At 41.2% G+C, this 70,920-nt stretch overlaps 3 protein-coding genes and 4 non-coding genes across 10 annotated transcripts; 2 read left to right on the top strand and 5 right to left on the bottom strand.

Annotated features, from left to right (window-relative positions):
- Positions 1-27,905: 27,905 nt before the first annotated feature.
- LOC138718456 (small nucleolar RNA SNORD100) lies at positions 27,906-27,990 on the bottom strand. The gene has a single exon (XR_011337095.1). It is a non-coding gene; the product is annotated as a small nucleolar RNA SNORD100 (small nucleolar RNA).
- Positions 27,991-28,309: 319 nt separating this feature from the next.
- RPS12 (ribosomal protein S12) lies at positions 28,310-32,103 on the bottom strand. Of its 3 annotated transcripts, none has more exons than XM_069851875.1 (6): positions 32,085-32,103; positions 31,890-31,941; positions 31,457-31,573; positions 29,692-29,794; positions 29,128-29,229; positions 28,310-28,395 (listed from the first exon to the last, which is right to left on the bottom strand). In XM_069851875.1, exons 2-6 carry the CDS (start codon positions 31,901-31,903, stop codon positions 28,333-28,335), a joined length of 399 nt encoding a protein of 132 aa, XP_069707976.1. In that variant the 5' UTR covers positions 31,904-31,941; positions 32,085-32,103; the 3' UTR covers positions 28,310-28,332. The 3 variants fall into 3 exon arrangements, with proteins under 3 accessions (XP_069707976.1, XP_069707975.1, XP_069707974.1); XM_069851874.1 differs by having other exon boundaries at positions 32,080-32,098; XM_069851873.1 differs by lacking the exon at positions 32,085-32,103 and having other exon boundaries at positions 31,890-32,057.
- On the bottom strand, positions 28,696-28,830 carry LOC138718453 (small nucleolar RNA SNORA33). Its single transcript, XR_011337092.1, has one exon. It is a non-coding gene; the product is annotated as a small nucleolar RNA SNORA33 (small nucleolar RNA).
- Positions 29,298-29,384, bottom strand: LOC138718455 (small nucleolar RNA SNORD100). Its single transcript, XR_011337094.1, has one exon. It is a non-coding gene; the product is annotated as a small nucleolar RNA SNORD100 (small nucleolar RNA).
- On the bottom strand, positions 30,679-30,753 carry LOC138718442 (small nucleolar RNA SNORD101). Its single transcript, XR_011337081.1, has one exon. It is a non-coding gene; the product is annotated as a small nucleolar RNA SNORD101 (small nucleolar RNA).
- An 8,580-nt stretch (positions 32,104-40,683) lies between the features above and the next one.
- Positions 40,684-59,050, top strand: SLC18B1 (solute carrier family 18 member B1). Of its 2 annotated transcripts, none has more exons than XM_069851871.1 (14): positions 40,684-40,770; positions 41,309-41,448; positions 42,479-42,574; positions 44,231-44,304; positions 45,067-45,214; positions 47,602-47,758; positions 49,175-49,311; positions 50,885-50,986; positions 51,964-52,055; positions 54,085-54,180; positions 54,938-55,012; positions 56,469-56,562; positions 56,662-56,708; positions 58,202-59,050. In XM_069851871.1, exons 1-14 carry the CDS (start codon positions 40,734-40,736, stop codon positions 58,272-58,274), a joined length of 1,368 nt encoding a protein of 455 aa, XP_069707972.1. In that variant the 5' UTR covers positions 40,684-40,733; the 3' UTR covers positions 58,275-59,050. The 2 variants fall into 2 exon arrangements, with proteins under 2 accessions (XP_069707972.1, XP_069707973.1); XM_069851872.1 differs by lacking the exon at positions 40,684-40,770 and adding an exon at positions 42,959-42,984 and having other exon boundaries at positions 41,313-41,448; positions 58,202-59,048.
- A 305-nt stretch (positions 59,051-59,355) lies between these two features.
- Positions 59,356-70,370, top strand: LOC138717907 (vascular non-inflammatory molecule 3-like). The gene is given in 10 exon segments (XM_069851870.1): positions 59,356-60,512; positions 60,515-60,619; positions 60,622-60,686; positions 60,780-60,887; positions 64,886-64,899; positions 69,231-69,396; positions 69,692-69,696; positions 69,924-70,001; positions 70,003-70,094; positions 70,097-70,370. Coding segments are annotated over 10 exon segments (792 nt in total). The 5' UTR covers positions 59,356-60,475; the 3' UTR covers positions 70,219-70,370.
- Positions 70,371-70,920: the final 550 nt, after the last annotated feature.

The raw sequence follows: 70,920 nt of genomic DNA, 5'->3' as shown, positions 1-70,920 counted from the left end.
GTCACAAAAGTCCTTACCTGGAAGTATCAACTTTAGAGAAAAAAGAATGATAAAACCTAAAGATAAGGAAGCTTTATTAGATAGTTTTGTTCACCATCATTCCAGGGCAAGATTATTCCCTACAGGATATTCTTTAGTACTTTGTCTAGCCTGGTTTAAAGCCTCCACAGCCGAAGGAATGCAGTCCAAGACTGAGCAAGCTTGGCAAAACTGCATGGGGAAACATATTATCCCAGCTGCAAGCCAAAGGGTGTTAGTCTATCACTTTTAAAAGCACAAAACTCACCAACATTTTAAGCATTAGGTTCACTTTAGCTAACATCAGCCTTCAGCATGGCTGCAGCTGCACCAGGGCCACGAGTAACACATGTTCCTTCAGGACCAAAAGTGGGCTGGAGAGAATGACCACACAGAAAGCAGAGGAAAATGAGTTAGGTAAAGCCTTTAGAAAAGGACAAAAAAAAAAGTGTTTCATCTTCAATATCAGGAAGTAAAAAGAATGTTAAAACACACAGTTAGCTGCAGAGCAAGCCCTATGGCGGCATTACCAAGGTACTAATTAGGCTGGCAGCCAGAGAAGTGATGAAGCTGCATCTGCTATGAAGCTCCTTTAAAGCAAGCAAATGCTCATCATGCAGAGACTTATTTCTGGCTCAGTGTTACCTTATTGGGTAGAAAATATACTGATAACATTGTTCCCTTTGCCAGGGTAAAAGCCCCTAACTTAGGCACTATTGCAGAGAAAGAGCCACATGATCTCAGAGCAACTGCTGCCCTTGCAGCTTCCCACTGTTGGTGGATTAATCCTGCAGCCGGCAGGCTCTGCTGGATTGGGTACTCACAATGGAGGACACCCACAGGGAGTTAAACACAAGACCAAAACAGAGCCATTCCCCTCCAGTATCTGTATTGATGGGTCTTACCCTAAATACTGGAGTTTTAACTTGTTCCTTGTTATCAAGATACTTCAATTTCATGATAAATGTATACTCTAAGGTAAAGGTTACACACAAAAATGTCAAACTATTCCTTAAGAACTGATTTAAAGTTCTGGCATATCAACAAAAGGTGTCTTCCCCAGTGCAGAAACATCTTACATAAACAGAACTTACTGATGGTATTCCAAAAGTAGAAAATATAAATGTGGCCTATTCTCTCTCTGCATTACCTTCGAGTTGTCTCTGTGCAGTACGAAAACAGCACATGGTTTATGTATCGACCTGTCTAACACAGAAGAAATGGAAAAGGCACAAACCAACCAGTGCTGTTGTTGAAAAAAATATTTCAGGCCTTGAGTGCAAACTGTAATATCCTACCAAGATTAATATAAGCATGTCAGGTTTATGGTTATTCATTATTAAGCTTCTGGGAATACCAAACAATATATCCTGATAGTTTTAAATAAATATGAGATCCACTGAATCACTGCTGATTATTTAGCCAATATTTCTGTCACCACACTTCAAAATTACCTGAGAAAGAGCATTCTGAATTCATGAAGCTACAAGAAAAAATGGCAAAAATAATATTTTTACCCTCAAAAAGGACACTTAAATGTTGACCATATCAAATTCCCATCAAGAGACCAGCCAGAAAACAGAAGGCAAGAGCATGAGACAGTGAACAACAACTTTGAACTGACCTTAAACATCACCTACCAAATGCAGCCCTCAGATTCATATGGATTGTATTTCCCATAATGGGAAATAAAAGCCCATCATATTCTGCTCAAGTGAATCATTTGCTTTGGTCACAGGACTAATCAGCTAAATATTTCTAGCAAATATAGGTACTTACAAAGTCCTGTTTTAAAGTCTGCTCTTTTATTGGCCTTGGGAGGGCAAAAGTAACCTGGCCCACTACATTTCAAGTGTAAAAAGATCTCTCCTTGGGAGAGGGGAAAGGGTAAACTAATTAGCCAGCTTTTCTTTTGTCATACAAAGCTGTTTGTTTGGGGGGAGGGGGTAGGGCTGGAGAATAAAACAGCCCTTGCATAAGAGCCTTCTGCAATACACTTGAGTAAGGGAAGAAGCCAACTGAATTCAGAGAAACAGCCCTCACATAAACCCTGAGCAGAGTTACAGCAGAATTTATGTTAACTGAGATCAATTTTTTTACATATCAAAGCAGCACATCATGGCCTGGCTTAGATCAGGTGCTATACTGGTAGGCAGAGAAAACACTGCTGAGGAATTCACTATTTCAGTAGGCAAGACAGAGCAAGAGTGTGTGGAGAAGGAGTGCATATGATGAATATTGGAATGACACAAAGGGGATTTGGTAGATCATGGATGGGTGGTCCAGAGGAGGATATAGAGACTCACATTGGCACATATGATTTCCCAGCACACTCTCCTTTTATGCAGTGTGGTTGTGACAGGTTCGGTTGGAGTACCCAAGAATTAGTCCTTTCTGTAGACCCTGGTCTAGTGACTGGTGAAACCCTCTGGGCATGTAACCACCTCTGAATGCCTGAGCCCGCGCTACCCATAGACATAGCTGTGGAGAAGACTGAGGAACTGTCTGGTAACATCATCAGTGAAAAAGTAAAAATTCCTTAATCTGTTGCTTTCATTTTGCACTCACCCCACCTAGCCTGTCTTCCCTGCTTCCTGAGGAAGATGTATCTGTGATCATTAAAAAGCTGATGATTATTTTGTTCACTACACACAGGAGCTCTGATTGCAAGGACATGCCTAGCATCCCTTAGCTCCAGTTCTCCCAGGACTCATGCTCTTTTATAGACCTGAACCTCTCCTCTTCCTTAAGGGAGGACTCCTGAGAAGGACCATATGTTTTATATATAACACTGAGGTTGCTAAAAGAATCAGTCCAACACAGTTTTCCTCCTTAATATACATAGTTCTTTAACCATCACTTTAGGTTTATAATTCAGCAATTCTACTGAAAAAAAAAACCAACCCAAAACCTGTGTTAGGTTATAGGGCCACGCTCTGAACTCAGTTGGTGGAACACATCCATTTTTATTAATATATAGCTGGATCCAAGATGAGAATTTGATTCCAACATTACCTTAAGCTCAAACAAAACCTTGAGCTGATAACAATGGGGGCGGAGAGGAGCAGACCTCACTGTCTGCATGTCTCCCTGCAGCACGTCTGACATCGTTGGCAATTCCTGTTGGGAACCGAAATTACATTCAGATGTTACCAACAAATGCTCAGAACTTCTGAGTGGATATGCCGTGGGACCTCCTGAAAACCATTGATGTGCTAGCCCCCAGAGAAAAGACAAAGATTAAGAAGATGAAGACTAAGAAGCAGAAGACGTAGAAGACAAAGATGAAGATGAAGACAAAGATGAAGATGAAGAAGCAGCAGCAGAAGAAGCAGCCTTGGGTTTCAAGTTTCTCAATATTTCAGCCTGGGTATTGCACAGGGGTTAAGGAGTCAGCCCAAACTCCCCCTCCATCCTCATCCACATCCAGCATTCCTCTCTCTGTTTACAGCTGGGTAGAAATTGAATTACCTTCATAGTATTATTTTAGCATAAACGAACAGGAAGACTGCACTAAAACTGATGAGCCAGCGGATGTTGCCCATCCCTGATTGTACTGTATATGCAGAACTTTCTAGACTCCAGTTTATTCGTTTGTCAGAAACTTCAGTTATTTTCATCAAGTTGAGTTTTACATTAAACATTCCTCCACTTAATTGGAACCATGCGCATACATTTGGGCAGCATCCATATTCCTGCTCAAATAAAAGGGGTGCTTTGTTACAAATTCAGCATACTTTGCTGTTAAATTATATTTTGCTAGCAATTACAATTAAATATGAAGTTCACACTTAATAGCAGACCTTCTAATCGTGTAGGAGTAGTTCTCCTTCCGTGAACATCATGTGTGGGTGGGACAAGGGAGAGCTCTGCAGCCTCATTTTAATAATGAAATAAACAGTTCTGCTGGTGAGTAATTTAGGGATTTTAAAGGAGGGCAGTGGCAGGATGGAAATTGTTTAAGAAGCTTATTTAACCCTCTCACCTGCTACTTCTTGCTCTCTCAAGAATTACCCGCCACCCAACTGCAGGCAGACAGAAGCAACACCACGAGATTTGGAAAGGGATCAGGAAACCAAGTCAGGGGTTTCTGTCACGTCTGGTTTTATTCTTGCTTTTAGTTCTCTTGTGAAAATTGTTCAGGATAGCAAAGCCATATTTAAAGAAAGCTTTTAAAGTTCTTTTTTTTTGCCCCAACTGAATTCTGAATTGTAACAACATTTCTCTAAAAATGTTCTGCTTTTCTGGCATGTGCCTTAAAAAACAGGAAATGTTCTTCTGCAAATTGAGATTTCATTTCAAATTTCATTTGTGGTTTCATATTTTTACACTTTTTCCCATTAGCCATAAATGTGCCAATTATGGAAAGGTATCAAATGATTTCATTAGAAGATGAAGAGAAGACTTTTGCCATGGAAAAGAGGGTTTGATACTTCAGTCGGTACAAAGCAGGCTCTTTAAGTTTTAAAAAGAGAATGTGAAGCATTGCAACTATTACATGTTATGGTGGTATTTCTACCATCCTGAAACATGTTTCTACTGACATGTCATAAAACTATAGAATACTAGTTACAATTAAAAGCACAAAATATAAACCTTACAGGAAAACTCTTTCATTATAAATACTTTTTTTTAATGAAAACAAAGCTTTAAATACGGATTTGTATGTGAAGAAAACTTACTAAAGAATCTAGGGGACTAGGTCTGAGGACACATTGGGATGAAATCTGCTTTACTAAAATAAAAAAAAATTAAGATTAACCTGATGAAAATATTTCTGCCTAGCCTTGTCTTTGCTTTTAAAATATCTTGTCTTGCAAATTAACCTAATATCCACACCACTCATTTAGAAGCACTTAGAGCTTGTCTTCCATGTACAGTTGACACTGCCCAGTTATTGTCACTCATCATTCAACTCAAGACATGCCCTGCTTTCCCTCTAAACCAGGTTCAGTATGTTTGAAAGACAGCTCCACACATGTTCAACTAAGAAGAAAAGCAGATGACAAGATTGCTGCTGGGTCAGCAATTAAAAGAAGCTGCTCATATTCGTGATCATGTTAGTGGCCAACTGAAGAGGCACATGTATCATGGTGGCTACGGGGACACAATTTATGTCTCCAAATGCACAACTTCCACACCAAGACTTGCAGTGCACACTGCAGAAATTTGCACCAAACATCTCCCTTTCTGCTGCATGGAATTTAAAGGAGCATGCATATCCTGTTTTTTTCCACCATAGTTGTTCCTGCATAAAGTGCACTTGGAGAAGACGGGTCTGTAGAGGCATAAATTTTTCAGTTCCCGAGGAAGGGGAGTTAAATAGCTATGAAAACTACAGAAAGCACCATCCTTGTGTCACCCTATTCCTGTTATCACAACAAGGAATTAAATCAACATCACTGTAATGCCCATCTTACTTTTCTCCTGGAGTGAACTGCTGAACTCTTCTGGTCATCTTTTATTTGGTACAATTTCGCTCCATCTTTTTCTAATAGCACTGCTTTCCAGTCATGGCTTCATTTTAAGTTGGGCTTTTCTAAAAAGATGACAAACGTGAGTGCACAGATGAACTTATCAAGGATTGGAACCTGTGATGTTTGACTTCTTCTGAAATTTTACAAAGTAATGATACTTAAAACATTCTAGAATTGCTCCTGCTTTAAAAGCCCCAATGGCTCCCAAAGGACTTCCCTAGCCAGCACCTCATGGTTTATTTCAGTGCTGTGCTCCAGCTTACTCTTCAGAGGTGGCTAGGTTTCCCTGAAAGCAGAAAATGGGAGAAAACTGCAGCTGAAGAGAAAAACCCAGAAAATTTTCTTCTGAGCTCGAAGCACTGTTTTCATTTCAGAGCTTGTATCCAAGTTCCATTCATCCTGCAAAAATGCCTGAAAATGTACTGTATTGAAAATTACTCTGTTTTGCAGTGACAAATGCCTCCTGCTCTTTAAACAAGCTCCCTTCAACAACACATATTCTCATCTGTACATTTTTAATAGAAGTATAATTTTTGTCATATGTTATAATGAATAGCATACAACTAAACAGTGCATATAAGACTGTAATTCCATCTGGGAGTTTGTTGACATTGACAAACCACTTGGGTTTCACTTTTGTGGTTCATGCCATTACAACAACTCAACAGGATCACAGTCCTGTTAGGTATAGCTGGTTATAGGAATTATGCCATATGACAATGACTGTATGCTTTATTAAAGGAAATTTTAGATTCAAATATGTAACTGAAAATTCTCATCAACGGTCTGATAAGAAGGTGTTAGAAAAAAATTTTTGTTATTTTATGTTTATTTTATTTAAATTCCTCATCTCGGGCCATAGAAATACTTTAGTTGAATTTAATTCTATCTATACTAAGGGACCAGAGCATTTCCCTTGTAATTTTGTGGCATTGCTACTTTTATAGGATATGAAAAGCAGAACATTGCAGTGCCCATAATGGAAAGTGAACATGACAAGTCTAGTCATTTCATAATCTAAACCAAGATAAACAGATACACACAAAAGGAGATAAACAGTGAAAATTGTGTTTACTTTTTTTCGTTAATTTCCAGACACTAACAATAATAGTGGCACTGCTAGGGACTGTTTAAAATATATAACAGCATTTTCCTTTATTTTGATTATAATTAATGATTGGCTGAACCACGCATGCATTTCCCTCAAAATTAAGCTTATATTAAGACACCTTTTCCTCTCATCTGTAAGTAAAGCTATGAAATCTGTGTGAACAGCAGCTTTCATTCTTTTGCACTTTACTCCCAGTTTGTCTGGATGACTATGGGTTTGAATAATTTCAGTCATGCATCCTGTTTCTAGTGTGTTCTCACTCTGCTAATTGCCATTAATGACTTCAGCAAAGTCCAGATGTTCTAGGTTGGACAGAATGGAAATATATTTATCTGATTTTTTTCTACTTCTAGAAATCAGTGGAAACAGCCACCCACTGCCTGACAGAAGACTGGCGGCTCCAAGCCTGATGTCCTACTTCTTGGGTTTGCCCATTGTGCTCTGTGGAAAGGTTATTATCTGTAACATCCTCTGTTGGATTTCCAGATTTCACTTTTTGCACCAAGTAAACACCAGCAGGAAAATCACTGGAACAGGTCATTGCAGCCCATAGGCATAGGGAGCACATTGCAAAGGGCAACTACACTGCTTCCCTTTCCCACCTGTGATCTTATGAAGCTGCTGCTCATCTAATGCCCCCACACTAGCACTGAGTGCCTGGGCACTGCTCCCAGATGGTTGTTCTGTTCAGTCACAGGCAGTCTCATATACCAGGAGAAAGCAGAGGTACTCACATGATCTTCAGTCAGAAAAATTAGGGGAAGAAACTCAAGGGCAAGACTGCCCTAAGAGTTGGTGGAAGTTTTTCTACTGGAGCCTTAGTGCTCTGAATCAGAGTCCAGAGGCACTGCAGGTGATGAGAAGCTCCCAGGCAGAGGCAATGTTCACAAAGCATATGGTCTGAAGGCCAAACTACTGTTTAAAGTGTTAAGAGATATTGGAGTACATTTGCCCATTTATCCCAATTTCACACAGTTTCAGACTCCATTCAGAAAAACTGAAACTTAACTTTCAACATAATAGTTCTTCCACCCTGTGGCTAAGGCTACCTCTGTAGTCCAAGGTCTTTGCAGACCTCACTTTCACAACAAACTCTGAGTGATGTATACTGGCAAGAGATTTTTGCTAGCAGTGTTTATACCAGCTACCCCAATGACCTAAGTTATACCTCTCAATAGAGACTTTTGCTGGTATAAGAACATTTACCAGAACTGATGATTTAATTACTGGTATGTTTCTTTTCTTCTCTCCCCATGTTGTTAGCTGACAAAGCTGTATATGCAAAATGTTTGAATGCAGACAGACCTATTACTTCTGGGGAAGCCGAGCAATGGCCAGCAAATGATTCCAGCACTGATAGGGGAGTGGAAGGGGCTGAAGAAATACAGCCATGATGTACAATGAAACAGCTTTCCCATGGATCCTGGGCAATGTCCAAGAGTAACACACAAAAATCTGGTGTGGGATTTAAGGCCGCAGGTTGTTTTTAACAGTTCTCTAGAGCCAAGGTGGAAGGAAACAAGACAACCACCAATGAAGCTAGTTTCTTACTGATTTAAGACATCTAAATCCTCTCACTTAACATGTGTACTAAATTCTCATTAGTCCTAAAATATCACAATGATCAGAAAACCTTCAGTATGGCACCTGCCCATAAAATGCTGCCTTCATCATCCAGATATGACTCCGCACTCAAATAATCAATGCTGATTTTGCCTCTGTTAACACTTAGGAAAAAGAGATAGAAAGGGAGAAAGGCTTGCAAGGCCAGATTCTATTCTGACTTGCACATCATTAATAACATTGTCAGATAAGTAATTAAATTATCTTCATTATAAATGCAACACAAACAACACAGCTTGATTCCAGGTGTATTTAGAACACTCAATTTTTATAAATACTGTTGAAAGTAGGCAAATTTTATCTGGGGTCATTGAAAGAATAAATCTGGAAGATTTAAATTTTACAAAATCCCTTTTGTAAATGTAATGGCACATTAATTCAAGTTACACTATATACACACACAAAAGATAAAAATAGTATATGACGCTATGATAATGTTTTTTGTTGAGTACTGAAAAATTACTGGAAAGCCCTTAATAACTATGTAATGTTTTATAACATTGTCAGCTAAGTGACTTCCTGCTCCAAGGGGAGATATGGCCCTGCAGTTAATTTCACTGGGTTGCACTCAGGGACTGTTCCTGTGCACACAAGTTCTCTTAGTAGCTCCCTGTTTCTGATGGCATAAACAGAAGTACAGAACCCACCATCTGCTCTGCCAAAACCCAGAGGTGTGAGGTGGTTTTGGTACTACTATGCATGAGCAAGAGAAAGGCCATCGAGAAGGATTTGGGTATTGAATTTTGAAGCTTAACTTTTATCCTAAGATGAGGGAGCCTGAGAACCTCTGCCACAGCTGAATCAGGAGTGCTCCAAGTTTGATTGACAGCACCACTATTGTAATACAGCTACTAATAATTTGCTTACCTCAGGACTGACAAATAATTCAGAAGATATTAATCAGGAAGCAAAAAGTTAAAACTGGGTAATTCAGACACCAAGGCAGATCTGTTGCATGGGTACATATACAAGAATTACTGAGCAATTTGTAGTTGGCTATGTCAAGCACAACTTGGAGGTGGTGTCACCTGGAAGAGGTACAACTGTGCAGAAAAACTCCTTTAGCTTTTACCTCCTTCTTCCCCTCACATGGCTCACTATTTGATTAGAGCTGCATCCTTGCCTATATTCAATGAAAGCAAAATTATGCATTTTTCCCAGGGTTAGACACATTTGTGGCTTTACCCGTATTCTATACTGCTATGGTTAGATACAACTCCAAGTCCTGGCAGCTGGTTTGTACAAAATGTGGGCACACAGTCCTGATTCCTTGTTAAGACAGGGGGCAGAAATTGAGTCTTCTCTCTGTCTTTCAGAGTTTTTCAGAGGGAGGAAATACTCTAGTCATTACTTTCTAAAACACACCATCCTAAATAAACACGCAGTGGAAGGGGTGGCAAGGATTTTCTGTTGTACTAGGTGCTTTCATTACCAAAAAATGTATTTCTAGGACTAAATAATCTCCAAACCAGATTTAAGAGCTTGCATACCACCTTCCACTAAAGCCAGTGAGCATGAAAGGCCCACTATTTGTTACTTCTTCCTTTAAAAGTAGGGACAGTTACAGTGTGCTTGCATTTATTGGGATCGTTTAATTAATTTTCAGGATACCTGACTAGCCATGTGAGTTTGCTGTCTCATGGATTGCAACTTGAACTTTAGGGTATATCCAGCTTGCATGCTGAGCAAAACTGTAATTTAGAACAGTTTTTAGGTGGTTGTGGTCAGGCTAAAGCGGTCATTTTGTACTGTGTACACACTACTTTTAAGCACTGACCCTGACTTTGATCCTCTTCCATAGCCCCCCACATACAGCTCATGAACTCCTGTAATTTTCAGTTCTTAAGGACCATAGCAGCAAAAAAAAAAAAAAAAAAAAGGAAAAAAAGAAAACCAAGTCATTCAACTCAGGCTTTTTCTGTAACTTATTAAATCAGGGCTACTTAAATGGGAGACTGATCCAGATCTGGCCTGAGGTAGTTCTGTTCGCAGAACTACAATGACCCATGCACCAAAGGTATGCAGATATCTGGAGCTCAAAGGCTCCCTTTGCAGTTCTGGAGGAGTAGGTGCTCCAAGTCACCCACCATTTTAAATATCTACTTTAAGATGAGAACAAGTGACCATCATATTTTGTTTTCCATTGGCAATAAGGAGAGATGGGGCTTACTGTACCTTGTAGATACATAGGTTTGATGGACCAGCCTTGAAGTCATAAACAGAGACACCGAGGGAGAGACCAGGGCATTTACCAGAAGACAGTTAGCAGTATTCCTAGCGTTTTGTCCCATGGACTGCTTCTGCATTTTTCTTCAAAAGCCCCCCCAAAAAGCCCCAAGAAATTACTTGGACTTCAAGGATCAAACTTCTTTCTCCCCATTCCCAGCTCAGGATTTCACCCACTGAACGACAGATCAGGATCTCTTCTGCCTCCTCTCCTCCGTGCCCCAAGACTTGAGCATTCCTGGCTGCACAGGTCCACCTGCAGCAGAGCCAGGGGAGAAACTACTACTCAGAGGGACTGAAAAGACTGGATTAGTTCAGAAGACAAATCAGTAGAAATCTCTGCTATAGAAACTTGCTAACACAGGAAATAGCTAATAAAATGGACATTTGTTTAACTAGGTATATTTTTATTCTAGCAGAGTATTGCACATTTAAAAATTCTTAAGGACTTCAGATTTTTAAGCACAAACAAGTGTGAAATCCTGACATCACTATTATTAAAGTCAAGAAAAAAATGGGTAGAAATAACATAAGCATCTGCAAGTCCATTAGCTCCATCAGGGAGAGAAATGTGTGTGTGTACATGTGCACCTATATAAGTGTGAACACATGCAGTGGAAGAGTCAGGAAAGGAAACAGTTTTATTTTCTTAGTCTCCCCAGGAGAAAGAAGTTCAGATTATGATGCATTTTTCCTTAAATAAACACATTAAGAGTCACAAAGTAACAAAGTAGAATTTTCTCCTTTGTATCAGTACAGATTTCTGAAATATTAGACTATTGTGCATTTTATAATATGAAGTACTTGTAAATGTTTTCAAGAGTAAATCAAACACTTATTAATCTAATGGATTTTTTAAAAAATGTATCAAAAAGAAAAAATAAACTGCTTGATACAAATGGCAAATGCTGCCTTGACTTTATGCATAAAAAAATTAGCTCATGTTTAAAGCTGTAAGGATTTACTTGGACTTCTTGCCACCCTTCTGTTTGCCCTGATGTTATCCTACTGCACTACTTTCTAAGCACAGAAACTTTACTTGGAAATGTTTATTTCTTTTTTTAAGTTGGCCACAGTTCCTTGAGATAGTTGCTTTAAGATTGCACTATGACTGGGCTATTTCAAGTCTATATAGCATACCAAAATTACCTTGTGAGCAACCGTTGAATTTCTTTGTGAGTTTTCTCCCAGGATCCCAAACTCTTAAAATTACATCATTTTCTGCTGATAAGAACTAATGGGCTTCTAAGGTCTCTACTCAAAACATTTTCAAGTACGCCTTTCCCCTCATTCTTTGTTTTATGAGTTTTCTCGTGGCTACCCAGGTAATTTTCAATAAGGTTCAGCACAAAGTTTCACTAAGGACTGTTCAACAACTATCAGTGAATGAACTCCAGCTTTTCTAGGACATTCAGATGCTGCAAACTGCCTTCAGACCTGGGAGCCACTGCAGCCAGAAACTGCCAGTCTCTCAGAGAATAAGAGTGACAACAGAAACTCCCTACAGGAACCAAGGTTCATTGCATGGGTGAAATTTGAGTAGAGCTGAATAAATTTAATTCATGAGCCTATTACAGATCAGCTCATCACCTACATAAACCTGGGTTAGGACAATAGAATTGGTAAACACTGACAGTGTCCCAAACTCAGAGACTGCAGTATTCATATCACAACTATGTACCTCTAGTCCACGTATCATATGACTATCAAAGTACAGAATGATTGTAGAATCATAGAGTTGCTAGGTTGGAAAGGACTTTTGAGATCATTAATCCAGTCATACCTGTCCACTAGTAAACCATACCCCTAAGCAATTCATCTACCCATCTTATAAATACCTCCAGGGATGGTGACACAACCACTTCCCTGGACAACTTATTCTATTGTCTGACAACTCTTTCAGAGAATAAATTTTGCCCGATGTCCAATCTGAATCTCTCCTGGTGCAAGCTGAGGGCACCCCTCTCATCCTATCACCTGGGAGAAGAGACCAACACCCACCTCACTACAACCTCTTTTCAGGTAATTGTAGACAGTGATAAGGCCACCCCTTAACCTCTTTATCTCCAGGCTAAACAACCTGTTCCCTCAGCCGCTCCTCATAAGACATGTTCTGTAGTCCTTTCATCAGCTTCCTTGCCCTTCTCTGGACACGCTCCATGATCTCTATGTCTTTCTTGTAGTGAGGGGCCCAAAACTGAACACAGTATTTGAGATACAGCCTCACCAATGCCAAATGCAGGCGCACAACCACTTCTCTGGTCCTGCTGGCCACACTGTTTCTGATACAAGCCAAGATGCCATTGGCCTTCTTGGCCACCTGGGCACACTGCTGGCTCATATTCAGTTTGCTGTCAAACAACACCCCCAGGTCCCTCTCCTCCAGGCAGCTTTCTAGACAGACTTCTCCTAGTCTGTAGCACTGCACAGGGTTGTTGTGCCCCAAGTGCAGGACCCAGCACTTGGCCTCGTTGAACCTCATACCCCTGGTCTCAGCCCATCAATCCAGCCAGTTCAGATCCCTCTGCAGGACCTCCGTACCCTCAAGTAGATTGACACTTCCTCCCAGCTTAGCATCACCCGTGAACTTACTAAGGGTACATTCAATCCCTTCATCGAGATCACTGATAAAGATATTGAACAGAACTAGACCCAGCACTGAGCCTTTTTGGGGGACTCTACCAAATTATCTGTAGGTAAAACTTCTGTTCCACTTTTACCCGGGATTTTGCATACCGGCCTATCCAGGATTGCAATCCGTGATACATACATATTACATGTCCTAGAAAGCTTCCAATCTAAGTATATGAAACACAAAGCAGAAGTAAAAAGCCACACTACCTTCACTCTTAGTAGTTGGTGAGCTGAGGGACAGATTTACTCTAGGTTTCAGTCACCACTGGCAAAGCTGGGAAGTATTTGAAGACCCGAGTCCAAATCATAAAACCCTGCTTGATCTCCTGGCAGAGAGAGAAACAGGAACATACCAGAGATGCAAAGCAAGCGCCAAATTGTGGAATAGGCCCCTAAAGTATTTTGTTCCCTGGAGAGAGATTAAAGTCTTGCAGTACATATAAACACCTGCCTAATGACGACAGAATTGAATTTATTGCTTCATGCTGCAAAAATGCCTCAGAAATAAGATACTAGACTTACTATTAAGATCATCCAAAACATACCACGTGTTGTAGTTATCACAAACTTCAGGTGATCAGCCTAAAACATCTGTAGCACATGTACTATCTGGTGAACACAAGGCACAGCTCATAGAAACTCTGTCTAGGACCCTCCTGAGGTTATAAATTAGCTGAGACATGATAGATCCGAAAGAACACCTCACCTCATGAACCTCCGCCACTACCCCAACACAGCAGCTCCAGTGGAAGCAGTACAGAATGCCTAGGCTGCACACCCTCTCCTTCAGGTTATTACAATCCTACGTTAGTGAAAACACATTTCCAAGGCTGGGATAATAACTTTGAACAGATACTTTAATACAGAACTGCTGCACCTTTCCTTTGGGAATCAACTATCTTCTATAAGCACTTAAGCCACAAAGCATTTCTAAAAGAAGAAAACCAGGCTTCCAAAATGTAAATCAAATGCAACATTTAAATAAATCTTTCTAATTTCTCTTGATACATCCACATGGTTGAAAACTGATGCTATATTATAACTAGCATCTGTTGGAACAAGTAGTATCATGTCCACATAAGAAAAGCTTTCTACTTCTACTGGGTTTCACTAAAGGTTATTTCCATTAAACTGTCTATACTAAATCTGACAGTCATGTTAAACGTGAGGTATTCTAATTTATATATTTACTGTAACATAGTTCAAGCCCTGGTATAAATGCAAAACGAGCTACACTGCAGTCTTAGATATTGTTAATTTCTTTTCTCTTATAAAGAAGGGTTTCACAGCTTCTATTAATAGAAGATGTAATCAAGATAGTCACTCCTGACTGAAGAGTTAATCTTGCAGGTTGAGGAGGAACCATATTTGCAGATCATGAACTAGGTGAAAAATTATATGCTTGTTTATTTTCATTATTTCTCTGGATTTTATTATCTGGAGCAACTGGCTAATAGTTGAAAATAGTCCTTACCAATTACAAATTTAGCTTCACTCCTCAGATCTCAGGCCAACAACAGCTAAAAGAAAGAAAAAAAACAAATAAACCCTTTCACCACATTCATGATTCTGTTCCTTTCAGGAAAACTTAAGAGGACTGATGAACTTTGCAGTGTGCCAGAGACACCAGTGCACACAGCCTATTTCGATCAAAGGGAGAAATGCCTTCTGAAGAGCCAAGAGTTCCCTCGCTCTTACACCAAGAAACTGCCAGCTCACCTTTTCTGCTGGATGAAATATCATGGAGAGGGAAGAGCTGGTGCCTAATATGAGCAGATCTGAGTCATTAAAGACTCAATGGAGTGGATAAAAAATAACTTCCAGCTCCTTTTGGAAACAGCTCAAACTGGTACACAAAAGCCATATACTCATGGGACAATAGACTGTATGCACCAAATTGTGCCCTGGGCTGGATTCAGTCTCTGAGCATTTACCACCATTAGTGGTAAATGCTCCCCACAGGATCATCGAGTCCAACTATTCCTATCAAACACTAAACCATGCCCCTCAGCACCTCGTCCACCCGTGCCTTAAACACCTCCAGGGAAGGTGACTCAACCACCTCCCTGGGCAGCCTCTGCCAGTGCCCAATGACCCTTTCTGTGAAAAATTTTTTCCTAATGTCCAGCCTAAATCTCCCCTGGCGGAGCTTGAGGCCATTCCCTCTTGTCCTGTCCCCCGTCACTTGGGAGAAGAGGCCAGCATCCTCCTCTCTACAACGTCCTTTCAGGTAGTTGTAGAGAGCAATGAGGTCTCCCCTCAGCCTCCTCTTCTCCAGGCTAAACAACCCCAGCTCTCTCAGCCGCTCCTCATAAGGCCTGTTCTCCAGCCCTTTCACCAGCTTTGTTGCTCTTCTCTGGACTCGCTCCAGAGCCTCAACATCCTTCTTGTGGTGAGGGGCCCAGAACTGAACACAGTATTCGAGGAGCGGTCTCACCAGTGCCGAGTACAGAGGGAAGATAACCTCCCTGGACCTGCTGGTCACGCCGTTTCTGATCCAAGCCAAGATGCCATTGGCCTTCTTGGCCACCTGGGCACACTGCTGGCTCATGTTCAGTCGGCTGTCAACCAACACGCCCAGGTCCCTCTCCTCCAGGCAGCTTTCTAGCCAGACTTCTCCTAGTCTGTAGCATTGCATAGGGTTGTCGTGCCCCAAGTGCAGGACCTGGCATTTGGCCTTGTTAAACCTCATGCCATTGGACTCTGCCCAGCAGTCCAGCCTGTTCAGATCCCTTTGCAGATCTTCCCTACCCTCCAGCAGATCAACACTTCCACCCAGCTTAGTGTCATCTGCCAGGAAGACCTTATAGCAGCCTTCTAATACCTCAAGGGGCTACAAGAGAACTGGAGAGGGAGTTTTCACAGGGGTATGCAGTGACAGGACAAGGGGTAATGGCTTTAAATTGGAGGGGGAAGATTTAGAGTAGACATTAGGAAGAAATTCTTCAGGATGAGGGTGGTGTGGTACTAGAACAGGTTGCCCAGGGAAGGTATGGATGCCCCTTCCCTGGAAGTGTTCATGGCCAGATTGGACAGGGTCCTTGAAAAGCCCTGTCTGGTGGGAGGTGTACCTCCCCATGGCAGGGGAATTGGAACTGGATAATCTTTAAGGTCCCTTCCAACTCAAACCGTTCTATGATTCTGTATCTTTTCTTATCAAATATGAGCCACAGGGTAACGCTACTGTCTATTGCCCAGTTTTCTTTCTGCCCCAGTTGTTGTAGAAGTTGCTTAAGACAAACATGTGAAACAAGCCACTATCTGGGGTCCAATTCTCATACTCCTCCTGCATACTGTTATTAGATTTCAGATGTCAGAGGAACATCGCTGCCTATTCCCAACAGCATCTGTTTTGCACCTTTTAACCATTAATTTGGGTAATCCATTTTGAGCCTCTTTATGTTCTGATTCCACACTTTCCTACAACATTAAGTTGTAGAAGTTTATCACATGCTTCAAAGAAAGGCACTTCAAAATGCCTGTTTTAAATTACATCCTATCAGCTTCAATATGTGTTCCCTGATCTACTGTTGTAGGATTTGGTAAACAAGTTCAGCACTCATCTTCTGCATTGCTTTCTCGGTTTTGTAAATTAGCTTCAACCCTACTCAGCCTTCTTTTCAAAATGAAGTGAGACCATAAGCCCACTATTACTTCCCCTTAAAATGTCCTTTTCCATACCTTTATTTTTTTTTAAAAAAAAAAAAAGAAAAAAACGACTTATTGAGACACAGAGACCAATTATATGCCACACTCAAGACATGGAGGCAAGAAGATTTTCAACAGTGGCAGAATGTCATCTTTGATGATGTTCTCAGTACCCTTCCTGATATGGGTAATTTTGGCTGCAGCTGAACTTTGAGGCAACAATGGCAAAAGAATACTAACTCAGCATGGTCTGGATTATTCTAAAACACCAGAGAGTTGTTTTGAAGATGCCTAAATTAACTCCAGACAAAAGACTAGATCATACAATAATACAGGATAAAGCCATGCAGAGATATTTGCTTATACCCTGGAACATTTATAACTATGTTAATGCAGCAGGCAGACTCCTCCTGGATTTGGCAGTACTTTGCCCAGCTCAGGTGCCTGAAACTCAGAGCATCAGGTAAAACAGGCAGGTGAACAGTCCCTCTTCTGCATCTGAAATGTCTTCAGAGCGATAACCTCTCTTTTGGTGAGCCCCTTCTCCCTCTCTGCAACATGTTCAGAGCTATCTATCTGATGTGAACAACATCTGAAGTCCATGCACTGTCCAGTTAATAATTATAAATAAAAATCAGTGACGAACAAATGCTGCCCAATTTAAAACTTGTTTTCAGTCACTGAGAAAATTTATCAGTACCCCATCTGAAGTCCAAGGCATAGCTGTTATGTGACAGAGGAGGATGAAAAGTATGAACTATTTACTCTTCACCCAGTGCTGCATGTCTTCTCCTTCCCTATGTACACCACTGATGCACCTCAAAAAATATTTATGAGTTCTCATTCAAATACTTCAGCTGATAAATTTAATATCATTTTCCCTGGGGTATGAAAAAAATAAAATATTGCATTGGCCTCTGCACATGCGGAGATTATATTACTTTACAATGACACCTAGCAAGCTGCACATTACAGTTTTTACCACAATCTCCTCAGTAGGAATGTTTCAAATACATTGCATATGTGTGAATACAATATAAGCATACTGAAATGCTTTAAACATGGTAATACATCAGACACATGAGGCAGCACAGGGGAAAAAAAAAGCCTTCACGTATCCTGGCTCTTATCTTAAGTCTATGTTGTCATTTAAGTGTTTAATTTGACACTGGTGTTCTCTAGTCTCATAGATGGTGCTACTTACAATGTACGAAGGGGAGTTCCAAACAACTGACTATTTAAACATATCTGCCAAACCTCTTCAAATTTTTACCTTGCTCATGAAATCTCTCTGTGGAAGAAAGCAGATGAAAGTGCTTGCTCTGTACAGCACAACTCTGAGAAAAACAGATTAAAGGAGTCACAGCTGTACAACAAAGTCCTTTGGTTTATACAAACACATTTCTACACGCCATAAAAGCCTAAACATCTGACTTACTTGGATTTTACAAGGCTACAATACTGGAAAATACGTGTAGCAAACGGCAACATTCAAAGGCATAAAATAGTTTCAGTTCACATTTGTTTCCTATGTCGCCAGCTTGCTGGCATCACTGCAGCACCTGCTCCTATAACTCCAGGCCTGCTCCTTTTTTTTTTTTTTTTTTTTTTTGCCATGACCCTTTAGCTGTAGCACGTGTGCCATCTTCTGCTTCGCCTGGGAAGCGCTGCCGGGCCAGGACTCCCAAGAGCTGCCCACTGACTGGCAAGCCACTACTTGGTTTTAGAGTTGTGGATGCCCCTTCCCTGGAAGTTAGATAAGGCTTGGAGCAACCCAATCTAGTGGAAAGCATCCCTGGCCACAGCAGAGTTGTGGAACTAGATGATCTTTAAGGTTCCTTCCAATCCAAACCATTTTATGATTCTACCATGTGGGATGCACTGACACACCAGCCAAACCCCAAAACACATCCTGGGTAAAGTGCTTGACAATCAGAAAGGCACTTTCATTGCTCTCTACAACTACCTAAAAGGAAGTTGTGGAGAGGAGGGTGCTGGCCTCTTTTCCCAAGTGTCAGGACAAGAGGGAATGGCCTCAAGCTCCACCAGGGGACGTTTAGGCTGAACATGAGGAAAAAAAATTTCATGGAAAGGGTCATTGGGCACTGGCAGAGGCTGCCCAGGGAGGTGGTTGATTCACCTTCCCTGGAGGTGTTTAAGGCACGGGTGGACGAGGTGCTGAGGGATATGGTTTAGCATTTGATAGGAGTGGCTGGACTCAATGATTCAGTGGGTCTTTTCTAACCTGGTGATTCTATGATTCATTTGTCTTCACAGTCCTTCCAGGTGGTATTATTTCCCCATTCTACACTTTGGGAAATCATAATACACAAGCTACAGGCACCTATCCATATAGTCTAGCCAAGCTGAGGCTCTGGTAAACTGTATGTTTCAGGAAAAAAAGCATGATTGGTTACTTTCCAGGATTAAACCAAGAGGTCAGTAGCTGTGAATGTTCATCCTTCCTACAAAACAAGGCACAGGCAAGCTGGCACACCCAGAAATATGGAAACACTCCATCAGTCCCCATTTGTGAATATTCTAAGTGATTTGCCAGCCTCCACATAGGAACACAGTGGCAGAGGCAAACCTACATCATCATTTTTAACCACAAAACCATAGTCATTGGGGGGGGTTTCGGGGGGGAAGATGGAAGAAGAGGAGGAAGGGGTGTTAGTTCAGTTTTTCTAATACACAGCAGCCTTCTTCACAGTAGAGTCCTGGCCCATTTTCAGAGTCTGCTGATGTACTTTGCCTTCAAATTATGTAAAACAACTGTAGCAACAGCAGCAAATGACAGCATGTTTAAAGAATATACATGTACCAAGAGACTTTAACAGGACAGCACATTCAACCTTTTTCTTTCCCCTATATTATTTTGAGCTTTGTAATCTGCCTTAAAATGGCACATGCATGTGTATGTGTGCACGTTATCTTCACTCTTTCTCTGAATTCTTATGTCCCATGACAGTCTCTCCCTATAGACCAGTGCTAGAGGACAATGAGAAACACTTTGTCACTTGTGTCATGGATGACTATTGGCAAGGAATCAATGGTGAGATAGGGGTCATCTCAGGCTCAATAATAGATTCTCCTGAGTCTCACTGACTCAGCCACTTGCAACTCCTGCTCTACATCCACCTACCATTAACACTGTTGACCAGTCTGCCTTTTCTTTCCTACGCATCCCCTGCACTCATCTGGAAGTGCTCCTCTACTTCCCTATTAAATCTCAAGTCTATGAATGGAAATGCTTGAACTTCCCAATGAAAAGATTTTAACAAGTAAGTTGGAGTTAAAAGAAAAAAGTAAACAACCCTCTGTAAATAATGTATGCACAACAAAAGTCTCAGAAACAGCTATGTTGCTTTAACTAAACTTAAAAACAACAAATCAAAATACTTGAGATGGACTCTCTACTAGGAATAATTTAAGGCATGGAAAATTAGCAATAAAACAGTATTAAGATTTTATGAGAAGGACTAGATAACATTATATTCACAACCTTAATCAGTAACATGATGGATTTTATCATGAGATAATGGAGATAGCCATACAAAGGGGACTGCAATTTTTCAGAATATATGCAAAATCACTTATAGTTCACATCACAGCATTATTGGGTGTGTTTTTAACCAATTGCAAGTGGAAGAGACGCATATACTCCAGTTCACATTGATTTGAGGAGGTCATGTAAATAGGCTTGATGGTCAGACAGAATGATAATTCTGTTTGCAATGAGCAGAAAAGTATCAAGATGTGCTGGTCTTAAAAGGCAATGTTAAAAGCTGTCACACTAAGTTTAAAACAGATTATTAGATAGACATGAGGGAAAAGCTAAAACTTTGATTTGAATATAAAACATAACCATGGAAGGAACAGAAGGGTGAAAGTCAGTCTCTACAGAATGGCAACTGAATTTATGTTTTGAAACATACAGTAGCTTGCTAAATTCCATGCATATAAGGGCAGTTCTTGTAAACGTGCTGACAAATACTGAGTTTTACTGCCCTGAAAAAAAGCAAAGCTGTACAGTGTTACTTGAATATCGTCCATTCAAATAAACGGATGAAAAAGAGAATATATACCATAGCTTGTATTGACGTACAGACACTTTTTTATATATATCGATATCTGAGGGTGTTTCATTTTTTTTGTAGAGGGGTTCTACAAAACATGACCTTTATTCTCTTAAACACATACTCTTTAAAAGTAGAAGTATTTGGGACCTTTTTTCCCCCCTATTTGCCTTCCTAAACCTGTCCCAAGCATCTGTATTATGTTATCCAACACACTGGCTGCTAACAATACAATCAATATGAGAGGTTACTTAGGGGGCATAGCTTTTTTTCTATCCTCAAAATTCAAAGCTTATTTTCACAGAGATTTGAATTATTTCACTGTGGAAAATGTCTTAGAACAATTTTGAAAAAAGTGAAGCATACTGCTATTACAGAATTTTTTAGTATGAAAACATTTGCTTTAATAAACATCTGTCTGCACAGCAGCACAAAATATATTTTTTCAGTTTCATAACTTGATTGTAAAATTTTACAGGGCAGGAACTTAGTGTGACAGGCACTGAGCTAAACCCACATTGTTTTGTTGCTTTTAGAATAGAATATCTGACCATTTACGCATTGGTATTTTCATACAATATTAACATACAAACTCAACCATTGTGCTTCAAACATTAAAACCTACTCTTACCTTACAGACACTAACCTCACTCAGGCTACAGTAAAAATGAACAGATTCCCAACATTTACTGAGCTGGCAGACTATTTACTGGTAACAAACTTCAAATAAGATAAGCAAAACAAGGGCCAGGTTGATTTTGTACAGAAACATTTTCCCCCTTGTGGATACATACTTTTACATAACTCTTTGTGTCTTATACTATAATCTTTCAGCAATATGAAATACCAGGTGATCATTAAAAGGATTTTAAAAAAAAATGTAAAAAACCACAGCAGTTTGTACATTTTTGAAAAGTATAGTTACTTTACTCATAGAAAGTAGTACTACATTGCTCATACAGGTCTCAGTGAAAATATTTTAAGTACCTTTAAGTATTAGAAAAAGCTCCCCCCGACTACTTTTGAATTGGAAGATAAAAGCTCCTATCCTGTCAAATTAGTTTTCACCAATTCATATAATATTATGTGACTCGGACAGTTTTGGAATTGAACAGAAAACGCAGTTACCATTGGCTGAAAGTTCATGTATTTGTACAATCGTTTACTTCCACAAAAGATCATATCATTTAAAACCAGTCAGCTATGAAGGTTATGCAAGAAGTTAATGTGGATTTAGGGTTTTTTAGTAGGTGGACCTTCATTCAAATATAACACTAATGCATGAGAAAGTTTTGAATACATGTAGGATCATTATATATACCAGCATCCTAACCACTTTATCAGCTCAGCTTGTAAAAAGGAGTCTCAAAATAAACATCTGCTTGTTGACTGATGGCTGAAAAGTATCCCATGTATTTACTTGACTGTCTAAAACCATTGAAAAAAATAATTTGCCACTTCGTTTCCTTCAGGTCACATAAATAAAGTCACAACTGTGCTCATCTAACATCCGGTATCTGGTTCAATGGCCCAAAACAAAGTCCTACTGAGGCTTCACATACCAAACACATCTCCAAAGGAGAAGACAAGGCTAAGAAATGGATGCATGCTCAGAATCCCTTTACAACACTGGACAAGACCTTTGTGATTTCTCCAAGTAAGGGAGCATGTTTCAGGGACCTTGTTTGCACCAGCTTCAGTAACAGGGACACAAGAAGGGAATTGGCTCCCAGCTAGGATATGCAGTTTCAGCAGTATAAACAAGGAACAAAACCCAATAGAAGAAATTCTAAACTGGGAACACTAGTTAATATACTGGGGTTTATGCTTATTTGTAGTAAGTGTTAAGGATACTGTGTGGTTTAACACTCAATGTTTTTTATTCACATGGGATTAGTGCTCACACTCCATGAAATATTTTGTATTGGACAAGACTGGCAGATACGTTTCTCTCTGCAAAGCAGACAGAATAAACAATGCTCACCAAAGGGATGGTTCGAGCCCACAGAAGTGCTTGTGTAGCATGGCCATTTGCAGGTGACAAGCCCTGACCCCCCAACTTTTGTGCTACTGCAAAACATATCAGCATATTACAAGGGGAGATCCTGATGTGAATGAGATGTCCTGACAAGAATTTTACCAGAATTAGCACAGAGTAAGCGTAGAGTGGAACTGCAATTATCCCAGCCTCCTAGGGACTGAAACAGTAAAACAGGCACCACCATGGGAAAATGCAGAGGGCAGGTACAAGCTCCCCTATGGGAGCCACAGTAGGGGCCACAACTACATCAAAGTAAGAGCTATGCAAATACATGGAGGCATCATCCAGATACTCAAGCTTTTATTATCTAAAGACAAAAAAGCACAAGACTCAGGAAAACAGTACTAGCCAGGATGACACACAGGTGGGTCCAAAACAAAATGAGCTTAACTGTTAAAGGTATTTTGAATATCACATGGGGTGTTCTTCCAATCCAGTCTAGAAGTCTACTTAAATCATTTAGCAATGACTTACAGGCATTTCTTCAAAGGTCTTTGTTAGCTTTCTACTTTACATAGAAAGAGTAAGAACTCAGAACTGGCAAGGATTACCAATCCAATACCAAATCCACACACAAATCTGAATTATCATTCAGAGAAATAAATTCATTCTGCTTCTTCTGCCAACCAAACTCCCATGAAACATGCATCATTGAACAAACTATTCTCCATTATCCCTGCTTCACAAGGAAAACCTGAAAGGGACATTAAACATGATTAGCAGCAAAGGAAAATTCAGTGTCAGTCCTGGAAGTCTTAACTCCAGGTTTTTAATTCCCTGTCTTGTGTTCAATGCTGTCTAATCACATTCTTTCAGGTGACAGGTAGCAGGTACCTTTCAGATGATGACTACAGATAGCTATAACTTAAAACTAATCTCAAGCCCATTTGTGTGAAACCTTACATGAAATCCCACAGAACACATCAATAAATCCCCTACATCAAAACAAAAATACCACCTACCAAGAAAGTGTTAAGTAACAGCGTCTCTTCAGTCTACAGAGGCCTCTCAGAAGCATATTCTAAGTCTTCCAGTACAAAGGACTAGCAATCACTTGTATTCCCCAGCCAATTTGAGTAAAATACAAAAAAAATCAACTTTCATAGAGGATTAAGGTGAACTGAAATGTTTGGGTGGAATTCAGTTCTCAGGAAACTTTTAAAAATAAATCAAACACTAGGGATAGTTTTAAGTATAAGTATAGAGTCTTAATAAGCTCTCCAATGCTGATCCTATATAGTGTGTAAGGTCACTTCCAGGAAGTTAAATATTACAGGAAAAACCCTAGCACCTAAGCATTTTGATCAGCAAATTAAGATCTCAACACAACTCCTTCTGGCAAAAATACTTAGGAAGTGTTGGTTCTGTTCCAATGAAAAAACCTTGGCATGAAAAAGCATTGTTATTCTCTAGTATTAGTATTTATTTCCATGTAAAATGATCAAGTGTCATTTTTTTAAAAAAAATATCATAGCCCTGAACTTTACAGAGGTATCAGTCCATTGTTGCACAAGAAATGCTACCCTATGAACTTAGTCATGGACTACAGCTCTCCTTACTTTAATACCTTTCCCTAGAAGTGAACTGATCATACTTGACAGCAATAAAGAGGAAATGCATACCAAGCAGCTGCTGAAGTAGCAACTCCAATTTCCCATGTTACAAATGAAACAGAAGCTATTTTGATAATGAAGTTATTTTTCCACACACTGAAAATAAACAATTTAAAATGCATTAAGTGAAGCAACATATTCTGCAAAGTTGAATAGTGGAAGTGTGCTGGACTCTTACTTATCAAATTGTTTACAGGTTTAAAAATATGGAAAACTCCTTAAAGATCTACTTACATTACAATTAAAACTAATAGCTTGGCTAAACATATCAGTTCAAAATGCACTGACAATTCTACAGATTGTCTGCATCTTCCTTGTATAAGGCTTCTTAAAACAAAAAAAACACAAACTTGAATAGCATTTCATTGTTCCTGTCAAAAATAAAAAGCTCCACTTCTAAGAATTAGAACTAACATCTCACGGAATGATCAGGGTTAGAAGGGACCTCTAGACATCTAGTCCAACCTCCCAGCTGGTTTACCTACAGCAGGTTGCGAAGAAACATCTAAGCAGGTTTTCAATATTTCCAGAGATTCCACAGCCTCTCTAGGCAGCTTGCTCCAGTGCTGTCACACTCACTGTAGTTTTTCCTCACATTCAGGTGGAGTTTCCAGTATTCCAGTCAGTAATCATTGCCCCCTGCCCAGCTGCTGGGCACTGTTGAGAAGAGCCTGGCCCCATTTAGCATGAATCTGAAATTGTTGCTATTCTAGCCTAATCAAATTAAATAGGAACTTATTGCAACCTTCTTGTACATTGGAAATGCTCACAAGACATTTTTATTTACCCAGCATATTCTGCTTGCCAAAGATCTTCCTCTGAAGCACTGTAAACTAATATGCCCTGAATTAGGGAATGATCTCCTCACGTTGCTGTAGATCGACTGTCTATCCTAACAGATGGATTCTCTTCCACTTGTAGGCCACACAATTCCATGACTATGACCTTGTTCCTAAAATGCAGACCCCCCCTGAGCCATGGTGTTACAACTGGACAGGAAATCCAGTGATGATACTGGAATGCAGCATGTTACTTTGCATTCAACTTCTCATAAACAGAGGGAAGTGCAGTGGGCAGTTTCAGATATTAAATACACAATAAAGTGAGTTAACTTCCACAGCCTGAAAGTATGGAGATAAAGTAAAAGTCAGACAACATTAACAAAACTTTGCAGCAACAGGTTATCAACTTTATTTTTACTTACCCTATTCAGCAATAGATTTTACTTTCACTTCAAGATCTTGACTTACAATTCACAAGGACACAACTTATCTTCTATTGGTATCCTTCCCATCTCCCCCAATGGCAAATTAGGAAACAGTCCCTTCAAACAAACTTGCATGCAATGGTGTTAGATGAAGACACCATTGGATTAGTAAATGTTGCACCATCCAAAGTTCCCATTTTGAGTTGAACTCAAGCCTAATTTTCACTTGGAAGGGGAACTACAGTTTAAAATAACCAAAGGTCTATTGTTTGCTTATGCTAATGCAACCATTATTTTATCAAATAGCACTAAGGACTTTGATTAAGTTAACTTCAGGTAATCATAAGACACCTAGAAGGTAAATATGTATACAATTCACTGACCCAAACTCCATTTGTAGTCAGTGAAGTGTTACCTGAATTGGGGACCATATTGTTCTCTGTTCTTCTGGGTCATTGTGTTAAAGAACAAAATGAATACCTGTATTTTAGCCAAAAAAACTCCCATCATCTGGAAAAGTTGAGTTTGTTTGCACAAGACTCAAGTCCATGGATTTAATCTTTAAAAAATAAATCTTCTCAAACAATCCTGGATGAGCTTATTTGACTGTGCATTCAATACTCTGCATCTCGAGAGGTAAGGAATTAAGTTTACTACTCCTAGCAGTTAGAAGTGTTCTGGTACAAAAATATGTTCAATTAAGAAACAATTTTCAACATCAGACACTCACAGGCCATTGAACCCTGGTACTGAGCTCCAATTTTGGATCTCCGTTCCCCTTGTGAATTTAACTCTGATAACAGCCAGTCAAGGAAAACCAAACATGAATCCTGTCAAGACTGCTAACACTACCACCAGTTTTCTCTAGAATGCAGCTGCAAACATGATAAACATGTATTTTATCCGAACTTCTTAGAAGATGCAGCTTCTTAAGACACTAGTGTGCTCATGTGATTCAGCATACAAAAGTCAATGTCATTAGCCAAACAACTAACAGAATCAATGGTGTCTTTCAATTCCATTTATAAAGGAATACTCTTACAAACTATTCCTATTGTTAACATTTAGAAACCTCCAGTCATTTAATAACATCTGCAACTAAGGCTCCTATATACAGAGTGAATGTCTAATTTCAACTATATTCAAAAACATCCAAGTGGAAAATAGTAACACCCATGCATTTGTGTTACTATTTGTAATAGTACCTTGGCATTAAGTAAACTAACAATTAACTAATAACATGAACTAAAATCACAGAATCACTAGGTTGGAAAAGACCCACAGGATCATAAAGTCCAACCATTCCCATAAATCACTAAACCATGCCCCTCAGCACCTCATCTACCTCCAGGTCTTTTAAACACCTCCAGGGAAAGTGACTTAACCACCTCCCTGGGCAGCCTCTGCCAGTGCCAAAATGTTAAAAGCTAATGTGTTTAACTGCTTTACTAAGAAATTCAGTAAAGTTTAGCACAAGGATACATTTCTTAAGGGGACTTAGAACAGGCAACTCCATTAAAGTACACCTGACAAGGCCACTACAGGAACCTCAAAAAAAAACCAAAACAAGTCACCCAGATCCAGCTACTAAAAGCTGTGACAGGGCAAAAATTAAGATACTTAAAAGAGCATTAAGGGACTACAAGAAAATTAATCTGAGCATAGCATCCTACACTGCTGGAATGACTGGAGATGTCAAAAAGGCTTACAAATTAAAATCAAACTTCAAGCTCAAGAGCCTGAACAGTAAAGAGATGCATTCTCATCTCCTGTTTATAAGTACCCTGTCCCACATACTTAGATTCATGTCCTCATTATGAGCATAATAAGGCTCCTTATGGCTCCTTAGAGCTGCTCCACAGAAAACATTATACAAAACAACTTGCAGGAAAGAAAAAATGTAATCTTTAATTCCCATTCAATTCCACCTGTCAAATAAGCAAAAAAAACTGACAAAACCAAGTCATGTACATCATCCAGCTACTGGGGAAACCAAGACACTGTGCAAGTCAGTTCAACACTGCCTTGTTTGAGCAGTGAGACTTCAACTACTTGGCTACCTTGACTGAGAACTACAGAATAAGATCTACAGGTACAATACTTAAAACCAGTCAATTCTACCCACAATTTGCTCCAGAACTGACTGAGGGACAGGAAAACACAACAAAACATCTTGTGTCAAGTAAGTTCCCAGAATAAACTAAGACAGCATTGAAAAAAAGTCCTGCAACATCTCAGAAGATTTGGGTAACGGTTAAGGCTGTTCTCCTCATTTGTTTCAGTAGAGGGAGCCAAATTTTCATCACAGATGCAGCAGTACTTCAGACTTTCCCTAAAGTTACTCAGAACCCTTTAAGATGCACAAACCTATGCACAGCCAAACCAAGGTTCTAATCTAATGTATCAGTGTTACCTCAACTGAGAAGTTGTGCTGATGTTCAAGTTGATACCCTCTGCAACAGCAGCAGGTAACAATTACAGGGATTGCCATTATCTTTTCAGCAAGCTGACAGTTAACATACTACTATACGACACCACAACCTGCCGAGTTCCTTCATTTTCTTATGCTATCCTTTGCAACCCACAGAACCATCCCACAGATACCCACCCATTAATCACACACACACACAAGTCAGGTCAAAATTTATTTTCCATTTACTTCTTGCACTTGAAGTACTCTTCGATGACATCTTTGGCCTGCGATTCCTTGCCATAGTCCTGCAACACAGTAATCCATGAATGAGACCCATTCAAAATTTCACATTTTCAAAAGGAAAACTGACATTGACTTTTTACTCCAGGCATTCCCAAAATTCCAAGCAATCTGCCACCTGCTTTCTCTTCATTCTTTAATAAAATATTCCTTTATAAGAACAGTCTTTTTTCGTTCAAATCTAACACCCACTAGTATGGATCCAAACCAAATCTCCATCTCTGACTAAAGCAAGCCAAGTAACATATATGAAACAGGAGCAAAAGTATGAAAACATACTGAGAAGGTATTAGTCTTTACTGCAAAGATGTAGCCATCCCTTGGGACCTCAAAGACAACAATGTCCTCAAGGCTCGTACTGTGGCTTTACTCTACCAGTGTAATTTTAAAATATGCTCTGCAAAACATTTTCAAGTTCAGCAGACACATTGAACTGGTATTTTCTTCCTGAAGCAAAACTTCATCTCTTCTAGCTAAAAGATCTTTCCTTTAATGCTTTCTGGCACAAGGGCATAGATTCTCTAAGGACACAACCTTTAAATCACAAAATCTATATTTTAAACATGAGGGGGAATATAAATCAACAAAGCAGTTCATTTTCATGATTAACAATGGAAAACTGTTTAAAAAGATAAAACTTTAAAAGCTTTACTTAATGGTCTCTTATCTAAAGCAAAGTTATCTTTACTGCTTATTTTAAGAAGTCAAGAAATAAGCAATAATTAGCATTATCTTACTTTGACAACCACACAACTGCAGCCCACTACTTTTCGCGGTTTTCCTTCTCTGTCGATCTTGCAGAGACCAACCCATTCACCCAGTTTCTTGTTGTCATCAACCTGTGTAAAACATTGCATCACTTTAGATCTAGCCATTTTCTAACATAACTGGGTCTAACAAAAAAGCTGCTGTACTCTCAGAAGTATTGGGTAACGGATGGCTACTTTCCTCACAAGAATCAGTAGAGGGAGCCAAAGTATCATCACTGTACAGCTTGTAAGTATTCTCATTTGAAGCCCTGTTAAGACTCCTCACATGTTCCACAACCACTTGCTGAGTTGCTTATTATACAGGACAAAAATCGTTTATAAAGTACCTGATACACATCCAGTTTTTGCACTGCTTCTATGACAACCACACAGAAATAAAAATCTCTGCTAAGAGAAATTTCCCTTAGATAAGCCACATACAGACTTAAAGCATACTGTTTCAAAGGTTCAGCTCTTATCTGCTGAAGCAAGCAGCTTATATTGTAAGCAGGATAACTATTCTAAACTTGTGCATAAAGTTCCGACACTCACCTTTATTAAGTTGATCTGATGTTCTGCACAAAGTGCTTCAACTAATTTTACATACGTGGGTTCATCACAATTTGAAGCCAGAACACAAAGATGGGCTTGGCGTCTAAAAACAATGAAAACTGACAAATGTAACCTCAGACACTGCTTAAACTTTAATAATCAAAACCATGAAGAACAAAATTCAGTACACTCATTTCTAGACAACCACTCCCTAAATTTAATTTTTAGTTTTGAGACATTATATGCTTTTGAAATACTAAATATGCTTTTGACAAGATCTACTAGTTTGTTTTTCATATAGATAATAGACTACTCATGCACTGGCAGCTTTATTATCAGATCCTACTACAGTTGTACAAGACTAAAAATCTTACTAGATAAATTCTCAGCCACTGAAAAAAGATGTAACAACTGGATAAATACCAGGTCTCCCATAAAGAACTGGTGTCAGCATTAGAAAGCAATCAAGTTACAATTTGCTTTCTCGTATTTACCTCAGATTACAATAATTTAATGTTAGAACCTTAATTATTAAAAGCTTGAATTTCCATGCCAATTTGTTATAAGCTCTTCAGAACAATCTTTTCTACTTACATTCAAGGAAGCTGCTATGACAGTGCCCCAATTCTAATTAGGATCTTTGTATACTGTGATACAGTGTTACGAGTACCAAAGGGATACCTGACAACAGAAAGAGCTGTATAGGTCTTTTGTGCTTAACCTGATGTAATTTGACCACTGCAAAAAGTCAATTTTTTCTATGGTCACCTTCATCATGAGCCTCAACACAATGTTTCAGAAACTGCTTTTCCAAGCAGGAACCATCACACACAAATATATATAAGCCCTGTACATGTATCACCCCCTTAACACATGGTATATGGAGTTGTAGCTCAACCCAAAAGAGCTCTTACAAAGTAGTTTGTCAATCACCTAAGTTATAATTATCTCCTATTATTCTGTACTATTAGAGCATTTTGCATACAGGTTTGTCAGACTGTAGTTCTCACTCATAAAAGGAGTGAAGGGGTATCCGACAAATCATTAAGTCATCACCCAAACACTGTAGCATTACACTTAAACTTTGACTATTCTTAGAAGTACATGCCTATACTCAGACACTAAGAGGTGTGCATGTATGCATATACATATATACATACATAAAGCTTTTCACGCTACTAAGAAATCTTCACTAATTATTATGGTTGGCACAAATATGGCAAGTCTAATATAGTTTTCATGTTGTACCTTAATTATTTACAACTGCAACACAAAAAAATGAAACTAGCAAAAAAGTAAAGGCAACCTATGAATTTCAGTTTTTCTTTTTAACAACTAAACCAACTCTTCCAGGTTAAGCCTGAGGTGCATATTAGCCCTCCCAATTAAAACTGTTAAAAAACTAAGAAGACTTTATCACTTCTTAAAACACAGGGTTCTTGAGCCCGAGATGTCCATAGTGACATACTGGAAGAGCCATTTCATTTTCTTCACAAAACCAATCCACATGAAAACTCGATGACAGTGGAGTCAAAACAACAGTAATATACTAGATGCTGTTATCCTTGAGTCACTGAGTTTAACATCTGTACTTCAAAAATACAACTAAAGGTCCCCATACAGAAATTGCAAGACAAAACACCTTAGAAAAATATTCTTACAAAAGCTTTCAACTAAACATCTGGACAAACATCACCGTATGTGTACAACATACCTCACCCACTTTTGCTACTCACCCTAAACAACATGGGAAAACATCACTTACTTGTCCAAGGCTTTGGCTGCTTCACGAATACCACGAGCTAGGCCATCATGGATAAGTGCTGTCTTCAGCACTTCTTGCAGGGCGGTGTTAACATCCATTACACCTCCAGCAGTAATGCTAAAAAGACAAGATATTACTGCGTTGATCGTGACAACGTCTTACAACTATAATCAAAACCACCTCGTTCACCTGCAAGCCTCCAGTCATTACAATCACCACAAAAAGGTAAGCGAAAAGACTAAGACAAAGTAGAAACTGAAAATGAGGCACTAAAAGAAACAGATCAAGCCCCCACCGAGTCCACCGGGCGTGCTCTCTCCCCAGTCCCTCAGTAAGCAGGGGAAGCCATGCGCACACCCACCCTGGCCGCCCACCCCGCCTCTCGGCCGCAGAAGCCGGAGCAGCACGGCCCGACCCGGCCCGGCCCGCTCACCCTTCCTCGGCCATGGCGCTCTCGGTGGGTGGTGTTCCCGCCCGGCTTCCTGCTGCAAATACAGACAGAGGCGGCCCCGGTGAGCGCCGCCGGCCGCCTCGGGGCCCCCTCCCGGCCCGCTCCCGCCGGGATGCGCCGCCGGCCGCGGGGATTGAGCCCGGCGGGCCCCGGCGCCATGGCCGCTACTCACCGCGCCGCGAGCCGCCCGGGGAAGAGGGGGCGAGTCTTCCGCCTCGCGCTTTTATCGCGCGAGAGGACCCCGGCGCGCTAGGCGCCCGGGCTGCCCGTGGCGCTGCCTGATCCGCAACGACGCCCTCCCACGTGGGGCCGGGTGGTGGCGGTGGCGTGGGGGCTTCGTTCATCCCTTCCTCTCTCCCTCCCTCTCTCCATCCCTCCCTTTCTCTCTCTGTCTCTCCCTCTGTCCCGCCATCCCTTCATCCCTTCTTCGGGGTCACGGCAGGCCCGGCCCAGCGGCAAGGAGCGGAGCCTCCTAGGGGGAAAGCCAAGGCTGGCTAGGGGTCACCTGGGGCTAAGGGGCCACCTGGACAAGAGGAGGTGCGCTCAACTTGAACCAGGGGAGGTTTAAACTGTATACTAGGAAGAATTTCTTCACGGGAAGGGTTTTCAACCATTGGAACAGGCTGCCCAGGGAATTAATAGAATCACTAAGTTGGAAAAGACCTTTGAGATCATCAAGTCCAACCATACCTGACCACCACTAAACCACATTCCCGAGCACTGCACCTACCCATCTTTTAAATATCTCCAGGGATGGTGACTCAACCGCTGCCCTGGGCAGCTAGTTCCAGTGCCCGATAACCCTCAATGGCGTCACTGTGCATGGAATTGTTTAAAAGAAGTGTAGATACGCTTAAGGACATAGTTTACTGGTGAATATAGCAGTGCTATGTTTTTATGGTTGGACTGGATGATCTTAAAAATCTTTTCAAAACTGAATGATCCTGTGATCTTCCCTAGGGCTGTAAATGCACCAGTTGCTGCTGAAGTGATCTGACTTCAAATATCACTGTTCCTCAACACCTGGTGTCCTTGAGGAAGACAAAGAATGAACTTACTGAAATTGCCGCTACCCTTCAGCAGGGGTTACAGCATTGAGCTGTACCTCAGAAATCTTGGAAGTGCGACTGCACGTTGCGATTCCTGTCAGATGCTCACACAGGTTACATGTGTGTGGGCATCCACGTGTGGTTCAGTTGGTCTGTGCTTGTGCAGCAGTGCCACCACATTTCAAACTTGCTCAGGTACTGTTGGTCCTATCTGTTTCAGACTTGACAGTTTGACCAGTGGTTTGACCCTACATGCTTCCATCCTTGTAAAAAGTACATAGTGACAAAATATAACAAAACACAGGTAACAAATATTGATAGCTCTGCTTTGAGGCTAAGCCATCAAGAATGTGTCACTTACCTTGTCAATCACTGTAAAGCCCAACTTTGCTTCTTTCTTTGCCTTAAACTTTGGGTTTAAGTTTGCCTTAAACTTTGGGTTAGGATTTGTTCCTGTAACTTTGGGAAGTTGCACCCCAATGTCTCAGCTGTGCACCCAAGTATTTTGGTGTGTTTGTGTTTACCAGAGCCAGAATAAATACTGCTTTTGATTTTCACCCGAGAGTGACCTTGTTGGCCTCCAGATCGCCACACAGATAAATGACACCCCTCCTGCTCAGCCCCAAGTCAGGCCTCAACATGAGTGTGTGGCTCGTTGGTTCAGTGCAGGACATTTCTGGAACAGCGAGGCGAGCAGGGTTTATCTGTTTGCAATGGTGACAGGGTGAAAGAAAACTGTGATTTCAAACATGGTTATGGTGGCTTCCTGCGATATGCCCTCTTTCTATTGCTCCCACTTGTCTTCAGCACCGTTGGTGATATGTGGAGTCCTGGTAATGGCTACATGGGTGGCTGCTCGGAAAAGGACGTCAGAGAGACTTAAAATTGAGAGAGAACTAGAAGAACTGAAAGTGGTGAATGAGGCCTTGGAGACAGACCTGGAGGCAGAGTGGGCAGCTCTGCCGTGTGCACAAAAGGTGCTGGTTGATCTGAAAAGGGCAAAGGAGATTTTGTGAGGTAGCTTAGAGGATGCTTGTGCACATGAGGAGAGGCTGACATTACAGCTGCTCCCTGGGTGTTGGGCCATAGGGAAACTGGGTTTTTTTCCAATTTGGAGCATGAGGCTCATTGTTTTTGGGAGGAAGAGGTGGTGATCTGATCCCAAACTCTAACCCCTGATTGTTGTTAAAGAGGGGTGGCAGAACCTGGTCTTGCTCTTGATGCAGATCCTGATTTCAAACTTCAGCCCCTAATTATTATTGATAAGGGGGGAAAGTCTGAAACCTCTGCTGTAATGAATGCCCTAATGGAACTGACTGAATTGCAGGAGCTTACCCAGTTGCAGAAGCATGAGGGAACACCATGTTTTCTGATTCAAACAGTACTTTGCTGGGTGGAGGAAATGGATTTTTGGAGCAGGATGATGTGATTGCAATCCCTTCTCCTGGGATCGGCCACCTCACTGGAAGCATACAAAAGCCAGTTTTCTTGCAGTTGATGTGTGCCCTGCTGCTATTGTTAGCAAACCCAGGCAAAATTATTCCCTTCATAACAGATGTGCCTGACTCTTGAGGCTTTGCTGCCCCCCTCCCCTGCCACCTTCCTCCACCCACTGGACTGCCTGGTCCAGGCCCTCACAGAAGACACATGGCAAGACCACCCCAGCATGTGCTGATGGGGATCGGACAGGCCTTGTAAAAGAACTCACAAGGAACCAAGCAGGGGGCTCTCACTCCCACACTCTCTCACCCATCACTTCCATTGGACCAGACTGGACCATGTGGCCTAGAAGAAGCTGCTGCTGCAACCATGTGTTCCCGAGGAACTGCCGCTATCCACTGATGTGGTGATTTCTTTCCTTTTCTTTCTCTGTCTTTATCTCTGCCTCCCTCCTGTTACCTTATGGTGTGTGTTGGATCGGCTCTGAGTGACCTTGGTTGCATTCAGGGATCAGATTGTGATCTGAATAGGTCAGGGTTTGTTCCTGTAACTTTGGGAAGTTACACCCCAATGTCTCGGCCGTGCAGCCGAGTATTTTGGTCTGTTTATGTGTGATGGAGACAGAATAAATATGGCTTTTGATTTTTGCCCTGGGAGTGACCTTGTTGGCCTCCAGATTGCTGCACAGATAAACGATACCCCCCCGACCAGTCAGGCCTGGACGCGAGCGTGTGGCTTGTAGGTCTGGGGTGGAACAATCACCTTTTCTACAATATAGCTGCCTTTGGTCTTCCTGGTATCATCAAGCAGCTGGCTGTAGGTTACATCCAGGTAGTGAGAAGACACTGTCCACAAAGTGATCCACCAGGGCTGATGAGGAGGATAGAGAGTAAAAGTGGAAACCCCTCAGCTAACTTGTACCTGCACCACAGACCTTGAGCTCTGGCAGTACAACCTTGTTGAGTCTGCAAAGGGAAAAGCCCTGGCTTGGGGGCTGTACCTGCAGCATTCACAGGCTTCAGCTGCCTCTCTCCCTGCCTCGAGCCAATCAAGTGCATAACTTTAATATTACAGAGATCCAGAAGGGGCAGAACATAACCAGAGCCCTCTGAAAACAGCCATAGTGACAGAAGTGCAAGGGGTGGGGGGAGAGCAGACACACACACACAAACACACATGCACACACTCCTCTCTCTGTACTCTGAGCTACGAAAGTAGCCAGTAGGAACAATGCTGCTTGTTACTTATGCTGACAGCTCCAAGGTGTGATATGGCCACCTCCAACTGATGCCATGTATTGCTTGAAACTCTGAACTGCAACCCCAGTTGCAATACCCCTGTGGGTTACAACTACTGCAACTCCGAGACAGGTATTCTCACTTACCATCTCCTGTGGTACATGTGGACATGACTTGTCCCTTCCATACGCCACAAGACCTGGGAGCACATAATTTCCTTCACATTGCTCAGACCCCAGAAAGCACACAAACATGCACAAATTATAATGCCCACCTTATTTCCCTCCCGCCAGGGAGAAAATTCTTCCCTGTATCTATCTATCACTTAATCTTGCTGTGACCCTTAAAAAGCCCCAAAGACACTTAATCTACAGAGGGGTTTTTGCACTGAGCGGTACAATAAACCATTACCTCCCTCAAGGTCATCAAAAGATAACAAGAAGTCCTTAGTCAGCCACAAGAAACAAACGTATTGCCAGATAGCTGCTATATATATTCTGTCCAGGAGGTGGAAGTATGCGCATATGAAAGATTTGTATTACTGCAAAAGCGATAATCGCAGACAAATTATAATATTCTAGAAGCTGTGCTAAGATAAAAGTTACATATATGTAGAGGGCAGGTTTGCACTGACACTGAACTCTGTGTTGAAATGTTGATATAGGATAGCAGACGTACATATTTGTATGTAGTAATTAATGGAAGTGTGTGATCCTGTTTGAAAGTCCAGTCTACTGCCCAGTGTGTTAATATGAGCTCAGTGTTTATGTGAGCACTCTGCACACTGTTGGCACTACCCCACCTGCTCCACCTTTCTGTTTGCATTCCTACAAGGAGTAGCTAGTTTCTTAATCTCCATATTTTTTGTTGGAATTATGGTGACCATATAGCACCCTGCTGTTTACATGCTGGCATACACTCAACATGTATGACACATTCAAGTCAAGGAATGCAGCTCTGTGCTAAGAAGTACTTCCAGTCCCCTCAGGGATGGGTGAGTGGGGAAGCAAGCAGAGCGCTAGAAAAAGAGGAGCTGCCAAATGCAGTGCAAGAGCCTGCCTGGACTCTAGAGGGCTGAGGTGGCATCAGTGCAAATACTCACCTGGTGTTTCACTAATCAGCCCGCCCCAGCAGAGGAACTTGGTCCTCTCGAGATTTGCTTGTTAACCCTTTCCAGCCATAGCCAGGACAATTATAAACAGCATATCATGCTGTCTATAAACTTGGATTTGGGTAGAAAAACAGTAGCCACAGGCTGCTGTCACATGACATTAAAAAATCTGGATTCTCACCCACCTGCTGTTCTGGGCAATCCATTTGAGCTTATCATCTTGCTGCATATATTTAAAAATCCTTTGGTTATAGCTACTACCATCAGTGCTTTCCATTTTATGGTTGTGAGCTGTGGAGACTCAGGAACTGAGTAATGAGCAGTTCAGACAGTATCACAGTACAGTGAGGCAGCCAGGTAGACAGGTGAAACTAATTTCCAAATTACTAATTTCCAGGAGAGGTCCACGACACTGCTACACTCTGAACAATCATTTCTGTACAATCCTTGCAAAACTTATTTCCCTCTGACATCTGTTTCTAGAAATACAAAGTACAGGCATGTACTATGAATAGATTTTAATGTCACAAGACAGAGTTATCTCATTTTCATTCCAAAACAGACATGATTTCTCAGCCCTGTGGAACGTTGAATTGGAAGCCTTATTGGAAGTAACACCAGTGCACATTTTGTGCTACTCTTCCTAAACAATTGTCTTCTATCTATTCTTTTCCTTGTTGCACAGTCGAGAAAAAGGTTATGTATCATAAAGATTTTTGTAGACAAGCCAATCGACAGAAGTCCTGCTCACCCACTCACAGGGGAGAGGTGTATTTCCAAGTGGCTCCAGATATTGGTTCAGAACAGCTGACGTACTGTTACTCAGGAACGCAAAGGATGCCTGCATCGAGTTTCAGGCATGTGGAGAAAGTACAGTAAGACCATTCTGGGGCCTCATAAAGAGGACAAGCTATGGCCTTTGAACATCTATTGGAAAAGAAGACTTTGTTGTCATATCTGAACGAAACGGTTTGCTGGTTTTCATTGCTTTCCACAGATTTCACACTAGACTCTCAAAGGATGTGGTTATCATGTGGTTACTTTAGAGCCATCTAAAACTTTCCAAATAGCCATGTGCAGCCACAATGACCTCAGCAGAAGAAATAGTAGTATGATGCAAATAAGCATTGGGTAAGTGATTTCTGGATTGTAATGCAGAAGTATTTCTAAGTTCTCTACAAATATACTGCACAATAACAAAGGCTATGTGCTCCCATGTATGATGAGCATTTCAGAGTGTCCTGGATGTCCATGAAGGAAGCTGTTCTTAAAGCAATTGTTCTTAATATGGTTTTACCCTATGGACATATGCAATGGATGCAGACTCTATTTGTAGTATTTATCAAGGGCTCAGTGCACCAAGGCTTGAATTCTACACGTGATTTGGGATATGATAGGGAAGATACTTTTTTTTACAGTTGCTGCAGACATGACATAAGCAGGAAAAGCCTGTATATTTTTTTTATATTATTTTTGTTAGGCTTGAAAAACTATTGTGACAGATTGTTAACAAATGCCAGTTCAAAGGTTAAGAAATATTTACAGTTGGTTTTATAGCTTCCTTTTTGAAAAGATAAGGAGAATTATTACATGTATTTTCCATTAACCAGCTTCTTCTGACAATAATGAGCAGTGCATAAATAAGGTGTATGCACACATAGCTGTATTTCTTTATTGGAGCCATAGCTCATGCTGATCACAGGACATACGTGCTATTTCCCATTCTTCAGCCTTCTACTACATACACTTGACTTTGTGAAAATTTGACCCCACAAGCTTTATTTGATTACTCATCACTTGCATGTAATTATTAGTGAGAGGGGGACTGGGTTTTGAAAGCAGTTGGAATCTGTTGCATGAGAGTCTGGACTGAAAAGAGCAAGTAGTTGGGAGTGAAAACTATTTCATCTGAATATGACTGACTGACTGTCTCTAGCCACAAAAATGAAAGCTTTATTCTCTTGCTCTTATTTTAAACTCTCTACAAGTTCATCTTATTCACTCTGTTTGTGTGTCATGCTTTGCTTATATCAGCTTTTTCTTGTTATCCTTTCACTAAGGATGACTTGCAAGTGCTCTTCCTCTTTTTTAGGGGGTAAAGCCGTTCTCTGGGCAGTATCTATAGAAAGGATTTACACTTCTCTCTTTTTCTGGAGGCAGAAAGGAAAAGATCAAGGTAGTTCTTACGGATTTTTCAACTTCACAGCCATAATATATGCCACACACAATATATTGTCAAAATAGCCTCCAGCAAAGGAATGTGTGGCAGCTCATTTTTTGGCTGCTAAATATTTTTTTAGGTTTCTTAATCTTGTCATAAGAAAGTAATTCTGCTTTTTCCTGTCACATGGAGTGTGAGATTCTAAAGTTAGGCACATGGCAACATTTGATCTGGATTGTCCTTATTATGACTTTTAATATAACTGGTGACTAGATGGAATACTGATGGCCTTGTTAAAATACTGCTTTTAAGAAGTAATCAACATTTTTTCTCTTCAAGAAAGAGATAGTCTGTCTTATATTACATTTTGAAAAGGTCTCCAGCTCATGCTTGATCTCCTTCCTCACTTTCCTCCCCTCCTGATAGGAACTTGTGCCAAATGTGCTGATTATACCATCTCTTCCTCACCTCCAGCTTAGATTTACTCCTGGCCAGTTTGCAACTATTAATTCTCATAACAATATTTTTTTTTTTTTTTTAGCTCTTCTGTTACTGTTTTGTGGTTCCTGTAACTTGCAAGAGGCTGTGTAGGTGATGATCGGTCTTTCTCGGTCTGTTAGTCCGAAGAAGCTATCCTGAATCTCCCTTTGGTATGGAAGACAGAGATGGATGAATGCTTATGCTTTGACGGCACATCAGCAGTCCTTCAGTAACTGCCAGCTACTCCCGAGGAATCTTAGCAAGGCTAAGCCAAAGTGGTTCAGTTTTCAGGAACTGTAATTGGGTTTGTCAACCTAAGTAAGGCAGAGTACCCAGAGCTGATCCCTCCTTTATCATCCAGATTTCCTGTGATGTATCTGTTGGGTCCCTGGCTCTCCATGGTCCCTAGCAGTCAGAACAGCGTAATATTCATAAATTGTCTGAGCTCCTGGTTTAATAGACTTGGGATTTACACTGCCATTGTAAGGCTTTTCTATAACATGTACTGTGCTGCTTGTCAGAAACATATGGAACAGGTTGCCCAGAGAGGCAGTTGATGCCCCATCCCTGGAAACATTCAAGGTCAGGTTGGATAGGGCTCTGAGCAGCCTGGTCAAGTTGAAGATGTACCTGCTCATTGCAGGGGGACTGGACTAGATGACATTCTGGTGTCTTCCAATACAAACCATTCTATATCTCTATGATCTTCCTAGTGCCCAGGAGAGGTACAGTTGTATTCATCTTTCTCTGCTGCCTCTTTGGTTTTCTTCACCTGTAACCTGTCACAGAATCACAGAACGTCCTGAGTTGGAAGAGACCCACAAGGATCAAGTCCAGCTCCTGTCTAAGCCCAGCGCACCTGCGCAGTGTCACGCTTTACCCGCTCCAGTAAGTAGAATCATAGAATAGTTTGGGTTGGAAGGGACCTTAAAGATCATCCAGTTCCAACTCCTGCCATGGGCAGGGACACCTCCCACCAGCCCAGGCTGCCCAAGGCTCCATCCAACCCGGCCTTGAACACCTCCAGGGACGGGGCAGCCACAGCTTCCCTGGGCAACCTGTGCCAGTGCCTCACCGCCCTCACGGTGAAGAAATTCCTCCTTATGTCTAGCCTAAATCTGCCCCTCTCCAGTTCATACCCCCTGCCCCTCATCCTATCGCTACAAGCCTTTGAAAACAGTAAGCAAGCGGTTCCCTTGTTGGGAACCAACAAGGCTCCCGCCGCCGCCCGCGGGTCGCTCCCTTCTCCCCGCGGCGCGGCGGGTTCCGCGGCCCGATCATGCGCAGTGGTGCCGGCGGGGCGGTGCGGCCCCGCGCCGGCCATTGCGGGCACGACGCTCCGTCCCCATGGGCAGCCGTGCGGAGGGCGGCGAGCGGTCCCCAGGTGCGAGGGCCGGGGGCTCCGCGGGGCCGGGCGGGGCCGGGGGCGCCGCGCCTAGAGCGCGGTCCGCACCGCGGGGGCTGCGCGCCGGGGCGAGCCGAACACGCAGCGAGGCTTCGTTTAGTGCCCCGGAGCCGGGAGCGAACAAGTTTTGTGCGGATTTCAGTGTACAAATTGTAATTCCCTCTGCCGGTTTGTAATACTATTTTCTTTTTCTCCTTCTCTTTTTTCCCCTTTTCCCTCTCTGTTTTTCCCCTTCCCTCTCTCTCTTTCCCCTTCCCTCTCTCTCTTTCCCCTTCCCTCTCTCTCTTTCCCCTTCCCTCTCTCTCTTTCCCCTTCCCTCTCTCTCTTTCCCCTTCCCTCTCTCTCTTTCCCCTTCCCTCTCTCTCTTTCCCCTTCCCTCTTCCCTCCCTCTCTTCCCTCCCTCTCTGTTCTCCCTCCCTCTCTGTTCTCCCTCCCTCTCTGTTCTCCCTCCCTCTCCTCCCTCCGTCTCTCTCTCTTCTTGTTTTCCCTTCTCTCTCTCTCTCTCTCTCTTTTTCAGAAGATGATGTGCCAGAACCACTTGGTGAGGAATCAAGAAGGCTCACCAGAGAACAGCTATTTGTCTTGGCTGCAACAGCTTTAATAAACTTCAGTTCAATGATATGCTACTCAATCCTGGGACCCTTTTTCCCTTCAGAGGTAAACAGCCAATTTAGCCAGCTACTATTTAGGTTATTTTTTTGGCATGTTGAAACTTTAAACGTTATCTTGAACACCTGGCTCTAAGTCTTTTCGGTAGTGATAAACTCGTGCTGGCTAGAAAGATTACAGCATATGTAGTGGTGACCTGGATCGTGTCCATGGACTAATTTCATCCTCATGGCTGCGGAGAAGACAGGAGGCTAACGATATGAGATAGAAGTTTAAATGGATGCTTTGAGAAGTTAAATATTTTTTTTGTCCAGTGTTGTGCAGTGGTTAGGAGAGCTGAGCTTAAAATTCTGGCCATGTCCTCCTGACTTGTGTATCAATGGCCTTAGCCACTCAATGACTTTTTTATTTATAGCTACCTTTCTTTTAACTCATGCTGGGCTATCATTCACTATGTTAAACTGCCTCACCTAGCAACTGGAGGGGGAAAAACTGTCTGCTTATATTGAGTGAATGCAGTTAAATATGAGATGGAAGAAAAAATGTGGTGCCTTTGCAGCAGGATTTCATTTCTCTCATGACCAAATTGTTCCCAAATATTAACAAAGAAACGTTAAGATTATTTTTTACTGTGACAACTCTGCTTGTATCCAAGGAATTGTATTTTTCCAGGTGGATAAGTCAGAAGTTTGCCTGGTGTGTTATTCAAAAGGCACGATGAGGATAACAGATACCTGCTCACTGCCCTCTTGTCGTGCAAGGGATCAAAGCTTTATAGTTTGCTCTGTTCTACACCAGCTGAAGCCACCTATATAAAGGCTGGTTGCCTGTTCACTAGTTCAGCAAACAGCACAGTGTTTCTGTTCATTGAAGAATGGCTGTTGCTTTTCCCTTGATTACAAATAGCTTAAGTAGAAGTGGAACATCTCTTTAAATTGCTGTTTTGTTACCTTATGAGCCCCTGTTGCCTTTGAGAAAGGAAACTACTTTGTAACTGCATTTATAGGCAATTTAAAAAAAATATGCAAGGCATGAATGTTATTCACCTCTCTTTATGCAATTATGATGTTTTTTACAGGCAGAAAAAAAAGGTGCCAGTAACACCATCGTTGGCCTGATTTTTGGATGTTTTGCTTTGGTCAATTTCTTGACTTCTTTGATCTTGGGGAATTATGTAAGTATAATTGAAGCTGTAACCTATTTCTGTGATGACACAGGTTGGTACATGGAGACAGTTCTCTAAGGCTGAGAAAAGCAGCGTCTCTTCAGTTGTACTCCTGCTGGCCAGTCAGTCTGAATCTAATCTAACTCATGTCAGCACAATTTAAAAATTACTCTTCTGCAGTGTTTGAAGGTAGAGTAGGGTGGCAGACATGTAGTTTCTCAGGTTAGCTGTTCTGTTTACTTTTGATCAATTTTGAATTTTGATCAATTCTCCTTGCTATTACAATTCTCCTTTCTATTTCCCCATTCCCCCCATTTTATTTATTGCACTTACTTATATGTTCTGTTTGCTTTTGGCAATGTTCTTAAGGTGTTTTGTTTTCTTTTTCTTTAGTTAGCTGCACCCCTTCTTCTTTTCTGGTATGTTTTCTTTTTCTTAACATTTCCTCCTATTATGACTCTGCTGTTTAATACTGTTTCCCCTTTCACCTCATTATACAGCAATATAAGATAAATGTCTCCAGTTCTTGCAACTTCAGTTTTCCCACAGATTCAGGATTTTTATCATGCTGGAGAAGTTACAAAGAAATTCTGTAAGAATTTGCTTATTTACATGCTGGAGCACCACTGCCTTTGTATTTTTGCTAGGGCTGCTCAGGATCATAACTTAAGTTGGGGCTGCTGCAGTTTCACAGTCTTCTGTTTCTTTGGCTGGGCAGTCTCTTTGCTGACCCCATGATGAATGATTTTCTCTGGTGGTGAGGTGGCTCATCAAGGTGCCAGAAAAGTGCCATTGATAAGTCCAGTCTCAGTGCCTGTGATCTCTTTCAACTATGGCACATCCCTCACTGAGTGATTTGCAAGAGAGAGCAAGTGCGCCATCCTGCAGAGAGATGAAGTGAGCACCAATAGAGGTGGACAATCAGTAATCAGAAAGCCTGAGAGTTTCAGTGAAACTCAGTAATGTACAGGCTTTAGCAATAATGGCTGAAATGTGGGGACTTTGTCGAGGCCTAAACAAGAAAAGAGTCTGAAATACATGCTGTCCTAAGGGGAAGTTACAGCATGGAGTTAGAAACTCAAATGTACTTTGTTATGGGACTGAGTTAGCTTTATGACACGCCTCTCATCATCCTTTACTCTAGTGATTGAGTCTGAAATGAAGGAAGGTGGGATCCTTTCCCTGATAATGAATGGGGAAGCTTGAATCTGCCATGCTTCCTATGCCAAATCTTTGTGCTATTAAATGTTGTGGTAAATTTGCTTTAAAATCAGCTTCTGTTGACTCTCCTGAGCCATATACGTGGCAGATACTGCTGGCTTGGCATCACTGACAAGGAAGGACAGGGAATGTATTACTCTCTGTCTGCTTATAATGAGGAATGCTGCTATAACCTACTGCTCTGCAGAAGCTGTGGCTTGCTGCTGTGAAATAGTTAACTGTACCATTGTCTTACTATTCTGAAAACTGGGTTAAGTCACTTAACCGTTTAGAATATTTTTAGGTTCAGTATTACGTGAAGGCACATCAACAGGAGCAGCGTCTCCAGATCTTCTAGTTACGTATGCTACAAAGTGCCCATAATGTTTTGATTTCTTAACAGTTACTTTGAAAGATTTTTGATCTAGTCTTGAAATAATAACATGCAAAAATCGTATTTTACAGCTTACACAGATTGGAGCAAAATTCATGTTTGTGGCAGGGATGTTTGTTTCAGGATGTGTGACTATTCTGTTTGGGTGAGTAATCTTTGTTGGTTGGTTTTGTTGCATTGGTCTTCTAAGAATTTTCACCCACATGAAAAGCTAGACACAAACCAAAACTGGAAACAGTTGAGCATCTTTTGAATGTTGGTTAGGTCACCTGATGTTTTGCATCTTTATTTTTATCTATCCCTTGTGAAGCAGAATGACTACTTCTCTGTTTTAGTAGATTTCAAAGCCTGTTTAGTACTTCGAAAGCAAAGGAGGAAGGATCTACATGTTTAAATAACTACCATAGTTGATGAACAGCAAAAAGACTGTGGAAGTGCAGCAATAAGAGAGCTATTTATGCATAATGTTTTAATTAGACTGTTCCTAAAAATATTGAGTGCAAATGAGAAGTTTTGACTGGCTGGTGGAGAGGCTAAGCCACTCATTTTAGCAAAGTAAGTTTTATTGACATTGACAGAAGCTTTTATTAGGTAGTTGTAACTCATTGCATCAGACTCCTTGCACAGTTGCTTGGAGAAGCTATGAAATAAAATAGACTGCAGTACTGGAGTTTTCCACAGGCTTTTCACCACCAAAGAAAGAGGAAAAGGAGGAAGTTGCCAGAAATAGTTTGGCAGACTTTGAATGACTTCACTAATGTGATTCAAAAAAACACAGTAACAGGAAGCATTGAGCGTCTTATAACTGTATCCTTTAATGAGTAAGAAATGATGCTCCAAGGCCTTTAGTAGATGACTTGCTGCACCCTGAGGGATGTGTTTACTGTTTCTAGGGTTTTTTTTTCAGAATGCTGGACAAGGTGCCAAGTGGACCAATGTTCATTGGTTTGTGCTTTTTAGTTAGAGCAATGGATGCAGTAGGTTTTGCAGCGGCAATGACAGCGTCGTTTTCAATCCTTGCGAAGGCATTTCCCAATAATATAGCTACTGTCCTGGTAAGTGCAAAAAACAGTGTTACTGCTGACTACTTACAATATGATAAATTGCCAGTAGGCAGCCTAGAACCAGGAGGAGAAAATCTGCTGTCTCATATGCAGGCGTATTTGGAATCATAACATAATGTTTGTAGCCCCGAATCACAATCCAGACCTTAGCAAAACTCCGATCAGATACAAATTGAGCAGTATGTATTGGTTGTTTATCTTTTGAAGACAGCTGAACATTGATTGCAGTAATCACCTCTTCAGTTGAAATCAGTCTGTTGAATTACTAGTACAGCTTTTAGTGATTGCTTCTGTATGAATGGTAAGAATCCATGTGGATTTGTTGAATAAATTTGATTAGCTCATTTAAATAGTGTTGATTTAAATGACTGAAAGATGCAAGACTGGAAACAATTTTGGTTTCACTTCTCTATTGATAAAAGTGATGTATGAGAAGAGGAGAGCTAGAACTTCTTGAAATCTGGCGGACAATATTTCTGGTTATCAATGATTCATTTTGACCAGAGACCTTTATATAGTCATTTTAAGAATGCTATGGAAAAAAAAGAATTTTCTTTTTCAATGAATTCTGGTTTCAATTCAAACATGATGTGAAGCTGAAAATAGGTTTTGGTGATGGTCACCTTAAGACCACAATCAGAAATGCCACACAAGCTGTGGCTTGGTAGCCGCCCTTGTTTAAAATCTAGAGAGGGTGCTGCCAGAAGACAGATCACTTCTAAATATTGATCTGTTTGCCATATTATGTACTCTAACATCTTGTTCTGCATGAGAATAAAAGCTTTTGAAATTAATTCCTGTAAACTTACTTTCATTAAATGGATGTGATGGGGAGTTCTTGTTACTGTGAGCTCTGCTCATGGTGGTGGCAGAGGCAGGAGGAAAAGCTGATTAGCTGAAGCAAGGTGCATCTTGTGTTAAAATTGTAGAGCCTGAAGGGAGTGGATGAGAGATTTTTAGCCTTTCATTCCATTGCTTTCTTGACAGTGCTAGGTATTGAAAACCAGGTTCCTCTCCTTACCCTTTTGTTACCAGTTTTCAGCCCACATTTTGTCCATTGCATAGCCTAGAGAATGTATGAGGAAATTATTAAATGTAGCCCTGTCAGCGTTATAAAAGTGGGAAATTCACTATCTGTCAAGATGATCCTTCCTTTGGAGGAGGTATAAACTTCAGAATGTAAGCAATATCACTTTTCTTACAATATAAGATTTAGCTTATCCTCCCCTAATCTGTAATAATGCAATGCCTCATCTCCCTTATCCTGCAATAACGTATTAACTTAAAAGGATTAAATGATGTGCAGCCTGATTTGAACTGAAGTCTTAACAATCAGAAATAGCATTATTTGGATGTAGCTGTGTTAAGCCATGAGCATATGTTGAATTTTACCAAAATGTCTCAAATCCATCTAGAACTAATTTTGAGGACTTGCTAGTCATGCTGTTAGTAATTATGTCATTTCCTAGGCAAGGAAAAGTCTGGGGCGCTAGGCTTATCTAAAGTAAAGAACTTGTCTCTTACTGACTATGCCTTCTTCGAGACCATTTGACCACTCTGATTAGTCTCAGTAAAATTGAAGATGAGGATGAATCTCTGTACTATCTTTCTGGGTCTCAGAAGTTAGTAAGACTTTAACTGCAGGCAGTTATTACCACTACCTGTTATTTGCTAAAAGGGGATGGTCTAAGCACTGATTAGTCAAGTATTGAGAGACATGTTGACGGTGGTCATTATGGCGTAGTAACACAAGATTTAAGTGTAACTGTTTTGTTGTACTTTTGAAAAAAGTTTAAGGTCTTATAAAATGTGCCATATTATTAAATTCTAGCTAAATTAATCTGACTTACGCCCATTGAAGTTTCACTGTTATTTCTTGCTCCTAGTTAGTGAATCCAAACAGTCTATTACAGAGAGGAAGCTTTAACTCAGCACATGTGCCTCATCCCACAAGATAATTAGTCATCCAAGTGGCTTATTTGGGTCCTCCCCCTCAGGCTGGCACATAACTGTAGGTGGGATAGATGATCACTTCAGCCCAAGTTGTCTTACAGATGCTTTACATCAGTAGAGCATATGCATTGCCTCAGGACTGGGATGTGTTAGGTGACAACAGAGTGGCTGATGCCACAGAACAGGTGTTTCCCCCATAGTGAAGCAAAGAAGGTGATTGCTGTTGTGCAGGCAGCGGTGAAATTCCTCTTGCCGCATTGTGAAGATCTGTATTAGCCTCTTAATGATGCTGTAGGTTTTTCTTTTTCAGTAGCCTGACTATGTTGTGCTCCTCCTCAGAAAAATGGATTGTTTTTTATTGTTACACTAGAGTTTCTCAGGGTTCTTTTTTTTTTTTTTTTCTTGCTTTCTTTTTCATCCTTTAGGGCAGCCTTGAAATTTTTACAGGACTTGGACTGGTGCTTGGCCCGCCTTTAGGTGGCTTTTTGTATCAATCATTTGGCTATGAGGTCCCTTTCATTACACTGGGATGCATAGTGTTGGTCTTAGTGCCTGTGAATATGTGCATATTACCAACGTATGGTAAGCACCCTTCTTCCAGTATCCTTCACACACCTTAATTTCTCATGTATATAAATATGTTTTAGAAAAATATTAGTTTCTGAATTGTGATGCAACTCAGATGGCAAAGCTCCAGCTGAATTAACTTGTGATCTTCATCAGGCGTGCAGATGGCCTGGAATGAATCCAGCATCTCATGTTTGTCTCTGCAAACACTAGGAACTTTGTGTGGAAGTTATCTGGTATAAATTTTTGTTTTCTTTTGTCTGTTTAGCTTCAGGGCTTGTAAAGGATTAGTTATGTCTTCTTTGTATCATCTTGTCATTGGAGAAAAGCTGGAGATAGGTTTTGCCTAAAGCACAAGAATTTAACGTGTTTGAGGGGAAACAGAGGGGAAGAAAAAGAATTACAGGGAGAACAAAAAGTATCTATTTGTAATGAATGATACAGGATCTTATTAACATGAAAGAAGGCTGAATATAATAAATGAGGGGTTTAACTAAAGTGGTGGAGGTCATATAAATCTGATCAAATTTTAGATGGTCCTGCTTTGGATGGAAAGTAAAAGTTACAGATAAGTCTTCACACAGGATTGTAACTCCAAGGCTACAGTTCTGTTAGTCTGTTCTAGTTTTTATTAAAAACTAATAACTTTACATTTTTAAAATATTTTTTACTTTTAAACATGAAAATCTTGGAGAACAACTTCATATATATGCTTTTAGAAGAAGATTACTGTGGTTAATCCTGTGCTGCTACTGCTGGCTTTCCCTCCACACCTCCCCAGACTCTGAAATTGTATGGAGTCACGGTATTACTAGCCAGTTTGAAACCACATTAATGAATGTCAGCTCTGAGCTGGTGGATGCTAATGAGTGAACTTCTAGTTCTATGTATGCTTTGAGACCATATTCAACTATTAAAGCACCAACAGCATCAGGAAGAGAGCTTGCCTTAGAAGTGACATCTGAAGGAAGTTTTCCATCTAGAGTATAAACTGAATGTGCAGGAGACCTAAATGACTAGTTGCTTAAAAATTCAGAGAGATTTCAACTGTGTTATTCTGACTGCGTATGAATGGTTCATGCATGTGTGCATGTTGTTTTCAGACATATCCATGAGATATTGGTTGTATGAGGGCTAGTGGGGAAGTAACCTTATTTTTACATAATTGGGATACTGTATGCCTTTGTTCTTTTTAAGCTGGGGATTTGCAACGTTGGAGTTTAAGTTGTGTAATTCTTTTATTCACCTATCAAATTTGGGGTTGGTGTTTTTTTTGTATAAAAATGGCACAGTGCATCATGGTGTACTCCTGACTTTCATTTGTTAGATAGTGAGTAGTAGGACTAGAAAAAGGGAAATACTGATTTATTTTCTAATGCAGTTTATGATGCTGAAAATAATGCAATTTCCCCACCGTTTGTCTTGAAACAGAATCAATGCCTGGCAAGGACTCCTTTTGGAAGCTCGTTCTTCTGCCGAAAGTCTTAATGCTCTGTCTTATTATATTTTCTATAAGCGTATGCTTGGGCTTTTTGGATCCCACAATGTCTCTATTTATCCTAAAGAAGGTAAGTCCTGTTAGCATGCAGGGAAGTCTTAAGTTGCTAAAGAGTAAATAACTGGTTATAAATGTGATTTAAATATCGTAATGGAATAAAGCCTTATCCAGCTAAACTGCTTTAATTATTATCTGTTAATAACATGATTTCCAAATGAGGAAATGTAAGATCTTTAAAAATGTGTTTTTCCCACTTAACTGACTTTCAGCTGCACAGTATCTTCTCTGAACAGGGCATAGCAGTTTTTTTTTTAAATGAGGAACTTTTCTCCTTTCTGAAAGCAAATTCTGTAAAACTGCAACTGTCACTAATGGTGTTATATCTTGTGATGTGGACATTTGTTTTCGAGTACAAGATGTAACAGCTTTGCTTTCTTTATCAGCAATGTCAAAATTAAACTGAGTGCAACTATGTAGCCTGCCAGCTGACTTCCTCACTCGTTTATTAAGAAGGCCATTTTATTTAGTTAGTTTTTATTTAGTTAGTTGTTTCCTACTTAATTTGATTTGTTTGTTTATTTTTCCCGTAGTGTTTAAAGGAATGAATTTGAAGTAAACACTTTAAGATTCTGTTGCTCTGTGAAATTAAGCATTGCTTTTTGAGTAGTTTAGCATTTTGCAGATTGTTGTGCTCCTACTTTTTGTCTGTCTAGTCCAGTACTTTGAGCACTCCTCCAGGGTGGAGGAGAATTGATGCTAACCTTTTCCATAAGTGAATATACATCTTCCACCTCCCAGGAGGTATCTAATTATTTCACTGTACAATATTGCATGCTGGTGTGTCTCTTTGCCTTCTGTCTTCTCTGTGCTAACAGATAACTTGCTGTAAAAGCACTGCAGCCTTCTTGGCAGGTATTCTAGCCAATAAATTAGAGTTATTATCATGTGCTTGCATACGGCAAGGAAATAGTGAATATTTATGAAGTCCGTGCCACAAGAAACATCTTGGAATACCTTCTAACTGGAGTTAAAGTACTTATTTGAGAGTAGTATGCTTTTGGTTCATTACACATTTTGTTTCACTACAGAAATGTGACCGTGTTAGGGGTGTGTAGACCTCAGGGCGCTTGCAAAAAGCTTCTTACTCATTCTCATAAAAATCCTCCTTTAGCTGAAAAGCCAGAGTTGTTGTATAGCACTGCTTACTTTTTTAAGATGCACTGATTACCAGAGGATGAGTACAGCGTTTATGCTTTTCTAAGTGGATATAAAACTAAAGACTAGAGAGGTAAAGACTATATCCATCTGAATTTCACTGTCTGAAGTGTCTGTTTCAAATATGCCAGATATTAATGTTAGAATACAGTGTGCTGGTGTAGGGACATAGCATAGTGTTTCCTTCTGAGATTATTTAGGAGTACAGTTGTGTACAGAGGTGTTTCCTCTCCATGCTTAGCAATGGAAGTGGAAGGAAACTGGAGCTCAGCTGAGCCCATCAAGTACTTGGAATACATCTGTATGCTATCGATAAAATACTTTAAATCATGCATTTAAGTATTTTGATCTAAACAATAATTCTTGGATTGTCCTTTAATGACTGTAGAGTATATGTTTTGATGTTTTGTTTGTCTTCCTTCCCATAGTTCAAACTCCCAGCTGGCTATGTGGGCTTGGTATTCCTCGGTTTGGCTCTCTCATACTCCCTGTCTTCTCCACTCCTTGGACTCCTAAGTGACAAACTGCCAGTGAGTGTTACCCTACTGTTTGTGCAGGATTAGTAAAGCACTCTGTACATTTAGTCAAAACTGGACGACTTCCCATGTTGAAGTGATGTGTGTAGACCTGGTCCTGTAAAAGGATCTGTCTTTTAAGACCTTGCATGTGTTCTGAATACTGCCAATGTGAAGGTCTGTTTTGCTATGTCCAGGTAATGTCTAAAATAATAAAGGATGTCAGACAAGTATCCTGTAGTTGAGATGTGTTGAGCTTTTCCAGTGGACTAAGCACAATCTGTTTCCAGCCCATATTGAATGGAGAGTGGGAAAACATGCCCATGGGTTTGACCACACGTAACTTTCAACAGCTTTTGAAAAGAGGAGTAAAGATGTTCTGGTTAGCTGTATTGACTTTATCTCTTAGGAAGTATAATACCGAAATTAGATCAGCACACTGACTGACTGTAGTTCTCTAGCTCTTAACTGCACCATAGAAGAAAGAGACTTGAACAGCAATACACCTAAAACTGCCTGGTTAGCAGCCACTGCTTACTGATCAAGAAAACCTAGACTTTGAATGCTGTGCATAAAGGACAGTGACAGTTTTCTGACACTGGTTTTTTTGTGACACAAACTAATAATGGCCTTTGTACATGAGAATTACATGCAATACTATATGATATTCCTTGTACTGAGGACTTTGCTAATAGAGAAGCACTGTTACTCAGTATCCTGAATCAATCTCTGTATTAAGCAGCTCCTGCCGGTGATTGCATTGGTGGTGAGGAAGCGTGCATTCAGAGTTTCTTGATGGTGTTCAGAACTGGCAAAGAAATTGTGAATTCCCAGTTTGTGTGTAATGGTGGTCTCTAAAGGAGCAGTACTTCCCCGGAGATGAAGAGGGGTGTTAGGACAGACAAAACAGTTATATCATATCATATATCATATCATATCATATCATATTATTCGTATCTTAAAATTATGTACCTCTTCCTTTTCTTTCACAGTACCTCAGGAAGTGGTTGCTAGTGTCTGGAGGCCTAATAACAGCACTGTGCTTTTTCATGTTAGGACCTGCTCCTGTACTGCACATTGAAAGGTACAGAACTGCCTCTTCTTCACTTGCCCCCTTATGTCATGTTTTTGTGACAGCTGTCATGACCATAGTCGTGTATGTTCACAAGTCTGTAATTAGCACCTCTGACCATGAAAAAGAATTTTCTTAGCTTCTAACATAAGACTATGAATGTAAAGCAGTGAAAGCATCTGAAAATGGAGATTGTGCAGCTTCATACAGTAGATGCTTTTGCTTTACTTTTTACTGTTACTATGTTTGTTCATGTTAATGTGTGTGATGGGAAGAACACTGCTTTTTGTTTTCCTTTCATCTCAGTTCTGTGGCCTGGGTGAACAGGGAGCTTTTGCTGGCTCTTTGCGGGGCCAGTCACGTTTAATATCTTTATCAATGGATCTAGATAAAGGAGTTGAGTGCTCCCCCAGTAAGTTTGCAGATGACGCTAACGTAGGCGGGAGTGTTAATCAGCTGGAGAATGGAAAGGCTCTGCAGAGAGATCTGGACAGGCTGGATTGATAGGCTGAGGTCAGTTGTATGAGGTTTAACAAGGCAAAGTACTGTGTCCTGCACTTCAGTTACAGCAACCCCATGCAATGTTACAGGTTTGGAAAGAATGGCTGGAAAGCTGCCTAGCAGAGAAGGAGCTGGGGGTGCTAGTCAACAGCCAGCTGAACATGAGCCAACAGTATGCTCAGGCAGCTAAGAAGGCCAGCAGCATGATGGCTTGTATCCAAAATTGTGTGGCCAGGCAGGGTAGGGAAGTGATTGTTCCCCTCTACTCATCACTGGTGAGGCCACACCTCTAATACTGTGTTCAGTTTTGAGCCCCTCACTACTAGGACACTGAGGTGCTGGAGCACGTCCAGAGGAGGACAACGAAGCTGGTGAAGGGGCTGCAGAACAAGTCTTATAAAGAGCAGCTGAGGGAACTGGGTCTGTTTAGCCTGGAGAAGAAGAGGGGAGACCTTATTGCTCTCTACAACTACCTGAAAGGACGTTATAGCTAGGTGGGTATTGGTCTCTTCTCCCAAGTGACTAGTGATAGGAGGAAATGGCCTCAAGTTGTGCCAGGGGATGTTTAGACTAGGAAAAACTTCTTTACTGAAAAAGTGGTCAAGCATTTTAACAGGCTGCCCAGGGAAGTGATGCAGTCTCCATCCCCGAAGGTGTTCAAAAACCTTGTAGACATGGCACTTTGGGATATAGTTTAGTAGGCATGGTGGTGTTGGGCTGGCAGTTGGACTTGATGATCTTATTTCATCAGTGTTTGTAACTATGGGATTTATTTGCATGGCTGTGCAGCCCTGTTAAATTTTCTTCTCCCTCTCTATAGCTTGCTAATGGAAATGCCAGATTATAGTTTTGTTTTCAGATGGCTAAGTAAAGACAATGTGTCTTGCACCAGAACACTGCATTACTATATCTCTGAAGTTGATTCACAACAAAACACTGCTACATTTACAAAACAGTTGCACAGTCCTTTTGTGATTGGTTTTATACTCTCTTAGGTTAGCTTGCTAGTGTGCAGTATTGGTGAACTTCTTCCTCCTAGACTTCTAATTTTTAAAGAAGATCATACATCTGAAATTGGTGAGATTATATGTTTAAGCTGTTGAGAAAAAGAAATCTGTAGCATCTTCATCATTCTTTTCTTTAGCCAGCTGTATTTGGGTAAAATGTATTAGGCTACAGGATTTTAGCTGCAAATCAGTTGTGCAACAAACCAAGTCTGAAGCTTGGACACATGCATTACTGAGTTAAGATCATCTGTGTACCTCTTGTTTATGTGCTCCTCTTAAAATGAACTGTGTTTGATAAGGAAATATTTAATTTGAGCACAGAATTTTCAAGTTCTTTTACATTTCTTTTTTTTTAAACATAGAACTATAGTTTCAAGTCTTAGTGTTCAGTTAAGTTAGAACTGTTTTGGGGTTCAAGAAACAATTTTCTGGTCAGTCATGGAAAGCTGATATAACAGCCTTAAGTTAAATAGGGCACTTACTTGAAGAGAGTCTTCAGCAGCTAACTTCTTTTAAATGGCTTTTTTTTTCAGTCAGCTGTGGATGTTTGTGCTAATGCTGGTTTTGATTGGCTTTTCCCTTGGCATGAGTGCTATCCCAGTGTTTCCAGAGATACTGCAGTGTGCACAGTAAGTAACTCAGTCCAACACATCTTTTGTGTTACTGGCAGTTGGAAACTGCAACTAACTTGCAGAGGTGAATATAAAGTGGAGTTCTGGTGGGGCTTTTTCCCCTCTTTTTGAGACAAAGGCAGTAAGTAACACTTAAATGCTTCCACTACCTTTTTTTTGTCTTACTAGTTGCTATACTCCAAATATAATCTTGTAAATGTGTACCTATGAACACAATGAAGTCCATCAGACTTTACATCTTATAGTATGGGGCAAGCCATGTGTGCTTTCAAATACGGAGGATTTATATCAGCTTCTGAGAACAACTAATAGCGAGCAGTTTTGACCAGATTTTTGGACTGTATTGGCTTTAACAACTGCATCTACAGGGGACGTACTTGTTCAGAGTACAAGTTCTATGATGCAGCTTGGGAGTAATGACCTAGAAGGGTCTTGATTTACTCTTATTGGTATGTTCCTCTTGGAACACGGTCTTTTGTTCTTACAAGCACTTAACACTTGCCATATGAAACACTGGGAGTGAGCAATGGTGTAATGTTAGGAATCTCAGTCAGAAGACATCAGAAATGAGAAGTAACACCGCAGTCTTCCAGAGAAGCAATGAACTAGAAGGTACAGGGTAAACAGACATGATTCTTGTTAACTGTTTATATTGTGTATAAGTGAAAATGAGAGAAAGAACTTTGCAGGGGAAGGCTGTAGACTGAGACACAATAACGTGCTGTACTACTCCAAGTGGTCTGTCTTTCTGCAGTGAGAATGGATTTGAAGAAGGTCTGAGTCTGCTGGGACTGGTGTCAGGACTCTTCAATGCCATGTGGTCTCTTGGGTATGTATACAGTTGCCTTTTGTAAGCTCTGAGCATTCAGTTGTTCTACACTATAATCACATGAAAGCCTGCTGAATTACAACTGAAGTCTTGCATTGCAGCCGTTGTGTTGACCTTGATTCAAAAGGTTCATTCTGAACAGGAGTCCGCTGGACATGTTAAAACAAAGGGTTTTGTACAATGAACAGGCAACTGAGCTTGTCTTCCTTGAAATGTATTGCCCTGCATATTAAAAAGATGCAGTGATTAAGTGGATGTAATCTTGCACTTCTGTGGGATCATTTTTGTTGTCACAAACCAAGATACTTAATGCTTAATAGGGAGAGTGGTGGACCCTAATTTTCTACAAAGTCTGCCCACATGAAACAAGCTAGAAGATATCTGCTCCTGACTAATTCTGTTCCACGTTTTTTATTTTCCACATTCCTTCCTTTAGTATGGGGCAGCTTAGGATAGAATCTTGTCTTTCATCCACAGCCATTATTTAAGTTCTGTGCTTGTGAAGCTTAGCAGAGTGTGTCTGTGTTTATGACCCAGATGTTGTCACAGAAATGATTGAAAGTCACTCCTGATTGAGTGACCCTTCAGAGTTGTCGTTCAGTGAGAAGTGACAGAGTCCCCCTATTGAGAGACACTTCCAGGACTTTTTCATCTGTCCTTGTAGTCCTCTGTGGCTGCAAGTGTGTTTCAGTGTTACAGATTTGTATCATTTTTTCCAACCTAAATGAAGTTCTAGCTGTCCTGTTTATTTGACATAGGATTTAGCACAGATATAGGTAGTACAATGTTACAAACCCCTGGTTTTTTTTAATAATGTTACCACACATGATTTTATTATGTAACTTGCTTCCAGGAATTCTCTCTAGTTTTATGCAGTTTTGTCCCTTCCTCTAGTGGAGGATAATATCATGTGAGACCTTTCATAAAGTGACAACAACTACGTAACCTTTCATGGCATTCTTAAACGTACATGAAAGTGTCAGGCAGTTACATACAGCTCAACCTTGCAGTGACTGCGTTTGTTACAATGTGGTTCCCCACATGCCTGTATCTGTCAGTCTTTTGTCTTGAAATTTGGAAGGTTTACGTTTTGAGGGATGCGAGTTTAAATTTCTTTTGTGGTAGAAGCGATCTGTATAGATACCCTTTTTGAACATGGTCCTTAGTTGAGCCTCTAAGCCATTCCAGATACAGAAAAGAGCTTTCAGCTTTCTGATGTGGATGCTATTTCCAGGTGAGGAGGTAACTAGACAGGATTACTGGGGACATGGCAAACAAAGAATTAATATTGAGGATTATATGAAAATTAGGTCTATGGAAGACAATTTCTTTGTTGACAAAGGATAGAGAATTGATGAAGGGAGACCGCAAAGTGCAATAAAAAGGTTTTGTGACAATATGATGTATTACCTTTTTTTTGTTTGGGATTCCAATACCTTGTTTTGATTTGTTGCAGGGCATTTGCAGGTCCCACTCTAGGAGGATTTCTAAATGAAAAGCTGGGTTTTGAATGGGCCTCAGCCATCCAAGGAGGATGGGCACTGTTAACTGTAAGTAATTACACATTTTTTGAGTTTTGTATCTGTTGCAATTTAAGCTGTTACATAAGATTATTATTATTACACTTGTAATTTACTGTTTCCTCAAAGGGTCTTGCAGCTGGAATATTCTATATCACTGAGGCAGCAAGGAGAAGGTATGCTGAGATATCTCTTCTTTATTTTACCTGCAGCCATATAAGAGAAACCTTTGAAAGCTCTGCTTCCATTCTTAACTCACTACTGAATTGATAATGAATGACAACATGTGTAGTAAAAATATTGCTTAAATACTTTCTGTACGATTTGCTAAATCCCTACTGACCTAAACTAGGCAGTGCATGTTCTATACAAGGAACAGAACTGAGGTATTAATGAGCAAACCTTACTGATGGTTCTTCCAGGATAGTGTCTATGAGCTGGAATTGGCTAGATATTTGCACCCAGAGAGTAGCAGTCAATAGCTCAATGTCCAGATAGAGATCAATGGTGAATGATGTCCCTCAGGGGCCCATACTGGGACCAATACTGTTTAATGTTTCTTCATCGGTGACATAGACGGTGGGGTCAAGTGCACCCTCAGTAATTTTGCAGATGACTGAAAGCTGAGTGGTGTATTTGAGACACCTGGGGGACAAGATGCCATCCAGAGGGCCCTAGACAAGCTTGAAAAGTGGGCCCATGTGAACATTATGAGGTTCAACATGGACCAGTGCACTGTTCCGCACCTGGGTAGGGGTAACCTCTTGTATCAGTACAGGCTAAGCGATGAATCAATTGAGAGCAGCCCTGCTAAGAAAGGCTTGGGGTACTGGTGGATGAAAAGTTCAACATGAGTCAACGTTGCGCACCTACAGCCCAGAAAGCCAACTGTGTCCTGGGCTGCATCAAAAGAAACGCAGCCAGCAGGTCAAGGATCTGATTATGCCCCTTTACTCAGCTCTGGCAAGATCCCACCTGTAGTACTGTGTAGAGTTTTGGAGTCTTCGGCACAGAAAAGCCATGGACTTGTTGAAGCAAGTACAGAGGAGGGCTGCAAGGGTGATCAAATGGCTGGAGCACCTCTCCTGTGAGGAAAGGCTGAGAGAGTTAGGGTTCTTCGGCCTGGAAAAGAGAAGGCTCCAAGAATGTCTTGCATCCTTTCAGTACTTCGAAGGGTTTTATAAGGAAGATAGGAACAGACTTTTTTAGTAGGGCCTATTGTGATGGGACAAAGGGTGGTGGTTTTAAACTGAAGGAGGGTAGATGGCAGACTATATATGAGGAAGTTTTTTCTAATGGGGGTGGTGAAACACTGGAACATGTTGCTTGGATAGGTGGTAGATGCCCAGTCCCTGGAAACTATCTAAGTCAGATGGGACCAGGCTCTGAGCAACCTGATTTAGCTGAAGATGTCCCTGCTTTTTGCAGGAGGGTTTGACTAGATGACTTCTAAAGGCTCTGTCCAACCCAAACTGTGATTCTGTGAATTTATAAGTGTGAAAGCAATTGTACATGGTTCTGTGCAATAGCAGGGAACCAAATTCAGTGGTTTACAGAGCTCTTTCCGCATAAACTGTGGCTTTTTTGTTATAATGTTGATATAACATAGATGTATCTAGAGAATATTAAACATGTTTCTTCCCTCCTGTTCTTTTCCTTGTGAAAACAGTTCAAGTTCCAGCCTGCAGAATCCTCCTGGTAATAACGAAGAAACAACTCATCTGATGGGCAGTGACACATAGCTAGACATACTTTAAATTCTCTGTTTTCTGTTGTGGTTTAACTTAGCATTGAGATGAGTGGAGTTAGCAGTGTTTTATTATCCTGGAGCTGGGATACAGGATCCCTTAGTGAACAACCAGTTGTGATATAGTTGTAGCTGCATTACTGTTTTGAAACACTGAACACTGAACGCCTTTCTTTTGTAAGTCATCATGTGGATTGGCTGAAGTGATGAGTAACCCTCAGATGTCAGCCTGTTTAATTGCATTCTGTATACAGTGCATCCCTCTATGTGAAGAGGTGTGTTTTCAAATGTCTGGTTTCTATACTTGAGCCTGCTGTATAATATTCTTGGGTAAAGCTACTACTTTACTACCACGATTTTCTATATTTTTTTACAGAAAGTTCATTATCTTGTAATACTTTAACTGATAACGTAAAACGTTGAAACAAGATATGAAATGACAAAGCATTAAGCACAATATTGTTTTCAATAAAGCAACTTTTTTCCTAATTTTGTTAAGGCAACAAGAGTCTGAAATACTTTGTGTCTGCCAGCATTTAATATTATCTTGAAAGTGCCTGAAAATGGGAGGCAAAGGTAATGAAGAGAAGGCTTAGTGTTTCCACACAGAACTAACTGATCTTCAGTCCTGGAGGAGGCTTGGAATTGTGTGTGCATGTATGTATACATATGCACACAGACATATGTATGTTTGTAGTATATATGAAGATTCAACGTGGTATGTGAGAGACTTATTTTGCTAATATATGCCAGCTGGAATATTTGTGCAGATTGCCTCTACAACTCAAAAGTCAAGGGCTGCTGTTTTCCAACTACAGGGGAAAAAAAATCTCATGTCCTTCAGATGCTCAGCAGAAAAAGTCAATTCCCAATCTATTGCATTCAATTCCCAATGTAACTACAGGAATTTGTATAAGAAATACTTCTTTCTCTGCCGGAGCACTTTTTTGTGTGCTAGTATGAAAAACCGCTCTGGTAGCCAGTTGAACTGAGAAGTATCAGGGTAACAAAGGGCAGGCTTCCCCTGGAATATCCTGGCAATAGGTCCCTTTCCTTTTGTGTTGTGAATGTTAGACATTAGTGAAACTGGGAATGTACACCTCAACCCATTATGAAGTGTTGACCATGGCAGTGCTGATGGCAAGGCAGGTGAGAAGGAAGTGAGATGACTAGAGGTAGGTGCAAGGTGCACAACATGCACATCTGTAGACATGAAACTTGGCTCTCTTTGTGGAATAACTTGCTCACTTATCTGACTTGTGCTGGTAGGACATGGAAGTGACTGGATTACCAGAACGAGCATAAATGCCATTGAATTTATGAGCTGTCCTGCAATGCATGACCTTCACCAGAACTCCAGCAGAAACTAGACAGGCTTAACTAACCCCTGTAGTTTTCTTGCAACACATCTTATCCTGTCTTCATTCTTCTATGTACACAATGGAGGCGAAAGAAACTTGAAGAGGAATCCTAGGTTTGTTTTTCAAATTGATTCAGAAGCATGCTCTCCTAATACGATTATCCAGGGGTCCTGGACACACAGTTAATGCAAAGCAGTAGAATCTCCTGTGGGAAGCTCAGCCATCTCCTGGCTAATATTGTGCTTATCTCATGTAGTGGCAGGTCTAAATATTCATGTCCTGTTACTAAAACATTTGTACAATCTGTGAAGCTGTGGTAAGTAGGGACTGTGCCAGGTATAGCCATATTACACTTGGCTGATCGGAATCAGCCCTGAGCTGAGGTGGCACAGAAAGTGCACGTGTGGCAACACCAAGCCATCTGCCTGTCTCCTGCAGCCCTGCCTGCACTCCACATCCTTGAGTTTGAGCAGGAATGTGTCTGTGCTGGTCTTTGCCCAGATTTCCAAAACCTTGCTGTGACCTGAGCTTCCCTTGAACTGCATTACTACAGCAGTGCCACACCTGAATTATTTGCAGAGCGGGCAGGCAATGTGTTTCTTTGATTGCAGCACAGTGGTGACTTCCCTGAGAGTTGTGCAAGGCAGAATTGCTCAGTGCCGGTGGCTCTTTTGCCTTTGACGTTGTAAGACTTTCCGGGCAAGGTGATTGCATCTCCTGGTGTCAGCTTTCTGCCATTCTGGAATTCCCAGGATTGTGCAAGACTTCCCCTTTCAAAGCCCCTTGTCTTTGCGTGCCCCCAGTCGTCCTCTTGGGTGACTTGCAGATACCAGACATGGGGCTTTCTAAAGCTTGTGCCTCTGCTGTGCTTTTGGAGTGTCTGCTCTGGAGACCTGTGCCCTGGATGGCTATGTTGCAGCTGTCTATGAGCTCAATGTGGTCTTACCACAGGACACTGAAGTGCTGGTTTCTCCTGAGGAGGCCTGATGCTGATGGATAAAAATATGGCAATTTTGGAAGCAGCCATCAAAGAAGCAGCCAGACAGGTAATGTGACAGTTAGACACATTCATTTTAGTAAATACTAACCATTTATTCATTTTCTTAATGATGTCTTTTGGGTTTTTATGTTGGTACCAGGGTGCCTTTATCATCATGACTCCTGAAGATGGCTGGGTTTTCACTAGGGAAACAATATACCTTTATCTGGAGGATATCCCAGACACACAGGTGGACTGGATTCCATGTGCTGCGCGCAGAGGAACAATCCACTAGAGAAGCCTGCTGCTTTTAAGAGCCATAGTTGTAAGGGCCATTCAGTCTCAAAGAAAAGGAGAGGCCAGGCTGGAAGCTGTTCACAAATACACGAACACAATGGGAGGTTACCGTTAGTGCATACACGCCCCTGGGATAAGAATACACAGACAATAAGGGATTGCTGGAATCTATCAGAATGTAACACGGATACACCGAATGTACCCCTAGACCAGCCAATAAGATCGCAACTAATAATTTTGTATGTGCCTGCTTTTACTATAAAGGTAACTCCACAGGTACAGCCAGGGTCGCTCCCCTTGAAGAGCGTCCCTGGCAGCCAGTCTGTTTTTTAACCTCTTGCGTAAGAAAATAAATTTTGTACTTTATTTTTGTATAAGCTTGCTGTGCCGTCTCGTTCTTAGATTCTGGACCCTAACATTTTGGGGGCTCGTCCGGGATCTAACGGCGAAAATGGCACCCTGTGAATAAACCTCCGGAGGTGGTAAGTTCTGTTATCTGTTGTCTGTTGGAGCTCCGACTGTAGGCTCAAAGGGAAGAAACTGGATGCAGTACTGCTTCCCAGAGCCAGAGTTGGTGAGGGGATGCCCCACCACTCCTGGAGGGAGAGGATGGGGGGTTTACCCCCGATCCCCTCCCGCTCTGAATCCCTCTGGGCCTCTGTAGGTTTTGGTTTGAGGGGATAGGGGGTTTACCCCCGATCCCCTCCCGCTCTGAATCCCTCTGGGCCTCTGTAGGTTTTGGTTTGAGGGGATAGGGGGTTTACCCCTGGTCCCCTCCCGTTCTGAGGTCTTTGTCGGTTTTGGATTTATATTTCTGTCTGCGGTCATTAATGCATTAGATCATCGGATTATCGGATATAGTTTGCTTATTGGTTGCTTGATTTTTTTTCCTGTGCTGCCTCATAGTTTTTTTAAATGGGTCAAAGTAAAAGCAAAAAGGCGGCAACATCATTAGAATTGGCCACGCAGCATTTCAAAGATTATCAGGCACGAGCTGCGTCATCAGGGGATACGGTTTATGTAGGAAAATTGAAAATATTTTGCCAACTCGAGTGGCCGACGTTCCAGACAGGCTGGCCACCTGAAGGAACGTTCACCCTCGCCCAAATTTATCTGACCCTAGAGAGTATTTGGTGCAGAATCAAAGCCCGTTCTGGCCCCCCCGCCCCTAAAAATGGGAAAAAGCCCAAGCCTGCTTCTCTTCCTTGATTGCGAAATTTTCCCCTTTTCGGTCTGCAGGAGTCAAGAGTTAAAAAGCTTTCAGCAAGTGTTTGCCCAAGATAAAGATCGGGGACTGGGATAGAGAGAAGGGGGGGGTTACAGTCTTGTAGTTGATGTGTGGAGGGAAAAAAAAGAGTTAAAAGAGACAGTATTGGCATTGGTGCAATAAAAAGGACAATTTGAAAACGTGAAATAGTAAAGTTTGTCTGCGGAAAGAAGTCTGCTTGTTACTTCAGGGAAAATATGGATATGGAAATAATTTTGTGTATATAAAGTTCTGAAATCACTGATTGACAGAGGCACTCTGAGGACAAATCCCGAGTCTTCTCTAGCTCTGAATAGAGTGTATCTGCCTTAATGGTTAAATTAAACTGTTAAGTGTAAGTTCTTTGTTTCAGATTTGGTGACCCAGGTGGGATCCTCTCTGCCCGGCTGTGGGACCCACTGGGGGCGGGACTCTCCTGGGTACCCCTGGGGATTTCTCCGGAGAGACTCCCTTCCTCAACTGGATCTCTGCAGGGACAGGCGGGAACCCTCAGATAAAAGGGTACATTTTAATTTTTTTCCCCTTGTGGAGTGACGGTAATCACAGAAATTGGAACTACGGCACTATAGAATCATAGAATCATAGAATAACCAGGTTGGAAGAGACCCACTGGATCATCGAGTCCAACCATTCCTATCAAACACTAAACCATTCCTCTTAGCACCTCGTCCACCCGTGCCTTAAACACCTCCAGGGAAGGTGAATCAACCACCTCCCTGGGCAGCCTGTTCCAGTTCCCAGTGGCCCTTTCTGTGAAGAATTTTTTCATAATGTCCAGCCTAAACCTCCCCTGGCAGAGCTTGAGGCCATTCCCTCTTGTCCTGTCCCCTGTCACTTGGGAGAAGAGGCCAGCACCCTCCTCTCCACAACCTCCTTTCAGGTAGTTGTAGAGAGCAATAAGGTCTCCCCTCAGCCTCCTCTTCTCCAGGCTAAACAACCCCAGCTCTCTCAGCCGCTCCTCATAAGACCTGCAATCCAGCCCCCTCACTGGCTTTGTTGCTCTTCTCTGGACTCGTTCCAGAGCCTCAACATCCTTCTTGTGGTGAGGGGCCCAGAACTGAACACAGGATTCGAGGAGCGGTCTCACCAGTGCCGAGTACAGAGGGAGAATAACCTCCCTGGACCTGCTGGTCACGCCGTTTCTGATCCAAGCCAAGATGCCATTGGCCTTCTTGGCCACCTGGGCACACTGCTGGCTCACGTTCAGTCGGCTGTCAACCAACACCCCCAGGTCCCTCTCCTCCGGGCAGCTATATGTCGCTTTGAAGTGAATGTGTGATCTCTGTATGTTTTGAAGTGAATAAGTTAATGTTGTTGTGTGTGTGTGTGTTATTTTTGTGTTGATAGTGTGAAAAGCCAACCCCAATTATCAATACCAATTCGATTATTAAGCAGGAATGGTTTTAATAAACAATGCCGGGGCACACGTGGGTTAAGTCCACCTAACGTGTCCCACTGATGGGTCCCCCACTGGCTGCATGACTTCTATGCAGGTTGAGCATGCTTGTTTGTGTGGGTTCCAGGAAATACTGGTTAAACAGTTAAATGGCCTTTTGTTTTCCGGAACTTATTAATATACCCACATCACGGTTTCTTTGTGTCTCCTGTTTGCCTCTGATGGCATTATCTTATCTCCCCCCCTCCTGGGTCTTCAGGCATGTCTTCTGTCTCTGCTGTGGAACTGTCCTTGTTTTCAGTTGGTGGACAAGCTAAACTATCTAATTCCTTTCGTTAACATGATTTGTTCCTTCTTTCAGTGAAATGAGATGTTTGTACAGAATTGTATTTGTTTTGTTGTAAAATAATGATGAATCTTGTCCAGATTGTACATGGATTACTGTGGGTAACAAATGGTTGGGATCTGAGTTGTCCTGAATGTAAGATCCAGGAAAGATCCACCTATGCAGTGCAAGTGATTTGTGGTTGAGGAGCCAGAATGCAGAACCCATAAGATGGGAGGCTGGCAGAGTGGCTGTGTTTTAAAGAAGAGCCAGCTGGGATATATTTTAGATCATTAAGATCTTAAATCATAAGAGGATCAGTGGTCCACCGAATGGTGGACAAACAGGTAAACCCTGATAAAAGCTTTTTAATAATCAGTGGTGGGTGGTGTATGAGCTCGATTATGAGAAGAGTGGCCATAACACCTGGTTGTAATTAATGTTGTTCTTGAAGTGTGAGGAGAACAGGGAGAAGTAATGTGTGCAGATATGTTTTCCAGTTTGCAAAATCACCTGGAGCAGCAAGAGAACGTGGCATGAGAATGGGGTCTGGAATTAAGAAATAATTGATGTGCATACAGTAGAGGAATCAGAATTGGGTGCTGTAGCTGAGCTTGAATGACTGGGGAATACGAATGAAAGGGTTATGTTCTTGATAGATACAGGAGCCTCTGTGTAAACCAGCAACTGATTCCTGTGGATCAAAATAAAATATTATGATTGTAATAAGAGCTACTGGCCAAACTGAAAAAGCATTCTTTGTGCAGTCTGCTAAATATGAATTGGAAAACAAGTAGGCACACATGAATTTGTTTGCTAGGAGCCCCTAGACCTTAATGAGAGGAGATTTACTAAAGCAGTTAGAGGCTTGGGGCAGGAGGCACAAAATTTAAAGTGAGAGATCATCAACTAGTCAAAGTATTGAGTTTGTCTTTAAAACAGGTGGAAAAAACACCAGTAACAGCAGAGATTTTGGAACAGGTTTATCCAGGCATGTTGACTTCTGAGATATCTGGAAGGCTAGAAATGTGGAGCATGCGGAGGTAAATTTGGCCCATGTCAGGTAACGCCCTCTGCGATTAGAAGATTGCAAGGGGGATAAAAATGATTATTGACAATATGGGTTATTAAAAGAATGAAAAGCAGAATATAATGCTCCAATATTTCCTGTAAAGAAACTAGATAAAAGCTACATCTAGTGGTAGCAAATCCCTGTACCTTGCCGACCAATTAAAAAATCAATTGTGGTTTACTGTACTGGATTTGAAGGATGCCTTCTTCTGCTTGATATTGGCTGAAGAAAGCCAAAAGGTGACTTGCCTTTGAATAGGAAAACCCTGAAACTGGTAGTGAAACACAACTAACCTGAACAGTATTGTCTCAAAGTATTGAGAACAGCTGAACTGTTTTTGAAAACCAGCTAGCATGAGACCTGGAAACATGGGACTGGAACCCTGCTGCGGTATGTGACCTCCTGAGAGTTACACAAACAGAAAAAGACTGTGAGCAACGGACCGTAAGTCTATTGAACTTTTGGACTGAGCAGCTATCAGGTCTTTCAGCAGAAGGCCCGGTCTATGCAGCGACAACTTACTTACCTTGGATTCAAGATCTCCAGAGGACACAGAGAGCCCAAAAGGAAGCTATTTGCTGTACACTCATGCCAGGAATGGTAAAGGAACTCAGAACCTTTCTGGGAATGACAGGTTGGTGTTTATGGATGGACTCTTAGTGAAACCATTGTATGAACCATTGAAAGAATATCTAATGGATCATTGAAATTGGTTGGACTGGGAGGCAAAAAGGGCATTTGAACAATTAAAGCTCACGAAAGACAGGAGATGGCCCTAGAGGTGCTGACACAGCAGCTAGGCCCCTGCAAAAAGGGCTGTAGCCTACTTCTCCAGACAATTGGATGGCCTGGATGCCTACGGGCAGATGCAGCTGTAGTTCTGAATATACAAGAAGCCTGAGAATTCGCTATGGGCCAAAAACGACTACCATGGTGTCACACACAGTCTCAGCAGTATTGGGGCGGAAAGGTCACTGACTTTCCCCCTCTAGACCAAGATGTGGATATAATCACCACTAACACTGTGAATCTAGCATCTTTCCTTAGGGGAGCTGCTTCAGAACCAGTGATATGCGGAAGATTCCTGGTACACTGACAGAAGCAGCTTCTTGAAGCAAGGACATTGCAAGGCTGGATATGCAGTGGCTACCACCACAGAATCACAGAATCACAGAATAACCAGGTTGGAAGAGACCCACCGGATCACCGAGTCCAACCGTTCCTAGCAAACACTAAACCATATCCCCCAGCACCTCGTCCACCCGTGCCTTAAACACCTCCAGGGAAGGTGACTCAACCACCTCCCTGGGCAGCCTGTTCCAGTGCCCAATGACCCTTTCTGTAAAGAATTTTTTCCTAACGTCTAGCCTAAACCTCCCCTGGCGGAGCTTGAGGCCATTCCTTCTTGTCCTGTCCCCTGTCACTTGGGAGAAGAGGCCAGCACCCTCCTCTCTACAACGTCCTTTCAGGTAGTTGTAGAGAGCAATGAGGTCACCCCTCAGCCTCCTCTTCTCCAGGCTAAACAACCCCAGCTCTCTCAGCCGCTCCTCATAAGGCCTGTTCTCCAGCCCTTTCACCAGCTTTGTTGCTCTTCTCTGGACTCTCTCCAGAGCCTCAACATCCTTCTTGTGGTGAGGGGCCCAGAACTGAACGCAGTATTCGAGGTGCGGTCTCACCAGTGCCGAGTACAGAGGGAGGATAACCTCCCTGGACCTGCTGGTCACGCCGTTTCTGATACAAGCCAAGATGCCAGAGAAGTGATGGAAGCCAGACCATTACCTCAGGAACATCAGCCTAGAAAGCCGAAATAATCACCTTAACTCAAGCACTGGAATTAGCAAAAGGACGTCTTTGGAGTGGTGTATGCTCACGATGCTATATGGTGCTATATGGAAAGAGCAAGGACTCCTTACGGCCCAAGGAAAACATGTTAAACATGCAACAGAAATCCTAAAGCTGCTGGAAGCTGTAAATCTTCCAGAAGAAGTGGCTATCATACACTACAAAGGTCACCAGAGAGGTAATACTCGCTGGAAAATTGGTAACAAATTGGCAGGAGATTTTGAGGCCAGGATGGCTGCAGAAAAATGCAGAAGTAATATCTGCTTTGATTCCAGACGGCAAACTTCAAATCCCTGATTCTGATTTAAAATTGGATAAATATTCAAGGGAAGATAGAGAATTGATTATCAATATGGCAGGAAAACAAAACAAACCCTTTGGGGTGTGAATAATAGGAATGCAAATAGATCTCTCTGAACTCCCAATAAAATGGGGGGGCGCACTGGTCTTCATTAACATTAACAGGTGCTTTCTGAGGTTGGCCAGAAGCTTTTCCTTGCAGGACAAGTAAAGCAGAAGTCACAAGAGTATTGTTGGTTGAGATTATACCTCGTTTGGAGTGCCTGCAGCAATATTGCCAGGTAGAGGTACACATTTGTGCTAAAATGGTAAAAAGATTAGTGAAATTTTAAGAACTGATTGGCAGTTACGTTCTCCATACTGACCACAGGCCAGAGGCCAGGTGGAGAAAATGAATCATCGGATTGTTGCTGATAAAACAGCAATCAGCTCAGCTAAAAATTTGTCAAGAAGCCAATCTATGTTGGCATCGAGCATTTCCTTTGGCCTTGCTTGGGTTCTGAAATAATGGAACTAAAGTATTAGCCCTGTATACCAATTGCAGTATACAGGAGAAGATCTCACAGGATTAGGTTTTGTCTAATCAGCTAACCAAACTAGCTGAACTTCTTTGAGAAACAAACAAAAAGAAAACAAGCTGCATGGCGTAGAGGTTTAAGATCAATCTGTACATCCCTTTACACCCAGGGATGAGTTTTCTGTTAAAGATTCTACAGGAAAACCACCAGGAGAACAGTGGAACAGGCCATACGAAGTATTGCTAACAGCCTTCACAGCAATTGGGATGGAAGAACTTGGATCAAGTGAAGAAAATCACCTACCAGTCAGTGGAAAAAAGAATGCTTAACACCTTTAAAAATTAAGGCTAACTAAAGTGAACTGTAATATTATTGTTAATGTGTCCATTAAGAGAAGCCTTATTTTCCCATAGGTTGGATGCCTCTGTAAACCTTTGGGGAAACTTGCTTGTATAACATACAGTAGTGTGGCCTTTTGTTTAAATGCCATTTTTTCCAGTGTTCTATGTATTTTGGGAATCCCCGCAAGCATTCAAACCTTTGGAAACTATACGTGGTTGTCAAAACTGTCATATAAATCTGAAACTACGCTGGCTTCCTTTTAACACCAGCAGTAGCCATGCCCATGAATTATAATAATTTAAAGAGATGTATTTGTAAGTATGCAAGGAACCTTAATTATACCCCAAGCCTTGGAGGCCTCAAATCTTGAAACTAGCATCAGTTTTAGAAAATAAAACTTAAATTGATTATCTGTTATTAAGATACCATAAGTAATTTTCTGACTTTGAGGGCATGAGTTGTTCCAATTTGACCAATCAGTCTAGCTCCTAAACTTGCCCTGGTTGAAACAATCTTTTCTCAGTGAAATCAAGGGAGGTTAGGCATCATGTAGTTCTCATAAGTAGCTTCAGACAACATCTTTTTTGCCTCTTGTTTTTTCTTACTAATTATTTTTATTGTAGTATACTCATAAAGATTGATATTTGTTTAAAATCAAAAACATGACTTAGAGAAGCAACATTTTAGTAATGTATTCCTTCAAGTTGTAAAAAAGTGATATTCAGAAGACTTGTGAATAAAATGACAACTACTGCTGAAAGGACATGCTGCACAATTTCAAATTTATATTTTTGAGTCATGATGTGGTAGCATGTTTATTCTGTTGTTTTCCTTAATAAATTGTACTGTTATTTGAAGCTGCAATATTTGATGAAAGACAACAAAACACTCCATGTAAGAAACAAATCCTAAGCTACTTCAGCACAGCAGCCAAATGGGGAGCTGAAGAATGGCTGAGATATATCCATGTGTTGATGTAACATCAAGGCTGTATCATATGCTGGCAGCAGAAAGGAGACTTGAAGGTGCAAAAATTCACTTTCACCACAAGGGAACCCCTGTGTTCCTCACTTTGTGAAGCCAGAGATTCAGCACACTGAGCTTTGAAGCACAAAACTGCTGCCTTCTCTTGAATAACAGAAAACAATAGTCTCATGTTAGATACGACAAACCTATCACTCTTAGTCTCAACATTTTTATGGATTGACTGGTTTTGATATTCTATTTCTTTTATTCCTTCCCTGCTCTTTAGGTTTACTCCCTCACCTGTGCTGGAAAGGAGTAAGTCCGTCTATGTAGTTGCAAACATGGGAGGCAAGAAGCTGTGTAATTCTAGTGATCCAAGTGCTGGGTTCTATCAGTGTGATACCAACATTGTCTTTGACTCAGAAGAGAAACTGGTGTCTCGTTATCACAAGGTAAAAGGATTTTTCAGTGTTCAGGAAGTGCATGATCCTTGGATGATTAAAGCTGTGAAACAGGCTGCTTCCTGGTCTTAAATATATTTGCACTTCGTCATTGTAGAGCAGGTGACAGAGGACAGGTGAAAGTCATTGACTTAAGTTATCTTTATTCCTGCTATTCTGAATTTAATAGCAAGTAATTAAATTGAATTAATTAAAACTCAATAAGACTTCTACTTTTACTGCTTCTCATTAGGAGGTAGCACATGGGATACTAAAACATTAATGTCCGAAACTCTCGCTCACTAAGTACAAATCCTCTTCACTGGTATAAAGCAAAACAGTGGATATTGCGCTTGACTCCTTGCAGTCGTATGTATTATCCTTTTTGAAATAAAGCTATAGCAAGTTCACAAAACACATTCTCCATAATTTTTATTTAAGTGAATAGGTATTAGATTCAATATTAGTCTGAGGTAAATGGTTTGATACTTTTCTAATATTTTTTTAATCCATTCCTTCCTCTACATGAACAGTACAACCTTTTTTGTGACAGAGAAACAGTTTGATTACCCCAAGGATCTAGAATTTGTGACTTTCAATACTTCCTTTGGCTATTTCTACGGGTTTGCTCTATCATGACCCGGCTGTAGTCTTTGCAAGCAGATTTCAGATTGACACCATTCTGTTCCTAACTGCCTGGGGTAACGTCTTGAACTGTTGTCAGCAGTCCAGTTTCACTTAGCTTGGGCCATGGAAGTGGGTGTCAGCTTCCTTTTGGCAAATACACACAACTCCTCTTTCGTTATGGCAGGTAATGTGAATTGCTCGAATTGATCTTGTTCCCACGGGCAACTTTTGTATCAGTGTCGTGCAGTTAACCTGAGCAGGAATTTCTGTCAGGTTTATGCATGCATGCACGTGTCGACAGGATTAGTACAAGAAAACTTGTGCAGATAAGAAGGATATCAAAATGTGATATATAAGAACTCAGAAATGCTTAAGTTGATTAGAAAACTTTTAGTTAATTGTTAAATTATACTCCTGAGAGTTTATGGAAGTGATTCTTCAGCTTCTGTACCCTGGGCATTTACCTATGCTTTGGTCATGTGAAAGCCAAAACCTTTTTTCTCCACTAGGTGGAAGCATAACTGAGAAATGTACTTGTGAGTCCTACAAACATTACTTCTGGGCTGGAGACCTTGTGACAAGTTTTCTTTGCAGGCTCTGTTTTCAATGTATACTTTTCCTGAGTGGATACTGGAAGTCAAGCACAAGTTTTGTGGGCATGTGCTTGCAGAAGTGAAAGAAACTTCCTGGTGTTGCTAAAATGTAGCTCTAAACTTTGCTTTCCAGATAAAAGCAGGTATGGGTCATTTCTTCAGTTGTCTGTTGATGACCCTATATCGTACAATTCATATTTTTTATGGATAAGTTTTACTCTGGGCTTTAAAGAGTCACGTATTTATGTAAAGAACTTGCATAAAGATGCAACTTTGAGTGATATCTTTCCCTTTCACAACTTTTTTGACTTGACAG

The sequence above is a fragment of the Phaenicophaeus curvirostris genome, chromosome 2, assembly GCF_032191515.1.
Source record: "Phaenicophaeus curvirostris isolate KB17595 chromosome 2, BPBGC_Pcur_1.0, whole genome shotgun sequence".
Lineage (NCBI taxonomy): Eukaryota > Metazoa > Chordata > Aves > Cuculiformes > Cuculidae > Phaenicophaeus > Phaenicophaeus curvirostris.
This window is presented reverse-complemented; position numbering and strand designations above follow the sequence as displayed.

What these genes read in the sequence shown, in the direction of transcription:
- RPS12 (XM_069851875.1), bottom strand. An exon ending in GCAGCCAAAGCCTTGGACAA is followed by an intron (nt 29,795 to 31,456) that starts GTAAGTGATGTT and finishes CATTGTTTTTAG; the next exon opens with ACGCCAAGCCCATCTTTGTG. An exon ending in GCAGTTGTGTGGTTGTCAAA is followed by an intron (nt 28,396 to 29,127) that starts GTAAGATAATGC and finishes ACTGTGTTGCAG; the next exon opens with GACTATGGCAAGGAATCGCA.
- SLC18B1 (XM_069851871.1), top strand. Translation starts at nt 40,734, where the DNA reads ATGGGCAGCCGTGCGGAGGGCGGCGAGCGGTCCCCAG. An exon ending in TCCTAAGTGACAAACTGCCA is followed by an intron (nt 50,987 to 51,963) that starts GTGAGTGTTACC and finishes TTTCTTTCACAG; the next exon opens with TACCTCAGGAAGTGGTTGCT. An exon ending in CCTGTACTGCACATTGAAAG is followed by an intron (nt 52,056 to 54,084) that starts GTACAGAACTGC and finishes TTTTTTTTTCAG; the next exon opens with TCAGCTGTGGATGTTTGTGC.